Raw genomic sequence first — 72,089 nt, 5'->3', positions numbered from 1 at the left:
AAATTCATATGGAATAACAAAAGACCCAGAATAGCAATAGCAATTCTAAGCAGGAAGTGTGAATCTGGAGGTATAGCGATACCAGAGTTCAAACTATACTACAAAGCAATAGTAACAAAAACAGTGTGGTACTGGTACCAAAACAGGTGGGTGGACCAATGGTACAGAATACAGGACACAGAAACCAATCCATAAAAGTACAACTTTCTTATATTTGATAAAGGGGCTAAAAGCATGCAATGGATGAAGGATAGCATCTTCAACAAATGGTGCTGGGAAAATTAGAAATCCATTTGCAACAAAATGAAACTGAATCCCTTTCTCTCGCCATGCACAAAAGTTAACTCAAAATGGATCAAGGAGCTAGATATCAAATCAGAAACACTGCATCTGATAGAAGAAAAAGTTGGCTACGATCTACATACTGTGGGGTCGGGCTCCAAATTCCTTAATAGGACGCCCATAGCCCAAGAGTTAATAACAAGAATCAACAAATGAGACTTACTTAAACTAAAAAGTTTTTTCTCAGCAAGAGAAACAATAAGAAGGGTAAATAGAGAGCCTACATCCTGGGAACAAATTTTTACCCCTCACACTTCAGATAGAGCCCTAATATCCAGAATATACAAAGAACTCAAAAAATTAAACAATAAAATAACAAATAACCCAATCAACAAATGGGCCAAGGACCTGAACAGACACTTCACAGAGGAGGACATACAATCAATCAATAAGTACATGAAAAAATGCTCACCATCTCTAGCAGTCAGAGAAATGCAAATCAAAACCACCCTAAGATACCATCTCACTCCAGTAAGATTGGCAGCCATTAGGAAGTCAAACAACAACAAGTGCTGGCGAGGATGTGGGGAAAAGGGTACACTTGTACACTGCTGGTGGGACTGCAAATTGGTGAGGCCAATTTGGAAAACAGTATGGAGATTCCTGGGAAAGCTGGGAATGGATCCACCATTTGACCCAGCAATTGCCCTTCTCAGACTATTCCCTGAGGATCTTAAAAGAGCATACTATAGGGATACTGCCACATCAATGATCATAGCGGCACAATTCACAATAGCTAGACTGTGAATTGGGCTAGATGCCCTTCAATAGATGAGTGGATTAAAAAAATGTGGCATCTATACACAACGGAGTATTACGCAGCACTAAAAAATGACAAAATCATAGAATTTGCAGGGAAATGGATGGCATTAGAACAGATTATGCTAAGCAAAGCTAGCCAATTCTTAAAAAAGAAATGCCAAATGTCTTCTTTGATATAAAAAGAGCAACTAAGAATAGAACAGGGAGGAAGAGCATGAAGAAAAGATTAACATTAAATAAAGACGAGTGGGGGGAGAGAAAGGGAGAGAGAAGGTAAAGCATATGGAAATGGTAGGAGACCCTCAATGTTACACAAAATTACATATAAGAGGTTGTGAGGGGAAAGGGGGAGAAACAAGGGAGAGAATTGAACAACAGAAGATGAGGTAGAGAGGGAAGTTGGGAGGGGAGGGGTGGGGGGATAGTAGGGGATAGGAAAGGTAGCAGAATAAAACAGTCACTAATATGCCATTATGTAAAAACGTGAGTGTGTAACCGATATGATTCTGCAATTTATATTTGGGGTAAAAATGGGAGTTCATAACCCAATTGAGTCAAATGTATGAAAGATGATATATCATGAGCTTTATAATGTTTTGAACAACCAATAAAAATAAATAAAAAAATCTAGATGGTCCTGGGGAAACTTCTCCATCAATGGAGACATTCTTCTGAGTGATGGTGATGGTCGTAGAACTTTATGGATTTACTAAAATTCATTGACTTGCATGTTTATAAAGTAGTATATCTCAATGGAAAAAAAAGTATTTTGCTAAGATATTTTATAAGGAAAGAATACCATGTATTAAATGCTACTGAGAGACAAAGTAGGAAGATACTGAGAAAAAGAAATGAAGGTCATTAGTGTTTCTTTCAAAGTTAATGAAGTAATTTTTTTTCCTAATTAGCACATATTCACATTAGACAGTTTAGAAAGTACAGAAAATTCAAAAACAAAGGAAAAAAAGAATAAAATCACACATAATCCAAAGACAACCACTGGTAACATTTTGGCCAACATACTTTCAAGATTTTCTAACATTTTGATAGACACATTTCCAAATGTATGTAAAATGGGAATGGAGGCTAATGTAACACACACTTGTGTATGCATATATGTACACACACACATACACACACACACACACTTACTTATATTTATAATCTTCCTTGACCTTTATCTACATATTATGAACATTACTCAATATCTACAAATATATTTCTATGCTATATTACATAGGAGTATATTGCTGTTACCAATTGTATATATAATTGATATATCACTGATATGTATTATTAGTGATAATTTACTTTAAAATCCTTCCATATGACCAGTATGATGAGTAATTGGAACAGACTAGTACAAATGTACATCTTGGGTTTGTTTGATTTGCATATGAAATGCCTTGATTTAAAATAACACTTTCAGGTTGGAGAATTAGCTTGAGGAATGTTAGAATAAGGTTTGATTGAAGTACACTTGGTTAGTAGTATGGAAGGATTCCGACAGGTTAGGAATGGTTAGCAGGACCCATTGCTCTGCAGGAATATAATATAAAACAGTTAAATCCAGCAGTTAATGCTTCCATTATGGGGGACACTATTGCCTTGAATCCTACTCCTTCAAACAAAGTGCTAGTAGGGCACTTCACAGTGTAAAAAAAAGCAACGATCTTAGAAGGGTTATAACCCTTTGGCATCTTCTTAGCAACAATTTCTGGACATTTGATGGCATTTGATTTTGAAGCTTGGTTGTATTACCACATCACCACTTAATGAGGTTGTATGGACCAGATCAGAGAGGATAATTTCCCACTGCCCTTCACAAGTAGAGACCACCAAATACTCACTCTCTCTCTCTCTCTCTCTCTCTCTCTCTCTCTCTCTCTGACACACACACACACACACACACACACACACACACACTCTTATGAAACCACCAAATTGTCTTGGGTTGGTTCACTAGTCCATACACACAATCCTTGCCTCACCAGCTCGTGCCTCAGATAATGTCATCCTATCTCAGTGTCCACAAATACACCTCAGTAAAATTCTGGCCCGAATTATGAGGAAGTCCTGTCTCATCCGTACCATCAATGTCCCACCCAATGTTCCCCTCTGCTTCTGGGATGCAGATTTCCCAAGATGTGCTAACTCCTTTCTTATGAGTTAAGTCCTGATCATTTTTGCCTCTTTGCTAGAGAAGAATGTTAGATGGTGCCTCCTGATTTTGGGCAACTCCACATTGCTATCATAGACCAGTGTTAATTAGTCCAGTGTTTCTATCCACTAATCTTTGAAGCCTAAGGAAATGACAAGTATCCGAGATTCCTGCATCTGCCATTCCGGCTAAAGCAGATCTCTTCCCAGATGTGAACATTTCTAAGACAAGGTGGTCACATAGAAGCATTGAATTATTCTAAGTAGCTCTTGGTGGCCTCCAATGATTGAAGGTAGATCCCACAACCTTGCCACCAGGGTCTAATGAAAGAAAGTCTCCAACCAAAATCTCCTATGTTTATTAGACCAAAACATTCATAGGAAACATCTATTAACAAAGTTGGTTTGTATAACCTGACAGGTGAGCTCGCGGTAGTCCTGCTCTCTGGTAGCCCTGCCAGAAGCGGCTCACTGGTGGCAGACACAACAATCCAGAAGCAGAAGTCAGTTAACTTTATACTTGGCATCAGGCCACCAAAGTCCTCTAAAATTATGGCCCTTGGTGGGCCTTTTCACATACATGCACAGACAGGGCACAAACCAAAGGGCTTTTAAATATTTATAGTATAACATGTATGCAAAGTTGGGAAAGTTCTCTAACATATGGTAGCCAACTCCCATTTCTTAAATACCATGACTTCACCAGTGCAAATCCATTTCTAGCTTTTATGATGCTAATTGGTATTGGTGAAAGACATTGACCCAAGAGAAAGATAACTGCAGTCCTTTTAATAACCCTTTCTGGCAGGTGGGCTTTCTAATTAGAATGCTGGTTCGTCAATCCTGCCTGTGGAGTCTTGATTAAATCAATCGAGCACAACAAACATAAATATCAAGCTTACATATAACTGATGCTACTTATGCTGAAAAACCTTATTTTATAAATCTAAGACACAGAGTTTTTTAAGATATACTATTATCTTGTGAACCTCTGGGGGGGAAACATCCCCAAATAAAATTTTATGGCACCATTGATTGCAAGATACATCCAGGTACCAGAAATGTTAAAATGGGAAACAAAATAGTGTGTCTTAGAATTGAGGATATACATAAAGATACATGATAAACATCATAACAAGTAGCACCAGTGGTCTCCCTATTGGGTTTTACCCAGTCACATTTTTATATTGTTTCCATCCAAGAGGAAGAAAACCTCTTTCCCCCATTTGACTTTTAGTCCTTCCAGCAAAATCTTGCTTCCTCTTCCCACTTTTCCCATCCATAAAGGAATCTCTCTCTGAAGGGTTCAATTTCATCTGGCTTATTTTAATAAATTTGAACTTCTTAATGCTGTGCTTCTCAGCATAGGAGTTGCTAAAACCCCCTTGTGTCAGAATCAATTTGGTTACTTGCTAAAAACCCAGATGGCTTGACAGCTACTGCACTGTGGGATCAGAATTCCTGGAGTTAGTACCTGGAGTCTGCGTGTTAACAAGCCGTTCCAGGTAATTCGGTGCATACCAAGGCTTAAGAAAAGCTATCCCAAGAGAAAAAAATATGGGCACTCCTTGGAAAATGCCCTTTTACCTTAAAAAAAGGCAAGAAATACCACAGATATAGAATATAAAATGTTACCATCCCCAGCCAGACAGCAATAATACAGTGAGGCAGAGACTGGTTAGATGCTCGTGAACCTGTTTCTTTGTTCTGGCAGCAAGCTTGGTCCCATATCCCAACCTTGAGGCAATGGTGGGGAGACAAGACACACTATTGAATTGTGGTGGATGGAATGTGGGTAGCAGGGACATCAACCTCTATTGGAGTTGATTCCCTAAATCAGATTTGGACTCCTACGCTCTTTGCTCTTCAGCCCTCAGAACACTGAAGATCTTTCCTGTATATTCGAAAGGAAGAACAAAGGGAAAGAGAACTTGAATAGCTGAGAAGATGGAGTAGCCAATAGCTCTGGCTTATGAAAATTCCAGGAGATGATACTCTGAAATGGGAAAACCACTTGGGACACACTTAGTGTCTTAGACAACCTGGGATATTAGAGAAAAGTGCCTTAGAACACCAATAACTTCAAACAGCAGAAATTGATTGCTCACCATTCTGGAGGCTGGAAAGTCTCAGATCAAGGGACCAGCAGATTCTGTCTGGTGGGGGTCTGTTCCTTGTTGATGGTGCTTTCTGTGTGTCCTCACATGGCAGAAGGGGCAAAGAAGTCCTCAGGGGTCTTTCATAAGTATACTAACCCCACTCACCAGAACTACAACCTCAAGATCTGCTCACCTCCCAGAAGCCCTACCTCTTAATGCCATCCCATGGGGGATTAGATTTCAAAAGATGAATTTTGGAGGGACACACTCAGACCGTAGCCCTGAGCCACATTGCTCTCTGGTCAGCCAGTGATTGCATCTGTCATCACTGATGTCCCACTCAGGAAATGTCTTGCTGCAGAGACTTTTATGTAAAGTCAAGAGAGAAATTATTTATCAGACAGAATGCTAGAGAAAGGCAGAGGGGGGGCCATATTTGTGCTCTGAGGAAAAATTGTCAGTGATCTTTGAAAACTTTTCACACTTTGGCAGAAGAGATCAAGGGTGTCCTCAAGAATGTGAAAAGTAAAAAGATAAAGATTTTTTAAAAATCAAGTGGGAATATAATGTCTCAAGCAGAATGAAGTTTGGGGAAATATTCTCAAGAGATTTGTAGGATGGTCATCTTTGCTAGAGGGAGGACTGATGTTCTCCTGCTAGGCACAGGTTTGCACTGGTTAATTAGACCTTATTTTTTCAACAGATTGATACTGCATCATTTTGATTGGATGGCGCTGATGGCACAATGATACGATTAAATATTTTCAACATCCATCCTGGATAGAAGGACAGGGTATGCAGAAAGAATTCAGAGCACCTGGGCAGTCTTTGTAGAGCTGGAAATATTCAGAGGTAATGGAAATGCTGGAGGAGAAGCCCGTGAGAGTGCTCAGAGATTGCTTTAGAGGGCTTTATGAGGACGTGACTATAGACAGTCACCTTGTTCAGTGATGGTGGGTTTTCCTGGTCTTCTCAACCCATGAAATCACCTGTTCCAAACCTCTAAGGTGAGAACACCTACCATCCAGTTTCTTGCTACCAAATGCATGCAGGACAATACACTAAGGAGGTTGAAGAATGAAGACTTCTTGGCCTTCAAAATACTGCGGGCGTTTAAATCACCAAATGAAGCCAAATGGCTTTATGCGGATTGCTCTGATTGTTCTTTACAATTCCTAGCAAGTAACCTTCCTTAGAATTCCTGGGAAGTCACATGGAACAAGCCTGAGAACAGGGATTCTTTGGGAAAAGCCCCAGCAGTTAAACTCTCTGCCAAGAATGATCAGTGATAAGTAGTGGAAATCATCAGGTTTTTTATTTTTCTCTTTATTAACAGTTCATTTGCCAGCTCTCCTCATGCCATTTGTTGAATAAGCTACCTTTTACCTATTTGAAATGCCGTCATGACACACATCCTCCCGTATTCTTGGATCTACTACTGGGTTCTGTACTTTGTTCCCTTTTGTTCTCTGTGAAGTACAGAGTTTGAAACATATCTTTTAAATCAAACTCATTAATTATACTCTTCAGATCTTCAACCTCCTTATTGTTGGCCTATTCATCTGTCAGAGACTTGAAGAGGTATAATGGGTTTCCCACCCCAATTCTAACTCTGTCAATTTCTCCACGAATATGAAATATTTTGCTGTTATATGTTTTGATGCAGCATAATTCTCCAGATAAAAGTTTGTGTCAGATCATATTTGCTAGGAATTATAAATTTTATCAAAACAAAATGAGACTTCCAGTTTTAAAAAATCATAGAGAAGAGGTGTTTGGGTTTCTGCCTCTTCTCAAAATCATTTTTTTGTTTTGTTTTGTTTTTCCAAAACAGAGAAACTGAAACCTGAATTCCCATCTTTGATGAAACCAGAAAACTTCTACAACACCCAAATAATAGTCGTCGGAATGGAGGCGAATAGATGAGTCTTAAGTGACTTTGTAATGGGAGAGTTCAAATTGCTTTATAGTAGAGGGGAAAACTGAGGAGAAGAAAACCTTGTGCCCAGCTGAACCCAGGAAGGCCTGAGGAATGGAAGCAGCATGTGCCCAAGCCAGAGGGCAGGTGGAGCTGAAAACAAGAGGGTTATTTCAGAGTCTATCCAAGGAGCAGCCAAACCCAATGCCCTCTTCTCTACCCACCATTATCCCAGACAGTCAATCAATTACTGCCAATGGAAAGCAAAAGACACATACTTTAAGATATTGAGTCAGAAAGCCTTTAAACTAACTATAAGCATTAAGTAGGGCCAGACTGAGATGTAGGGCTGGAAATAGAGGAGTTAGATTAAAATCTGCCTTTTGAATGATGAGAACGTCTCCTGGATGCTAGGCTGGAATTCTGGGTGCTAATCTTGAGAAAACAAACCCTTTATAGACCTACCACATTGACACTGGAGTTCCCAAAGGAAAAGCTAGCCCGCTGCACGTTTGCCATACAACGAAGCCCACCAGTTCTCTCTCTGTAGCTTTCAGCTAACTTTATTTTATTTTATTTTATTTTATTTTATTTGTAGTGCTTCACTTTTCCAAATGAATGGAATCATGTGAGCCAAGCATCACCACCACATCTCTGAAGAAAGCTTCTGGTATGAAAGAGAAGAAAGAAAATGAACACAAAGAAAATCAGCAAACACAAAAGGAATGCAGGATAAATGTTAAAGGAATGGTTACCAATATCCTCAGAAATAATTTAATCCAGTGCAACTGAGAAACAAATGTAGGAAGCAGATTATAAAAGGTGGGGGAAAAACAATCAGAACAAGAGATGGTTTTGGGAAATTAAAAGGCAATAACTATAACTTCAAGTTCAACCAATAATCTGAAAAGTTTGAAAATCTTGATGATATAAAATGATTTTTTTAAAAAAAAGTAGATAAAAGAGAGGAATCCAACTCAATTTCATTCTAGTTTTTGAAAGCACAGGAGAAGATACATCAAAGAAGTAATAAAAATGAACTTTCCCAGAACTGCATAATAAGAGGTTCCAGTGTAAAGTACTTACCCAATTCCCAGGAGAGTGCATGATAAAATGCTCATGTCAAGACAGACATAGTAGAATTCCAGATTACTGGTTTACAGCATCCTGTAATGGTTAATTTTATGGGCCAATTGGACAGGCCTGAAGGATGCCCAGATAGCTGACAAATTATTATTTCTGAGTGAATCTGTAAGAGTGGTTCTGGATGGGACCAGAGCTACAGTTTAGATCTTACGTCCCCCCAGAGATCCTGTGTTAAAGGTTTGGCCCTCAACTTGGTGTTATTGGGAGGTGATGGAAACTTGGTTGCTGAGGATATGCCTTCATCAAGACTTGTGGGACACCAACTTTTCCTCTCTTTGTTCATGTCCTGTTGATAAGGAGAGTGGCTTTCTGCTCTGCCACACATTCCCCTTGTCACAGGACCCAAAGTAATAGGGCCAACTGGAACATGGAATGAAACCTCTAACACTGTGAGGCAATATAATCCTTTTTACTTTGTAAGTTGATTATTTGAGGTATTTGTTGCAGTAATGGAAAACTGACCAACACAATTAGCAGTTAAATCAGTAGAAGATTTCTTCACCGGGGCTGGGATTGTGGCTCAAAGGTAGAGTACTTACCTAGTATGTGTGACACACTGGGTGATCCTCAGCCCCACATATTAATAATATAAAGATATCGTGTCCACCTACAACTAAGAAATAAAATAAAAAATAAAAAAGAAGATTCCTTCACCCATGTGGGGGCAGCATCCAATTCACTGAAGGCCCAGTAGAACAAAATGATAGAAGGGGAAACTTATTTCTCTCTATCCTTGATCTGAGACATCCATTTTCTCCTGTCCTCAGATAGTGAAGCTCTAAAAGTTAGTTTGGATTATACCACTGACTTTCCTGGTTGTCCAGATTACAGACAGTATGTCATGGGACGATGCCACAATCCAGTGGGTCAATTCCTATATATCTCGTCAGTCTGTGTCTCTGGAGAACCTTTTCTAATACAGATCCCCAAAATGTAGGAGGTGGATTCAGAAACAGGTCACAAAGTAGCAGTAACCATAATAAATAATATTGTATTTCAGAAGAGCAGAAGTTAGAAATCAATGGGGCAAAGACTTCAAACACCTAAGGGAAATCTATCCTAAATCTATCCTAAATTCTATCCTAAAATCCAGACTGGAAAAATTTTCCATAAAGTTTTAAGGAAGAATTGAAAAATACCTAATAAAACAGCAAGTGCCATTTGTGTGTGTGTGTGTGTGTGTGTGTGTTGTGTGTGTGTGTTGTGTGTGTGTGTGTCTTTCTCGCTCCACCCCTCCACCTCCCGCCATTTTTTTTCCTTCCAGAAAGAAATGGAATGATATGTTCCCACCTAATTTGGGTAGTAGTTCAGGAAAAAGAATGAGAATTCAGAAAGTTAGGGGAGAGAATGAAAGGACGTGGCAGGATGGTGACAAAATTAAACCCAGACTGATGGCTGGCAGCAAGCCAAGGGGACAACTGGTTTATCCTGGAGGAGAAGGTCAGAGGCTCTAGTAGCGAGGCCTCCTGAAAAAGATCTGAAATGATCCATCATGTGATACACTGAAACACATGGAATTTAAATTGAGGGACATCGTATAGAGCTTTTGGTATTTATGGGAACAGTTAGCCATGGGTTCAGATAACAAAAAATACCTGAGCCAGCAAGAGTAACAGGGCCAGTTCTGACTTCAGGCAAAGATGCCCAAGAAAGGAAATGCATGTCATAGGCTAGTTAGGCAATTAGCACTGTTCACCTAGCGACGACAGTAAAAACACCTGTGACGGACACCATTGGTTACTTTGCCAATTTCTACACCCCTTTCTTCCTGACTATCAAAAACCCTCATTTTGTCCAGGAAATAATATACCTATCTGAAAATGTGTGTGATGCTAGGTTACCTTGCCTATTAGTGGAATAAAAATCTTAGATTTCTGTGAAAATTTTGTTTTCCTTTCTCCTTCTTCCATTTCTTCTTCTTTCATTTTTTTCCTGCCTGAAGTATGGACACAATACCAGAAGTATAGCATCGAACTTACCAATAATGTGAGCCATACCCGTAAGACTCAACACCCATATTAGGAGAGCAGAAAAATAAAAAATATATATCCTGTGTTTCTGATGACAACATAAAAACAACTCTATCAATCCTGACTGCCTGAAAATAACCCTTTGGAGTAATTTCTGTTATTTACAGCCAAGCATATTTCTAATTGATGCAATACTCTGCAGACACCGCTCTGAACTGTGATACAACTACAGCAGATAAAGGAGAGCAGTATAAATTGGGCATACCCTCCCCTTCCCCTGATATACACAAAAAAGAAACAAGTCTTGGCTGGCATCTAAGACGCCAATATTGTTGATTGAGACATGTCAGTTTATGTACACTACTTTAAACATGGAGCAACATAAAAAAATACCTCAAAGATTTTTTTTTTAAATGTTGTTTCTAGGATACTGGATGGTGGTGAAGATCAAGGGACTTGTATTTTGTTAGATCTTTGTTTAGTCTGCTAAGCTGAAAATACCGCAGACTGACCTGGCCTGTGTTAATCTGCTTTGGATTGGTATGACAAAATAACTGAGAAAAACAACCTGAAGGAAGAAAAAAAATCATGGTAGCTCATGGTTGCAGAGATTTTAGCTCCTGGTTGTCTACCAGAAGATAATGGTAAAAGGATATGGTAGAGGAAAGCTTCTCATCTCATGGCAGATAGGAAATAAGACAGAAAGTGGAGGGGTGGGGAAGGGCTGAGAATACAACGTAGTCCCCAAGAGAAGGACCCACTGTCTCTAAAAAGGTCCCACCTCCCATAATCTCAACCACCTCCCAGTGATCCATGCAGCTAGGAGCCCATCAATGGATTAATCCATTTATGAGGGTAGACTCTCCAGGATTCAGTCACTTCCCAGAGGCCCCATCTCTGAACATTGCTGCATTACACGGAACAAGTATCCAACTTGTGCGCCTGCAGGGGACGTTCCAGATTCAACCATAACGTGACCTAAACTGCAAACATGGAGGTTGTAAAGAGCAAGATCAAGTGGCAGCACATCCCATGTTTGGCAAAATCTTTTTCCTTTGTTTGTAGATGGCCTGCTTCCTGTTGTATCCTCATATGCAAGAGACAGCACTCTTTTTATTTATCAAGGAATAAATACCACCCTGGGGTCCCTACCCTTATGGCTCCATGAGAACCTAATTACCTCCTAAAGGCTCCATCTCTAAATATCATCACATTGAGGGAGTTAGAGCTTTGACATGAATTTGGGGAGCATATAAACCTTCAGTGCACTGCAGTCTTCTTAGAATTTTTTATTTTATAGACTGCAAGTGTTTAATAATTCTGATTAAAAATCAAAATTAATTTGAAAATAAAAGCAAATAGTCTTTTGTCTTATTTCATGCCTTTGACCTTGGATTTTTATGTTGTCTTTGATTAATACAGTAAACTCCCTTTTCTGTATTTTTCCTCTTTAAAGATCTTATCCCCGTCTTTGCTGATACTTTTATCTTAGTCCGCTTAGATCTTTTCATTTTAGGTCTGCAAATTGTAGATAGAGCATCCTCAGGTTTAGGGTTGTGATCCAATCAGAAATTCTCTTTTAATAGGGAAACTTGATCTGTATGTTTTTATTATTATAACTGCTATGTTTCATCATTCTTCTGTTATCTCTTTCTATTTTTCCATCTCTTTATGTTTTCCTTTCATTTTGGCTTTTGATAAACATATTTAGCATTTAGAGACATGTTTTAGTACTGCTGATTTTTATCTTTAAATTTTTACAAAGTTGCTTTTTAAGAAACATTTCTAAAACTGTATTTTCTCAGTTGTTGGAATGAAGCCCGAAACGGTAATCCAGTTTGTAATGTTTAAGATAATATATACACTTTATATACACTTTCCTTTACTTTTATTTTTCTTTTCTTAGTTTTGCTTTCATCTTTTTTCTTTCTTTCTTTTTTTTTTTTTTGTTATTGGGGATTTAACCTAGGGGCACTTTACCACTGAGCCATATCCCCAACCTCCCTACCCTCCTTTTAATGTTTTATTTTGAGACAGGGTCTCATTAAGTTGCATAGGGCCTTCTTAAGTTGCTGAAGCTGGCTTTGAACTTACAATCCTCTTGCCTCCGCCTCCCAAGTTGCTGGTGTTATAAGCTTACACCTCTGGGCTCAGCTCACTTTTGCTTTTTTTTTTTTAAGTCTGATTACATACATTTACTTTCTCTTCACAATTTATTTTTAATTAATTTTTATTGGTACATTATAGTTATATGTAATGATGGGTTTCATTGTGACATATTTAGCCATGCACATAACATAATTTGTTCACTTTCATTTCTCACTACCTCATTTTTAAGATTTCACATTTTATCAGCTCATTTATACACCCTTGGTATTTGCGGTAGTTTGGTGCCCAGACCCCCCACCGACACCAAAATCAGATCCTCAAGTCTCTTACATGAAATGGCATAATATTTGAATGTAACTTAACACAACCTCCCATATAATTTAAATCATACTAGATTATTTTTAATACTTAATATAATGCAGATGCAATTCTAATAGTGGTTATTCGGTGTTGTTTTGAGAATAATGTCAAGAAAAATGTCTATACATGTTCAGTACAGATGCATTACTTTTCAAATATTTTTAATCTGCAGTTGGTTGAATTCACAGATGCTGAACCTGCAGATCTGGAAGGGTAACTGTACTTTGATGACTATACCTTGATTTCTGTAACCAACCTTGTTTTAAAGATGGTCCTAGATAGTAGGTTTAAAGAAAGGAATACAACCCTTGCCCCATCCAGGCATTTTTGAAGGCTATCAGGGAGGACACTACTATCCAGAACAGGAGATAGAGCAGGGATATCTCATGTTATGTAGGCAGACCCAGGGGAGGCATGCAACCTGGCTTGGTTTCTCAGGGAAGCTTCCAGCCAGGGGGTGACTGTTGAGCTGAATCTTAAAGCACCAGGTTTATTACTCAGTCCAAAGAGTGGGGAGAGATCTTTCCAGGAACCAGGAACAGAATGCATAAGAAAACAAGAGGGTTCCTGGAGTCTAGGTAAGTACAAATAACTCAGTGGGACAGAAACTTGGCACCTGACCTGAAAAGAAAGGGTGAGGAAGTGTGAAAGATCATTCCCGATGGTCTTGAAGGTCACTCTCAAGAAGGGTCATACTGAAGATTCATAAAAAGGATACATGCAAGTGGAACAGCAGAGGGGAATAGAAATGAGAGTGAAAAGGTAGGCCCTTTGAGACATTTAGGACATTTAAAATAAAAGTGGCTAAAATGAAGAGCAAAGAATAGAAAGGGATAAATAAATATAGTCGGGAGACTTCAAGACAATCCTTGGAGCAACAGAAGGGAAAGACTCTTTTTTTTTTCATGCACTGTTCCACACTAGTTCAATCTCTTTGTAGTTCCATTCAAAGAAAATCCCATTACAAATGGAATTAGGTCTCCCAGCTAATACCATGAAGAAACACCAGCTCGATAAGGTCTCTGGTTACAAGCCAATGGTTTGAGTGAGCTTTCTTTTGAAAAGTAGGGGAATCCAGGGATTCAGTTTGAGAATGTGAGTGGGTAGAATTGGCTTCAAAGACAAGATTTTGAAGCCTCCGTGGTTACAGAGACACTGGATAGAGACCTTCATTTCCTTGCCTTGAGTTCTCAATTGTCCCTTGTGAGGCCTTTAATAGTTTAAACAGGGATAATTTAATGAGCTTTGACTATGCACAAGCAAAACTCTGTTTTCCTTGTTCATCTCAGCATTTTGCAGATGAGGGTGGTGTGGTTGAGGTGGGTGGTGGTGATTGAGTTATCCGTGAACAGATGGGAGTCAAAGTCCTTAACTGGGGTTGGTATTCCATGACCCATGTTCCCTCTCTCTGTCCTTCAGCCTTTGGGTATTCTGTTCCTATGTGTTGTGTACTTTTTCCATTAGATCCCTTATCATCAGAGTTACTTTAAATCCCCAATGTAATCCCAACATGTCTGCCATATTTGGTTCTGAGGCTTGCTCTCTCTTTAAACCATGTTTCTGGATATATATATATATATATATATATATACACATATATATATAATTTTATACATAAAATATATTTTATATAAATATAAATATATATATAAAATTTTATACATATAATATATTTTATATAAATATATATATATATATTTTTTTCATTTGCAGTCTTTTAGTGAGCCTTATCGTGTTTTATTGTGAGTCTGTTGTGATGTACTGGGTAAAAGGAACCCGCTACTTTGTGCCACAGAGTTTTCTACTCCTGGATTTTGCTCCAGTGAGCTGTGATTCTTGCTGCCAGTCAGCAGTTTTCCCTATGAAAAGTTTGATGTCTGACTTAAGACAAGTTGCTCACTTCCAATTCTTCAGCTTCTTTCTCACCGTGTGCATGGGAAACACAATTTCCGAGCTCCTCACATGCTGACCTGGAAAACCCCCAAGAGTCTTTAATTTCAAATTTTATTCACTGGGAGTTTATAAACAGTATTCTGGCTTCCGAATTTTAGCATGAAAGTTTTAATCATTCAATTTTATTGCTTACTTCGTGAATGACAAGAAAGAGCTAAGCTTTTGAGTAGGGGCGTTGAAGCGTAACATGGTTTTTCTTATTTTTCAGTAAAAAGTTTGTTGATTCAAAAACCAAACAGCACTAACAGAAACACAAGGATTTTGACTGACACTCAGTTATTTTTTTCTGATGAGACAGGTAGAACTGTAGAGAAGGCTCTCTTTTGACAGATAAGCATGCCTAGGTTCAGAGACGGAAGGTGATTTTTTTCTCAAGCTCACACAAACCACGTGACAGATCCAGGACCTGAATCCAGATCTTCCAAGTCAGTTCGGGGATCTTTCCAGGATGTCTCCCTGGTCTGTTCTCTTGAGGACGTTGGGAATCCTTCCACCTTCACTCATAGAAATGATCATCTCCACAGTAAAGCATCTGGAAGGGATGAAAATGATCTTATTGAGGCAAAGGATGCAGAGAGGGCAACAAAAGGGGAAGGAAATGCTAGGATGATTCAGAGCCAGGCAAAAACATCCTAGCTGGAGGAAGATGTGTTTTGAAAAGAAAAAGTGACTTGGAGGCTGTGGGAAGGTGGGGTGGCCTTCTGGTTTAACTCCCTGGAGCTCAGCACCCTGTCTAAATCCAGCCATTGTCTGCACACCGGCGCCCTCTAGTGGTTTGAAGGAAGAGATCCTTTCCCCAGAACTTGGCTGCAGTGGAAAAACTTATGGCTTGGAAAGTAACTGTCCTTCCTTCATTCTTCTCTTGTCTAACCAGGCTTTTTTCCGCAGATATGCCCTTTACCTTCTTTTTATTGAACAATTAAAAGATATTTAAAAACATGAATGAAGGAAAACATTGCCCATATGGAAAACCATATGTACCTAAGTTTGAGGGTGGGAGAGAAGCCACAGAAATACACACACACACACACACAAAATACACACAAACGCACATCCTCAAGGTGACCCAAAGCTTTGTGAGCCCCAAAGTTTCCCTAAAATTTCAGAGGCCTCCTTTGATAAGATAATGTAAAAGAACAAATATAAAATCAGGTATAGGTCCTGTTGATCAGCTTCAGAGTGAATAATGTTCGCACATACCCCTATGCTCACGCACATACAGACAGGAAATAGAATACAACCTGGAGCTACTTTTATTTTTTTTTTAATATTATTCCTGAAATCCTATAGCTAATAAGCATGAAGTCACCTTGGACAAAGCTGTGCCCTTGTTCCTATTAGGTTACCACTGTTTAGAATATCTCTGGAATCGCTTCTTGGAATTGCTTTCAGATCCTGTGGCATGTTCCTTGAAACACCATTAACGGTGCCAACTTTTATCATTTGGATGCAGATGTTCAAAAGAAAAAAAAAAAAGAAAAAGTCAAAGCCACTCACAGCCAATCCCGATAAGTACTGAGATAGGTAGTCAGGACAGATATGCTGTTTGGGGTCCAGAATAAAGACTCATTTTTAAAAGCCATCAAACATTTTTTTCACCCTTCCATGGCTTCTATACTATCCTGTGAAAATGTTTCCCTGACAAGGAACTCCAAGATATTTTTAGCAATGAAAAATGTCATTTGGATTAGGTTATGTGGGTGGTGGCTATGAGAATGTGCCTCACAGTCTTGCCATTGCAAGAAGGATAAGTGACCAGGGACTAAGCTGCACAGCTATGAAACCCATGCACCTGTTCACACAGAGGCCCAACCTCCATGGTAGCCCCAGCTCAGAGCTGAGTGTGGATGGGGAACACCTACTCCTAGTAGGGACCCATCTGATGACCAGCTTCTGCTCAGAGATGTCCCAAGACTTTGCCCAACCATGCTTAGACCACAGGAAGTCTAGGATATTTCCATCAAATCTTCTTTTCCTCTGTCCTTTACTCAAAGTCAAATTTGCATCATGGTCTGGTGGCTCTCTAAGCTTGCCTGATTCCCTCTTTATCTTTTCTCACACACCCATTTTTCCTAAAACATCATGCATATTTAATCCCATCTTGGTTTCTTTCTGATGGGACCTGGTCTGGCTTTCACGGTGCTAATCACTTTAAAGAATGGCATGATATTTGTTTTCTTTTACCTGTAATGAAGAGTTGGGCTCCATTTACTTATGTTTAGTTGCTGACAGAGTTTAATCCTCACCTCTTCCTTTGCCCTTTGTACCCCATATCTGGGAACTAATAATAAATCCTGGGTATCCTTTCCTTGACATCAGCAGGAAACGTCAACCCCCCAGGTCCCTTCTTCTGCCTGGGAACTCACCCAGGGCCTATCCCTTACCCACTGTTGACAACCCAGGTCTGGACCCTTTTCTCAATCTCTCAAGCCATGTTGGACCTGCTTCCAAGGCCTGCCCTGATCTCTTAGATACTTTAATTATGTAAATAATAAAACTTTTTGTACTTTTGACAAATGTGTGTCATCATACGTTGCGAGATCTGAAAAGAAGTTTGGGAAGAGGGCCTTTTTTTTTGAAAAATGGTCACAACAATAAGAAGATGTCAATGGTTGCCAAATATTGGATCTGGGAACTGTCTTAATCAGTTCTGTCTGTGATAACAAAACGCCCTAGACTGTGTGACTTTGACAACAGACCTTTGTGTCTCACAGTTCTGCAGGTTGGAAAGTTGAAGATGATCGTGCTAGTAGTAAATTCAGCTCTTGGTGTCAGCCTTCTTCTTGGCTGGCACAGAGCCTCTGTCTTACTGTGACATGTCTTTGCAGTGAGAGACAGTCAGAGACAAACAGAGTGCACTCTAGACTCTGTTCTTGTAAGGACACTAATTCTTCTGGTCTCCTTTAACCTAATTATCTACCCAAAGACCCCACATCCTCATGACATCACTTCAACGGATGAACAGGGGGAACACACCCTTTCCATCTGGGACAGCTCTTCAGGTCGGTGATTAAGAAATGAAGTGGCTACATACCTTACCTTCTCAATGGAGAGGATGGCTAGCTTTGTGTCAGTACCCATCCTTCAGGGTGCATAAAATGATGCTGCTTAGCAAACCTAGCACTACCCACCTACTCCCCACACACAACTGTAACATAGAAGGAAGGCTGAGAGGGAGAGGAGGTGGCATTTTGAAGGAATGTCATGTTCTTGAAAAGCAGATCTCTTTTCTTCACAAAAGAGAAGGAGGGGGAGAGCCACCAAGAGAATCAACCATGGAGTGGGAAGTGCTGGACCCTCCTCCCTCTCCTCTAAGCTGCGGACTAGATGGTCATCTTCTGTGAAAGTTGATAAGGTAGTGGATTGGTGAATCCAGTACTGCTAGGGCACATCAATGGGGCCAGAAGACAGACAGCATGGTTGAAATAGCGGGGTACAATTATTTCTCTTACCTGCATGGGATGCATTCCAAGACTCCAAGTGAATGGATGACTGTAACCATGACTGTAACTTTATCAACAGATGAATTGATAAAGAAACTGTGGTATATAACACAATGGAGTATTTCTCAGATAGTACCAAGTCTTATAATTTCAGACTTTTCTATCTTAACTAAGCATTTACCATATACTATGGTGCTAACTCTTGCTGTTTAAGGTGTGACAGAAAAAAACTAGCATCAATTTCTTTTTCATTATTCACAATTTCATGGATAGAAGATTATTTTTTGCTGTAAATCTTAGCAAATATTTCTTTCTTTATTAAGTCAAGAACTTACCTTTTCACGTAAAAGCATCACTTTATGACTTGTTTTTGGTATATACAAATTGCCAGCATCTATACTCTTGGGCTTTGGGACGATTAAGTAAAATAAATTACTTGAACACAAGCATCACTATACCATGACACTTTTCTGATAATCAGGATAGTGACTAAGTGACTGATGAGTGGGTAGCATATACAGTGTGGATACACTGAACAATGGAAAAAATCACATTCCATGTGGGATGGTGTAGAACAATGAAAAATAACATTACATTATTCAGAATGGCATACAATTTAAAATTTATGCATTGTTTATTTCTGGAATTTTTATTTAATTCTTTTAAGAGCTTGGTTCACTGCAGGAAACTGAAACCATAAAAAGCATTACTAAATCTCAGCAGGCAAGATAGAACTTACCATTATTTCACCTGGCAAAGATATCTAGATTTCCTCAGAAGAAATGGAGGTAGATAGCTCTGAGAATCTTGAAGCTATTTCAGGTTATTAGGCTGTTGGCATAGATTGGAGGTCCCAGAAGCAAGATGTGACCAAAGGATTTAAAATCAGCATACTACTGTGTTGCAACTACACCAATGTTTATAGCAGCTCAATTCACAATATCTAAGCTATGGAACCAACCTCGATGCTCTTCAACATATGAATTGATAAAGAAACTGTGGTATATAACACAATGGAGTATTTCTCAGACATTAAAAAAAAAAAAAAAAACGACTTCATGACATTTGAAAGTAAATGGATGGATCTGAATACTGTCATGTTAAGTGAAATAAGCCAATCCCCCCAAAAAGGCAAAGGTTGAATGTTTCTGCTGATATGTGGAAGCTAACCCATAATAAGGGGGGAAAGGGGAAGAACAGATATTCAGAAGATGAGACAAAGGGGAATGAAGGGAAGGGAGGGAGGATAGGAAAAGGAAAGACCATGGAGTGAATCTGAAATAATTTTCCTATGTTCATTTCTGAATACACTATAGTGAATCCTGCCATCATGTACATCTATATGAATGGGGTCCTAATTAGAATAAGATATTCTGTGATTATCTAATTATATTGAAATGAATTCTATGAAGAACCAATAAAATTTTTAAAAAGAGAAAAAAGTTTAAGAATAAAAAAAAGATGTGATGGGTAGACAGCTTTAGTGTGTACTGAAAAGACGAAAAAGATACCAAAACTAAGAAATGAATCTAGAGTAATGTGCAGGGAAGGACTATCCCCACAAACCAGAGCTCTCAGAAACATGAATAAATACCCTCCATGAAATAACTAGCATTCTTGGAATGCCATCAATTCTGTCCAGGAAAATCCACACATGAGGACAATCAGTGGCTAATGGCTCCTCGGTGTTGGGGGAAACATTGGCCAACAGAAAAAAGCAACAGTTTACCACTGGCACATCCTAAGGGGCACACGCCATCCCTCTCCTTTCTTGAAGCCCCAACATCAACTTGATATGTGCTATGCTTATATTCCAAGCCACTATCCCAAGCCCATCTCATGTGTTGGGGAACTATAGCTAGGGATTAATGAGTAGGAATTTAAAATGATTATAAGGCTAGCAACTTAAAATAAATAATACTGCATCTAGGATAAAGGATGTAAGACCCACCTGATAACTGAAAGTGAGCAGCATTATAGAATTCATCTGTGGTGGGGCTGGGGATGTGGCTCAAGCGGTAGCGTGCTCACCTGGAATGCATGTGGCCCGGGTTCGATCCTCAGCACCACGTACAAACAAAGATGTTGTGTCTGCCGAAAACTAAAAAATAAATATTAAAATTCTCTCTCTCTCTCTCTCTCTCTAAAAAAAAAAAAAAATTCATCTGTGGTGTCCATGGAGAGAACCCATTATAGGTGAGGAGAAAGTAATTAACTATAGCCATAATAATGGCTTAAACTAAAACAAACAAACAAAAAATCCTATTTCCGTTCCAGTGAGCTGATATCCTTTAAATCACCCACGTGTGTTCTTAATGGAAAAACATCTTCAAATGTATTGATTAGATATCACCTTTAATTTAATACACTTCATATACACACAGTTACTTGCTTTTCCATTTTTAGAGAATGTTTACTGAGATAATGCCTATTATTTCCAACCTCTGTGCTTGTGAATCACGGTATTGTCTCCACATTAAATACCAATCCTCCCACTTCAACTTCTGTCTCAAAAGAAGAGTCATATAAAATAAAAATCTTATATGACTAGGAAAACAAAACTATCCTTTTCCGCTCCCTTCAGAGACTCTGGCGAGGAGAATGGCCCTTGGCTAAAACTTTAATCTAGCTTCTCAAGAAGTAATTATAAAAGCCTCTGTTCAATGTCTTTGTGTCATTATGAGAGCAGTTCTTAAGAGGCACAAAGCTGGAAAATGGGCCCATTTCTTATTCCCAACAGGCCATAGGGGTCACCGTTAGAAAGGATGGGGACACTTACATGGTTCAAAGGTGATTATGAAATGTTAATTACATATGGCGGGGAGGCTCTGGAAACAATGGGGATATCAGAAAAATAGACCTCTTCCACTTTATGGATTGAGTCTGTAACATCTCCAATAACTACTATTCATCCATGGGAGATGTGTATGTGTGTGGCCGAGTTTGAGTACGTGGGTGAGGAATTGTAAATGAATCTCACAGTTTCCCAATGGGCAACCCATGGAATATGAGGATTGTATGTCACTTACTGTAGTATAGGGACTTTCTAGAGGCTCCGTGAGATGCCAAAACCGCCTTGAGATATTATCAACTCTCCTTGAGATATTATCTGAAATGAATACACTCAGAGCTGGGTAAATGTTCTGTTGGCAAGGAGGGAGATGTCCACTGGGTTGAGCTCAGTCTCAAATGGAAGACAGAAAAGCTTGCTGAAATGAGTAAAGAATCTCAGGAATGAGGATAGAAAGAGAGGTTTCCCAGTGAGTAACAGACCACCAGCACATAGAAGAGTATGACTAGGAACTAAAGGAACACAAGAGGGCATCTCCTGTGTGGTTCACATAGTGTTTTCCCTTCAATCAGATTAGGTGTAGAGGTCAAAATATTTGTCATCCTATGTTACAATTTTCCTTAGCTACTAAGTCCTAAAATATAGATGATAGGTAAGATTATATTAGACTAGATGATTGGATAGATAAATACATATATGCATAGATTTGATAGATGGATGGATGGATGAATGGATGGATGGATGAATGGATGGATGGATAGATGGATGGTTGGATGGATGGATGGATGGATGGATTGTTGGATGGATGGATGGATGGATTGTTGGATGGATGGATGGATGGATGGTTGAATAGATGGATGGATGGTTGGATGGATGGTTGGATGGATGGATGGATGGTTGGATGGATGGATGGATGGTTGGATGGATGGATGGACGGATGAATGGATGGATGGATGGTTGGTTGGATGGATGGATGGTAGATTTGATTAATTAGATTAATAGATAAGACTAGATAGACAAATTAATGGATAGATGGATTCATAGATAGGAAGGTAGATGATACAAAGAGATGATCACAGTGGTGTTACGAAAAACAAAGGAACAGAAGACAGTGTATGCAATGAAGACAAGTAGGACTTGCCCAATCCACCCTTCTGTGGGTGGCCATGTAGAGGGAGAGGCATCCTAGATAGAAACCGCTTCCCATCTCTGGTCAGAGGCCAGAGATGGAGCCAAAGTCGTGGGGAAGAGAGTAGGATGGTGAGTCTTGGAAAGGCTCATACACTCCACCTTTCTCACTATCTATGAGAAGAAGGTGACCTTTCCAAATGGGAGGAGGCTGACGAGTCAGTTACTCCACTTGGTCCTCAAGGCCATCTTCTTAAATGCCACATCCTTTACCAAGCTTTCCCTGAGCTCATCCAAGTGTGAAAGAGTCCCTGGTGCCTCTGAAAGCCAAGAGCCCTGGATTTGGTGCCCCTAATGGCACTTACCCATTTCTGCTTGGAATGAGAGTTGTTTTCATAAAGAAATGCTTTGACCAGTGACCTGTGGTTGGCCTTCACCTCTCCCCCTCCCAGTCTGCCTTTCACCTTCTCCACCTTCACTCCAGGTGCTGGCTCCACGCTGACCCCATGCTCTCTGGCTTGGGTTGGCTCTGGCCCGAGACATTCTCACAGCACGAGGGAGGGAGATTGGGACATTTAGTGCCCTAGTTCCTTCCCTGAGAGGTCACCTCTAGCTGGTGAGCCACGGCCGCCCCCGCCCCCGCCCCGTCACGTCACGACTCCCGTCCCCGCCCCCGCCCCCGCCGCGTCACGACTCCCGTCCCGCCCTTCCCTGGCCCCTCCCCACGCTCTGTCCTCCCCCTTTCCCTCCTCCTCCTCAGACCGAGCGGTGACTTAAGCAACGGAGCGCGGTGAAGCCCATTTTTCTCTTTCCTCGCAGCCGCGCCGGGGAGCTCGCGGCGCGCGCCCCCTCTACTCCGGCCCGAGATGAATGCTGCGGCAGAAGCCGAGTTCAACATCCTCCTGGCCACCGACTCCTACAAGGTACAGTTCGGGTCGGGGGCAGGGGAGGACTGGGGGCGCGTCAGGGACGAGCGCGAGACTGCGGCGGCCGGGTCTGGGGGCACAGCGCGAGGCGGCTCCGCGGGAAGGCGCGGCGGCGGCCGCGGGATGGGGCAGGTGGAGCTGGCGCCGCAGTGGAGTGGAGGTGGGTCGAGGAGGGATGGAGGGATGGACGGCAGGAGGCGGCGCCTGGGGCTGTGCGGTGGGGGGGCGCGGCCGGGGTCGGGGCGCCGGTCTTGGGGCTCCCGCGGAGCCCGCGTGCCGGCGCCCACAATCTCTTCTGGAGCGGGCCTCTTGGCCCCGGGCTGGGTTGGCCTGGACGAGGGTCGCCCGAGGACCGGACCAGTTGGGTAACGGCCTCTGGAGCACAGCGGTGGAGGGAGGAGAGGGCTTTTCCCTGCCGAGCCGATCCCTCGCGCTCGCCCCTTGCTGGGCAGGTATGTCCTTTTCCTGAATAAGAGGTGGGAGAGGTCCTGCTAGGGTCGCTGGAGCAGCCACGTTCCTGACCCTTTGGCTCTGGTGCGGAGGACACATGTTGTGCCCGGTAGCCTTGCTGGATTCTCCCCCATCCTAAAGTGGAAATCTACACTATTGCATGACCATTATAATATCAAGTATGGTCCTTCACTTGACCCTAAAACCTGCTTCTGTTCTCTCAGTTCAAATGTAATGTTTATGGTATCCTGAGTAGTGACTTTAGAAATGTCTCATTAATGGTTTTGTAGAATATTGCCTTAACTAAATCGTTAAAATAATTTTCAGATTTTTTGTTGTGTTTGGGCTTATGCAGTGATTGAATTGTAAATGAGAAATGTTCATGGAAGTTAAGTCTAGCCTAAAAACAAAAGGGAGTGCTGTTCTTCTAGGCATTATATATAAAGAATGTAAAACTGGTTTAACATCAATTTTCTGGAATACGTTTAATTAGAATAGTGAATTACCTTGAAGCTTTCTAATCTCCTGCCAAGTCATACTTATCTACACTATTAAAATTTGCACTCATTTAATAAATTTCATTCCTGTCCATTTTCAAGTCAAGCTGGTATATCTTATTCCCTGTCTTATATGAAGTCTTTCCAGAAGATTTTCACCGTAGTACTAGCTTTCACTTTTTTCCCCCCAAGAAATCCCTCAAGAGGATCCAGATTGATTTGTTTTATACCAAGGGGTTACAGCAGTATACTAAAACAGATTGTGTGTTCCACAGTAACAATTAGTCTGTAAGTTTCATTTTCCTTAAAATTAGGTTTTTAGTGGTCCCTGTAGCCTGTTTTCTGTTTTATTTAACCTTTTTACCTTAGGTAAAGAAGAGAGAGAAATAATAATAATGAAGTTAAAAGTAATAAAACTTTTATTTGGAAATCGTATAAGAATGTTATGTGTCCATATCAGTTTCTTAAAAACTTTTGGGCAATTAAAGTAGGGAACTAAGTAGCTAGAAGTGTTGATGAGGACAGGGAAATATGTTGATTTTTTTTTTTTTTTTCTAGTTGCTTTTCTGGTTTAATCCCACTCCCCCATTATGGATCAGCATTCACCTAGAGAGAAAACATTTGGCCTTTGGTTTTTGGTGCCTTGCTTTATTTAGCTTGATATCTCCAGCTCCATCTAATTGCCTGCAAATGCCATGATTTTATTTTCTTTTAATGCTGAGTAATATTCCATTGCATATATATATATATATACCTCAGTTTCTTTATCCATTTATCTATTGAAGGGCATCTAGGTTGGTTTCACAATTTAGCTATTGTGAATTGTGTGTGTGTGTGAATATTATAAACATTGATATGACTGTGTCACTGTAGTATGCTGTTTTTAAGTCCTTTGAGTATAAACCGAGGAGTGGGACAGCTGGGTCAAATGATGGTTCCATTCCAAATTTTCCAAGGAATCTCCATACTGCTTTCCAGATTAGTTGCACCAATTTGCAGTCCCACCAGCAATATATGAGTGTGCCTTTTTCCTCATATCCTTGCCAACATTTATTGTTGTTTGTATTCTTAATAGCTGCAAAATCCAAAACTTTTAAGCACAAAAATGATATCACAAAGATAAAAGGCCACACCTGACCTCATGTGACAGGTTGCACTCAAAACATGGGTGCACTATATGAGATATATATAAAATCCAAATGAATTTTATGTTAAGACTTTGTTTCTGTCTAAAAGATTTCATAATTATATATAAATATTTGAGAAGTAGCTCTGGTCCCAAGTGCTTCAGATAAGGAATACAAATACATTATGTGTCCAATTGCTAAGTTTCAGTTCATTATTTTGTATGATTGCTCCCCAGGAAGCTGCTTCTGTTTTCTGAATGAATGATTGGCTGTTCCTCAAGACCAGTTGAAATTCTTTTCCAATTTAGAATCCTTCTACCTACTTGAGTTCAGCCTTGTTGTTTATAAAATTTGATAGTCTCTTTTGGTTTTGATTTTAAGATACTGAGCTATTAAAATATTTATTTTTAATTCCATATGGCCAGGAAAAGAAGCTGATCAATAACAAATAGTTTCTCAGGTTTTGAAATAACCTCAAGCCTTTTCTGTTATGACTTATGTTCTATTCTTCTAATGGTTTCATCTTGTTTTGGTGGAGCTGGGAATTGAACCCAAGGCCTCACATATGCTAGGCCAACATTTACATTGCAGCCTACATGCCCAGCCCTTTTCTGGTGTTTTCTAACTAAAGTGTTTTTCTTTATATAGGTTACTCACTATAAACAGTACCCACCCAATACAAGTAAAGTTTATTCCTACTTTGAATGCCGTGAAAAGAAGACTGAAAACTCCAAAGTAAGGAAGGTGAAATACGAGGAAACAGTATTTTATGGGTTGCAGTACATTCTTAATAAGTACTTAAAAGGTACTACTTTTCCTAGTACATTTAAAATACTGCTTTTATGTAACTTCATGTTTTTTCTATAGTTATAATATTTGAAGTAATTTTTAATAGTCTAATTTTGATATTTAATTATTTTTGTTTTGTGGTGCTGGGGATTGAACCCAGGGCATGCACATGCTAGGCAAGTGCTTTACTTCTGAGCTATATCCCCAATCCTTAATTACTTTTAAGTATTTAGGGTTTGTTTAGAATCTTTTTTTTTTTAATCTGTTAATTTGAATGCATTATATCTTAGAATTTGGCGTTTATGCTTGGTATCCTCAGTATGAGAAAGGTTTTCCGTATGGTGTCCTCAGTATGAGAAAGGTTTTCTGAAACTAATAAGTTTTGGAATAAAATTTGAAAAGTAATGTTGAAAAGCTAATCTGGTCTGCTAATAGTCTTTAGTCATTAATTCAAAGTATAGAATTTATTGACTTAGAAACTCATTTTGAATTATGATAGCAATTATAACTAGAATTATACTACTCAGTTTTACCTTCAAGACTTATTTCCTATGATTGTGGACTTATTTTCAAATGCATTTTAAAACCAGGAAATCCCCCAAGAATTTCTGTGCTTTATTATTTGAAAAGTTATTTCTAATCTATTTTATAATCATATTTCTAGGGAGAAAACAATTCCCAAAGACATTATTCATCTTGCAAATTTTATAATAAAAATAATTTTAAAATTGAATATAGGTTAAGTTTAGTTTTATACAAATGATAAGTCTTTTCCATTTTCTTGGTTATTTTAAGATCAGACAGTTCAGATGTGCTATGCTATTGAAAATCTAGCTAGATATCAGAGGTACTTGTTTGTGGCAAGGTTGCCCAAGGTATATTAAATGAGTTTACTAGTTAAATTTATAGCTTCCAAAGATCAATGATATACTCAATTGAGCTCTATAGCTTTAAAACTTTTTTAAGATATTATATATGGTTAAGAAAAATGAATTGATTGCATGCTCTAGACCAGCATTATTGTAAATTGTTCTATGTCTTTTTTAGCTCACAATCATCCTCTAAGTAGGTACTCTACTATTATTAGCCTTTTATTATAGCCAAAAGAATAAATGTATACAGGGGTGGGCAAAAATTACTAGGTTACTGGTCCTGAAGATATCACATTCTTTATGAATAAAGTGAGAATGTTCTGCTGGAAAACATAAAAAATGTTTGAATCATCTCAAAGAGTATCTAAAATAATAGTTAACTTATTGTGATTTTTTAAAAAATAGTATAAGTAATATTTTTTTCTATTGTGCATCTGCTTTTAAAATAAATTAACCTTTATGCTTAGAGTGAGTGATTAGAAGTACAAGTTTCTTTTCTGATTGCTGTTGACTCTACATGAGTCATTTAACCTGTTGCTATTTGTTTTAACCCATGGAATGGGTGAAATAACTGAAGACATTAATGCTATGACAATTCAGCAACTCACAGAATGTGTTTAGAAATATAAATAGAACATGTGTATCCTTTTAGGTAAAGTAGTGACCAAAGAGAAAATCCAGGAAGCCAAAGAGGTGTACAAAGAACATTTCCAAGATGATGTCTTTAATGAAAAGGGTTGGAACTACATTCTTGAGGTAAAAAAGTGGTTTTGTGTTTTGATCTGTTTTTGTTTTGTATTTAGTTCAAAATTTCTTGTGAAGGAATTTGAATAGAAGGTTATAGTTCTTTTCCGCTTGCAATCTGAATATGATTGCTGTATTGGACATTCTTGTTAAAATGTACTCCTCTAACATTTTGATTTTTCTACCTCCATGTAAATCATTAGCACATGATCTATAGTAGGTCTAGGTAATTTATTATATAAATGAATTATAATTTAAATAACTTTTTTTGGAAAGGTACTTTGATCCATTCTTGAAAATATATCTAAGAACATGTAATTATTTGTGAAAATAAATTAATAATTAAGAAAATACATGGCTATTTGGGAATTTTAAAATTTCATTCTGTTTTTTGACTGAAAATAGATGCCCTAAGTCTATCACTACATAATAATTCTGGGACGTTTCCCTCACTGAAGTTAAAATGTTTTAGTATAGATCCACTAAGTTAGTTTTTATTCTTTATTGTACTTTAAATAATGTCTAGTGTGTTTAAATTTATTGCTTAAACTTCTGAAATGCCAAGAAATGGGAATTGAATCATAAGAGCTGAATGCCTTCTGATGGTTTCTGTATTATACAGATAGTCTGGGAATAGAATCTGTTAGCATCTCACAATGTTGTGTTAATTTACGTCTCAAAAATTAAAGTTTTCTTACATTATATAGACTGTCAAACACAATAATCACTTTAACTTTCATGCCTATATTAAAATACTGAGTTTTACTCTTAGGTAATTATGTACCTATGAAAAAGTTAGGGAAGCACACTGTGCTGCATATCTTAAATAAGGTCAATAAAGTCTTTGGGCTGCACTTGCCTCAGTTCTCTTTGTAAGATATGTTGTGAGAATAAAACACAGCAATCAATTAGTCCTGTGCTTATTATTGTAACTTCCAGAGTGGTGCATCATTGCTGTGTTATGTGTTCAGGAAATCTTAGAGAATCATAGATTCTCTAGAAAGTATCTTGTCTAGCCCCATTTTACAGAGTCTAAGACTTAGAGCTGTTGAGTGACTTGCCCTAGGTCTTCCATTTGCTTTTGAATCCAAGGCAGGATTTGTAAGGGAGAGTACTTTCATGCTGCATCATGCAGAATATTCTCGTTACGAATATTCTCTCACACACATATTCAATTACCTTGTTCCAAATCACATAAATTATTAGGCTTTTTGAAATAACATGACTTCCTAGCCAAAAGTTAACCACAGCCTTGAGCATAAAGCTGGGGAGGTGTACATTTAAATACCTAGTAACATATTATATAGCGGACTAACTCTCAGCCTAATTTGAAGGGAATTATTATAGTAGTAAGAAGTTCCTTAAGTCACATGTGGATATTGATCACCAAGTGCTGAGATTGGCTATCTCATGATTTCAGGTCTACTATCAGAATAAAGAATTTATTTAAGGTTCTTTTGTAGGAATCTGCCTCCTTCCTTTCTCTCTCATCCTCTCTACTCCTTTCTTCTCTCCAGTTTCTTTTATCCTTCATAGCAATCCTTTATTTTATTTTTGTCTTTAGCCTTTATATTATGGAAATGACCTGTACAGAATAAAATTAGTGTTCTTAGAATTTCTATTTTTCAAATGTTAGAAAAATTAACTCATTCTTTTTGTTTGTTTGTTTTCTGAACAAGTAGGGGGAAAACTGGTTTTGATTAGTTTGGAATTATCTACCTCTTTTAGTGGTAGGTGTAACAATATAACAGCATCTGTGATTGCTGTTTCCATGACAATGAATTTAGCTTCTGTAAAATGTAAAGAACATTAATAAAATGGGCAGTTGAGCATCGTCTGTTGAATGAATGAATGCATTGTTGTTTCCTACCAGAAGTACGATGGGCATCTTCCAATAGAAGTAAAGGCTGTTCCTGAAGGGTCTGTCATTCCCAGAGGAAACGTTCTTTTCACAGTAGAAAACACTGATCCAGAGTGCTACTGGCTTACAAATTGGATTGAGGTGAATTGTTTTTGTTTTTTAAAAATTCTTATTTAATAATAATTGAAGGTTACTATTATTGAACTGATTCTAGTTGAGAATTTGCTACTAATAAAGTTATATAATTTTCTACAATTCAGTAACTCTTCCAGGCCTCAGTTTCCTCATCTATAAAATGACGGTTGGGTTAAATGCTCTCTAAGGTTCTTTCCATTGAATTCTAATGTTCTAAGATTTTATGTAAATAAAATGGGAGAATTATTATTTTTAAAGTTCAATTAGCTTCCATTTTTTTAGTTGTAATTATAAACGTATAGTAGAGCAAAGTTAGAAAATTAGCAAAGGTACATAATACATTTTATGGATATTCTGTTCCACTCAGACTAGTGGAATTTTATTTTAGCTTTTAATAATTATTTTATATTCTCTGATGTTTAGATACTAGAGTCTACTATTTGATATTTCTCAGCTTCTCATTTAATAACACAAGCAAGATTCACTATTCATATGGTTTAATTTCCAAAACTAAGAGACAGGCACATTATGGGATATTAGTCTACATTATAAAGCTTTTTTGTTTTCTTTGCATATATACCCAAGTAGTCATATGTTTTCACAGTCACAGTTATGATAATGGTAATCTATTTAGTTTCATAATATTTTAATACGAATTTTATCTATAAGAGGAAATACTGTAGCAAGTAAATACAGAAATACCACCTTACTGAAAGATGTTTACTTCATTGTTAAAACTAACTCTAATAATTTTATTGATTAAAATAATTGGTTATGATGTAAAATAATATATTTGAAGTTCACTTTTAAAGACTGAAAAAACTTTGGAAAAGCAAGAAATCTAAGAATATGTTTGAAATGTTTTGAAATAACATTTTTGACCAAGTTAAAACACTGTTAGAATCTTGACAGACCATAAACTCATTACAGGTCAATAATAGTAAAATGTACAATTAATTCAATAAAGGTTTTAATAGGTTGTATGTTAAAACTTAGAGTTAACTGTGAAAAGAGAGTGTATCTTACTAGTTTTATACTGGCAAATTTTGATTTTGAAGGAATAGTATTATTAGTAGAACAGGGTTTTTTGATGAGTTTTTGTTGTTGTTGGGGATTCATTCATTCATTCATTCATTCATTTTTGTGGAGGTAGGACTGGGGATCAAACCCAGGGCCTTTCTCACGCACATCATGCCACTGAACTGTCAGAGTAGAAGAGTTCTGAAATATATCATCTAGACTAGCATTCTGCTTTAAAAGCCCAAGGATCCCAGGCAGGAAGAAAATTCATCATCTGTGTGTAAACATTTTCTTTTCTTTTTAGTTTTTCTGACTGAGGATTTCATACTGTTCCTATGTCTAGTTGAATTTCCCTAAGCAAGTACTTATGAAAGTAATGACTTAGTTACCATTCTACCATTCTTCATGTACAGTTTCCTTTATCCTCTTCTGGAAGTGAAAAATACGTTAAAAAGAAATGTTTAATAACTATTATTATTTTGGGTACTTTTGTTAGAAAACCATAAAGTAAGAAGGTTTATATCAGTCATATTAGAGTGATAGTTTGTTAACAAATACATATATCATTTTAATAAAATAAATTGTTAAACATAAGTCCAACATAGGACTTTTAAATTTTGGCCAAGAAGTATATGTAGACCATAGCTTTTAGTTGCTTATAATCTGAAACAATTTTTATTGAGTTTACCTTTAATGTATGTTATTTTAAATCATTTGAGTCCTAGGCAGATATGTTTATCTAAGGCACAAGAATTATGGTCTAATTTTATTCCTTGTAGTTTCTGATAGCACCCCCCTTTTTTTTAAGTTTACTCTGAATGTTCTATCTCCAGAACAGACTTCTTCATAGTCAGTTTACATCCTTTGTGAGGTGTTTTGTTTTGTGTGAGGATAGAGGAAATTCATCCTATTCTTATCAATCTCTAACTCCCTTTTACCATTTGGTATTTGAAATCTGTTACTGGTCCCAACAAACTTGATGTCCCAGGTTTAAAACATTTTGAACAATATTACCAAGTAGTCTTTCTTTTCCCTTTCCTGATGCATGTTCTAGGTTATTAATAACTATTCATTGATTGTTATTCGCCTGATAATACTATACTGAATTTAAAAATACACTAAAATTGCTGAATTGCTTGATTAGTTTCAGTATTGGTGCTGAATCCTCTCATCTGATTTCAAAATAAACTTAAGCATACCTAGGAGTTCTGCAAAGTGTCTCAGGCATATAAGGGGCTGAGGGGCAAGCACATTGGGCTAAATTTACTCCTCTCGCCTACCAAAAAACAAAACCATATCTTTCTGGTATTAAAAAAAAAGATTTTAAAATGATAAGCAGTGATGAAATGTCATCATTTTATAGCAGGGAAAATGGCCTGAGAGGTGGGCAGACAACTGAACAGTGAAGGTGCCGCCTTTGTTCTGTACCACACCATTTTTTACTCTGCAAAGTTCTTATCCTGCACAATGACATTACAGTGAACACTCTGAAAGGAAATTTATAGGTTCATTTACCTTAATCTTCATTTTCAGCTAAAAATTTTATCTTGATTTGTGGGCACATTGCTAAGTTCCAACAAGGCCTACTTCATTAGACCTCGGATTAACCCAAACTAACTTGCCTTTTTTTCCCTTGTTTACACCTACAGTGATCTTTTTAAAAGGGGAGTGATTTTATTAAGAGTATAATTTAAGCTGATTTTGTTGGACTATGGAAAGGAAATGGTGATGTGAAGGATCACTGTGTCTGATAGTTATTTCTCTCCTTCCCTGGCATTTTTCGAAGGGTAAGGTCAATCTTCTACCTTTATAACTCAACTAGAGTTTTTTTCACATTGTGTTTTATATTTTTCTCATACTCCTAGATAATATTGTGATATCTGAGTTGAATAAAAATGAGAGTTGACTGAATTAAATTCAACAAATGAATATCAATTAAGTACCAGCTATGTACCAAAAAAAAAAAAAAAAAATTGCTGGACCCAAATTAGAGTAAGATATGTCTTATTAATGGCATTTTTAGGTAATTCATTCTTAACTAACCACTAATATGAAGAAGTAATGCTGAGGTAGTACCAGAAAAATTGGTAATTTTGCTAAGGAATCATGAAATGTGTGTGTGTGGGGGGTACCTTTAAAAGCTTATTAAATAAGTGTGAAGAAGAGTTGAGGGCATGGACCAATGTTTTTAGAACACACAGTCCATTGAGGGCTGCATTGTAAAGGTAAAAAGTATACTAGAAGGTAAACTTTTAGATGGTAAACAATGCAAGATAATAGAAAACATTAATTCTATAGAATTGGCTTTTCTTCCCTACAGGAAGTAGAATGCCATTAAAGTTTTTTTTTTTTTTTTAAAGAATGAGTCAACATAAATAAATCTTGCTTTAGAATGATAGATAACCAGAGGCAATATGAAGAATAAATCACAGAGACCAAAGTTTAGAGGTAGAAGAATTGCAGGCACTGGCAGTGGAATCAAAAAAGGAATTTCAAGAACAGAATGGTCAGAGATTAGAGGTGATTGATCTAAGTTAGGAGTTGCATCAGCTTTCTGTTGTGATACAAACTACCCCAGAACACACTGGCATAATAAAATACTGTTTGCAGTGATTCTGTGGTTCACTGGATGGTCCTCTGGTAGTCTTGCTTAGACTTACGTACCTGCATTAGCTAGGCATTCTAAATTGCCTCACTCCCATGTGTGGGGCCTTAGCACAGAACGCTGAACATTACTAGGCCTCCATAACCTAGGCTGCTTCACAGCAGGATAGTTCAAAGTGCAAGAGTAGAAATTTCAAAACTTCCTAACAGGTTCTTGGAAGTCACACAACATGACTTTTACTACATTCTTTTGGTCAAAGGCATATTGATTGAATCTAGGGACGATGAAATAGACTATTTCTTTAGGAGAAGAGCTGCAAGTGCTGTATTTAACCAAGCCTGATGCTATATTTTACTTGTTAATGACTAAATTGACAGGTCTAAGATGAAATCTTGTTGTTTTTACTTATTTATGGATCACCTAGCTGGTATTTAAAAGTTTATTTTGTAAAATTTTATGAAATTAAGTATTTTTTTGGTTCAGCTTAGGCATTGTCATTTTAGCAGCTCTTTCTAAAATATTTTCTTCAACATGCTATCAGGTTTATATGATAAAAATAGAAATTATCCTAGTATGGGAAAGAAGTAATTCCCTACCCAAAGTAATTAATGTTATTGCTATGATTAAGCATCAGACTTTGTTTGGTGTTTCTTGACAGCTAAGAAACAAGAAGAAGAAACCGAGGAACAGTTCTTACCAAAGAGTAGGAACCTAGCAATTCTTCTACTTCCTAATTTGAGAACCTATAGTCACTATATTACAAAATAAGTCAGCGACCTTGCAGTTGTATAGCATATGCAGAAATGTTTTATGTAGCTTCTTATAATAAATTTTAACAAAAGCTTAAGAATATATAAAAAACACAACATAGTAAATAGAATTTTCTAGTGCTAAACTCAGTGTCTCATGTACATGAACTACCAGAAGTTATGTTACATCCAGAGAAACTTAAATACTGTACCACCTAGAGGAATAAATGAGTAACTTCTTTAAACTGATACTATTCAAGTTATAGTCTGTAAACCAGTACTAGTTCATGACCTGTTTGTTGCAGGCCTACATTAAATGCAGAAATAAAGAATAAGCATGTATAGAAACTTTACAATAATTTGACATTGCTTGACATCTGGGTATGAGTGTACTTTATAAAACTATCAGTCCATAACAGATTGAAAATTGGTCCTTCACCATGGTCTTTCAAAATATTTGCTTCTTTGGAGTTCTGGATACAAAAACTTGGTAACTTGAAGTTCTCTACTATTAAGGGCTTGGTGCATTTATCTTCTTTGCTGCTGATTTGAGAGCTGAGCTTTGTATTATATCTGAAATGCTCATGGTAGGCATCCTACTGTTTAATTGAGATGTTTAATTGATATTCCTGATAGTGTGGAAGTCCAGAACATTCCTCCAGAGAAAGCTAGGATTTTCCTCAGGAAGAACCCTGTATTTTTTATGTCTAAATATTTATGGTTAATTTTTGTTCCAACAGACTATTCTTGTGCAGTCCTGGTATCCAATCACAGTGGCCACAAATTCTAGAGAGCAAAAGAAAATATTGGCCAAATATTTGTTAGAAACTTCTGGTAACTTAGATGGTCTGGAATACAAGTTACATGATTTTGGCTACAGAGGAGTCTCTTTTAAAAAGAGGTAAGAAACTGAAATAAATCTTATTTAATAAAATGTAAATTGTCTGGTAGAGTACCACCATAAACTTTTCTGGATGTTAGTAGGATTAGTATAGACCACCTTTTAAAATTCCAAAGATTCAGTCAACACAACATGTGCTATTTTGTCTTCTAACAAGTGTCCTAGTCTTTGATCCATTTGATGGAAGGATGGATGGACATACAGATATAATAAATACATCACATGTCAAATAATGCTATAGAGAAGCACAAGACAGGATAGAGGAATGAAGAATGATGGGAAGTGAAGGTGGGGCACTAATAAATAGGTCTTTTTGAGAAGGTAAAAGTTGAATCCTTAAATGTTTAGGAAAAACAGAATCTTTGTATTATCTGTTTAAAATAGCTAAAGACAGTAATTCCCTTAGGAGCTATGCTAAACATGGGCTATGTTAAATATGGGTTTTCTTTTTGAATTTTTGGTTTATCATTGATTTTCCAGACTGCTGGCATAGGAGCTTCTGCTCACTTGGTTAACTTCAAAGGAACAGATACAGTAGCAGGAATTGCACTAATTAAAAAATATTATGGAACAAAAGATCCTGTCCCAGGCTATTCTGTTCTAGCTGCAGAACACAGGTAAAATTTTGTTTTCATCCTACCATTTAACTCTTGTTTTCTAAAACTAATTTTTTTTTAGTTTGGTGTTTGTAACTCAATGATATTCTGCTTAATTAAAGAATATGGCATTATAGTAAACCTTCATGAATATAAGCAATAATAATTCAGTGTTTATACTTTCTATAAAGATTAGTATCAGGGAGATTCAGAACTTTTAACCACCCTAGTAAAACAATTTAAGATCTTTTTTCCAATATTTATATTGCCACGTAGGTTTTATGTAAGGGATATTTTTCATTTGCTATATTTCCATATACAGATTTTCTTCACTAAATGAAGTCAAGAATTGTAAATTTCTGATCACTCTTTTTTACCTTATCTTTGCCCTTGCAATTGCCATACGGATTCAGTAACTTCAACTGTAGATGAGCAAGGAAGCCCTTTTGATGAAAGGAAGAATATTCACATTCTTTTTACGCTTTTTTGCTCTCAAACCATCTCTAGTGAAACCAGGAAGAAATTATAATCTGGGTTACTGCTGCTCTAATCATAGAATTAACTTTATTAAAAATAAATGGAGATCTTAAAATGTATTTCAGGGATATTTATAACAATTATTTAATAATTTGGAAATGTTTATTAAGTTCTACTAGTACTTGAAAATTACAGGGTGCTAAAACTAGCAGTAAGTTTAGAATGAGCTTTATTTTATTTTTTTAGTAGTTATTTATTATCTAATGCATAACTGGTCAACTTTCATGTGCAGAGCAGTCTGCTGAGTGCTACGACAGAAAGAAAAAAAAATCCGACCGTATCCTTAGGATAAATAGAGTACACTAGTAAAAGTCTGCTGTGTTGGTTAAATAGCTCTACTAAAGAGGTACAGTTAAGGTGCTATTGCAGTGCAAGGCAAAGAGAGGTAGGATCACTGGTAGGATCAAGATGGCTTTTAAAAAGAGGTGAGATCTTGATTCTTGAAGGAGTTATAAAATTTGAGGGAGACATTGTTTACTATGTGTCAAACCTAGTCATTTGAGAGGAGAGCATAGATGTGTTCAGGAAGTAAAGGCTGAAACAGATTTTTCAGAGAACATAGAGTAGGTTGAAAATAGATTAAAGTTCATAAGAGCCTTCAAATTCATTTTGACATTGAATGTTAACTGTGTGCACATCATACTAGTTTATCCTTAATTAGGCCTTTTTGCAATTAATTTATTTATTTTAATTAAGTATGTATGACAGCAAAATGCATTTTGATTTATTGTATACAGTAGCAGCACAACTTTCCATTTAAGTGGTTGTACACGACGTAACATCACACCATACATGCAGTGATGTACCTAGGGTAATGATGTCCATCAACTTCTACCATCTTTCCTGCCTCCATGCACCCTCTCCACCCTCTCCCCTTTGCCCAAACACAGTTCCCCATTTTTCCCATGCCTCCCCCTTCCCCATTATGGATCAGCATCCACTTATTAGAGAGAATATTTGGCTTTTTTTAGCGGGGAGAGAATTGGCTTACTTCACTAGCATGATATTCTCCAGCTTCATCCATTTACCTGCAAATGCCATGATTTTATTCTTTTTTATTGTTGAGTATTATTCCATTGTGTGTATATACCACAGTTTCTTTATCCATTCATCTATTGAGGGGTATCTAGATTGTTTCCACAGTTTAGCTATTATGAATTGTGCTGCTATGAACATTGATGTGGCTGCGTTACTATAGTATGATTTTAAGTCCTTTGGATATAGACCGAGGAGTAAGGTAGCTGGGTCAAATGGTGGTCCCATTCCAAGTGTTCTAAGGAAGCTCCATACTGCTTGCCAGATTGGTTGCACCAATTTTCTGTCCTACCAGCAATGTATGAGTGTGCCTTTTCCCCCACATTTCTCGCCAACATTTATTGTTGTCTGTATTCTTGATAACTGCCATTCTGACTGGCATGAGATGAAATCTTAAAAGTAATTTTGATGTATTTTTCTAATTACTAGAGATGTTGAACATTTTTTCATATATTTATTGATCTAATGTATATCTTCTTTTGAGAAATGTCTATTTAGCTCCTTAGCCCATTTATTGATTGGGGTTTTTTTTTGTTTGTTTTTGGGTTTTTTTTTTTTGGTGTTAAGTTTTTTGAGTTCTTTATATATCCTGGAGATTAATGCTCTGACTTATGTGTAACAAAAATTTGCTCCCAAAATGTAGGCTCTCTCTTCACTTCATTGATTGTTTCTTTTGTTAAGAAGAAGCTTTTTAGTTTGAGTCCCTCCCATTTATTAATTAAATCCCAACATCATTCCTTATAGAAATGGAAAAAGCAATCATGAAATTCATTTGGAAAAATAAGAGACCCAGAATAGTCAAAGCAATCCTTAGCAAGAAGAGTGAAGCCAGAGACATCACAATACCAGATCTTAAACTATACTACAAAGCTATAGTAACAAAAAAGGCATGGTATTGGCACCAAAATAGACATGTAGAGCAATGGTACAGAATAGAAGATACAGAGACAAACACACATTTACATTTATCTTATATTAGACAAAAGTGCCAAAAACATACATTGGAGAACAGATAGGCTCTTCAACAAATGGTGCTGGGAGAACTGGAAATCCATATACAACAAAATGAAAATAAACCCCTGTCTCTCACCATGCACAAAACTCAACTCAAAATGGATCAAGGACCTAGGAATTAGTCCAGAAAGCCTGCGCCTAATAGAGCAAAAAGTAGGCCCAAATCTATATCACATCAGATTACGCCCCTACTTCCTTAACAAGATTCCTAAAACACAAGAAATAAAATCAAGAATTAATAAATGGGATGGTATCAAATTAAAAAGCTTCTTCTCAGCAAAAGAAAGAAACAATGAGATGAAAAGAGAATCTATATTTTGGGAGCAAATTTTTGCCACACACACGTCAGATAGAGCATTAATCTCTAGGATACATAAAGAACTCAAAAACTTAATGCCAAAAAACACAAACAACCCAATCAATAAATGGGCTAAGGAGCTAAATAGGCCTTTTTTTTAAATGAGAATAGTCCCTGAAGTTTTTGAGCAAAGAAACAATGTTATAAGAGACATACTTTAGGAAATTATTTTGAAAGCAGGATTTCCTATATACTTGAAAAACCAGAAGCTAGGCTTTATAGGAAACAGTCTTGAGGAGATGAGATCCAGAACCAGGTGGCTAAATGACTGAAAAGAAGTAGGTAAACATAAGCAGTGCTCAAGAGATAAAATTGCTAAAACTTGGTGATATGAGTTGAAGTTTAGTAGAGAGTTGATTCAGCCAACATTTTTGAAAATTGCTATATTAGTAGAAGCTTGTTGAAAACTTTCATATATGTTTCAAGAGACTAATAAATTGGAAATTAAGGATGTTGATAATAGATAGTTTTAGGTTTAAAGAGTATTGGTAGGGGGCGGTACCAGGGATTGAACTCAGGGGAACAAACCACTGAGCCACATCCCCAGCCCTATTTTGTATTTTATTTAGAGACCAGGTCTCACTGAGTTGCTTAGTGCCTCACTGTTGCTGAGGCTGGCTTTGAACTCTCGAACCTCCTGCCTCAGCCTTCAGAGCTGCTGGGATTACAGGCATATGCCACCACACGCAGTGGGTTAGAATATTTTTATTTGAACTTACATGTGCATATGCATACATCTTTTAAAATTTTAATGTAGTAATCATATAGTAGACTCTTCGCTGGTGATTTTGTTTTCATAGGAATAACATCATAAATATACCATAGATCTGAAAATAAATATAATATCTACTTTAAGGCATTTGTGTTAAAGTGAAACGGACACTGTAACGAGCACAGAGTGAAAATCCAGTTCTATATTATGGTCATTATTAGTACAGAGGCACTACTAATAATGCTTACTGTATTTGACTTCTTGATATGTAGGAATAGTTCAGCTATTCTTAAATATTTTAAACAACATAGTACAGTGAAAAGAGCACTGGACTGAAAGTTGGTAAACCATGAGTGACCTTACAGCTGACAATGGGTGGCCTTGGGCAAGTCATTTATCTCTCTGTTCTTTGTTACCTTCATCCAACCAAACAAAAGGAGAAAATAAGATATTGTATCTCCAGCATCAGAAGTTCATCAAAAGTAAATACATCAAAATAACCTTAAGAGAACTCAGCATTACTATTATCATTATAATATATTTTCTTAGAGAGTATGAGAATCCAGACATAGAAATAATTCAGTCACATGACTTTTCCCTGTCAATTTTGGAAAAAGGGTTGATTTTAATTTGATGTATGAAATTTGGGGTAATAGGATGGGTAGAATTCATGAAACAAACAGCAAATATTTACAGTCTCCACAGAGAAGTACTGACTTTAGAAGAGGAGGTATAATGAAGGGTTTGTGCAGAGGGGGCCATTAGACACATCTGGGGTGAAGAGATGAAGATACTCAACCTCCTACCTAACAAAGTAGATCTGGAGCCAGGAGAAAAACATGGACTACTGTACAAGTTTTGGAAACCCTCAACACTAGGTTATTTTTTAACCCTTTGAGAGTTTGACACAGGGAGATATTGCAGAGGAACACAAATGCCTGAGTCAGAACCTTGGAAAGTACTAACTTTTGACAGGTCAAGTGGAAGGGGAACACAACATCTGGGAGAAATTAAAAAGGAATCATAGAAATGGGAAAAAATTAAATGTGAGAGATACCATTGAAGTCAGGGGAAAGAGTGCTTCTGGGATGTTCACGTACCATGGAGAAAGCAAGTAACATGAGGACTAAAAGTCAGTTGTTTGTTAGACATGGTACGCATCATTAGTAGCAGAGTTAGATGACTGTATTGATATAACTTTGGAGAACAGTATCTGAATAAGCAATGACCTCTAACTGTAGGTTTACACTTACATTGTAAAAATTCATTAGAGTTGGTGTTTATTGAGCTGAATTCTCTCAGAAAGAGGACAGTAGCATTCTGAATATCTTACTTTTCTCTTTAGCCTTCAGTTGCTTGCATGAAGTAGACAGCTAGCAACATAGCAACTGACAGCCTCTGTAGTTTCTGAGAGTGTTCACTATTAAATAATTTTTATATAAATGGGCCCTTAATTAACTTCAGACAAGGCTAGTCTCTGGGTAGCTAGGTCTTTATAGTCCTGACATGGGCCTGCACTCAGCTACTCCCAGCTTACTACTAACAGTATGTGAAAAAAATGCTAATTTCCAGTCCTTTAGAAAAGAATTATATAAAATGGCAATTGCAAATTTAAATTAGTATAGCTTTTTAAACAGTTTTATGGCAAATTTATACTTATACGGGCTGCATAATGAATAAGCTTTCACACTTTCTGTTATTTCACTGAAGAGAACAGATTTAAAAAAAAAAGAGAGAACAGGGAGAGTCACCAAGACTAGAAAATTAGAAAGGAAAAAAAAAATTGACTGACATAAGAAACTGGAAATAATATTTTCAAATTAATTACTAAATTCTGTTTAAGAATTCTTAAAATTATATATTAAGCATCAAATGTTTATAATTATATGTTATTAAATCTATTCAATAAAAATCATTACTGAGAAAATTACAAAAAAATCATGCTAATCATTCTTGCCCAATAGTATGAAACTCTCATTCTTTATTTACCATCTTAATTATGTTTTGCCCCAAATAAACATTAAAATTCTTATTCCTTGGGCATGTATTAATTAGTAATAGATAATCTGTAAGTGAAATAAATGACTGCCTGTTAACTGCCCATTTGAAGATACAACAGTTAGTTGACTGTATGTATGAAACTTACAGAATAAGTGCCTCTAAATATAAGATTTTGAAAGGTTAAAAAAAATGTTCCTACTATCATTGGTAGTTTCAAAACTTCATGGAAGAGGGCCAAGTGCTTGCATTGCCTAGCAAAATAATGGGAGTATGTATTCATTCTTTGTAATATCTTGGCATAAAGTATGGAGGACATTTAGCAAGGACTTTTTAACTTACTGATTTTAAAGAATAGATTGAGGAATACCAACAACCCCCCCAAAACAACAACAACAAAAAGTTTTTAATTTGGTTGAATATGACTTAAGAGCCAGTAACTTAATAACTACTAAAACCAAATAAGGTTACTTGAAATTGCTGAAAACAAATTGGCCAAGAGAAAATCTGTCCCAAATATTACATTTACCTTATGACATGCATTCATAAATTAAATCCCTCACCTTCTCTGTGGTGTTGTTGATGTAGATAGTAAACATAAGATATGGTTAATGGTGCTTCAGGAGTAGATAATGTGTTGCTAAGTAAATCTGTATTTTCATTTTGTTTTCTAGTACCATAACAGCTTGGGGGAAAGACCATGAAAAAGATGCTTTTGAACATATAGTAACACAGTTTTCATCAGTGCCTGTATCTGTGGTCAGCGATAGCTATGACATTTATAACGCGTGTGAAAAAATATGGGGTGAAGATCTAAGACATTTAATAGTATCAGAAGTACAGAGGCACCACTAATAATCAGACCTGATTCTGGAAATCCTCTTGACACTGTATTAAAGGTAAATTTTAATATGTAACTTGATCATTAAAATGCCTGTAGACCAACTGCATCTACACTACTTTTAATTTAATTTATACACACATCATTTCGGAGCTTTATGGATCAGTCTCCTTTTTTTTTTTTTTTTTAAGACTTACATCCCAGAGAGAGTAATAGATCTGCCCAAGGTCACACAATAATAACAGAGAAAGGATACCAAGAGTTATGGGTTACTTTTATACTATCAAGTAGTTACTACTGAATTGATCATTTTTTTCCTGTGTACCTTCAAATTCAGTTAATGGCATTACCATTGTAATCCTGTATTTTGGGCACCAAGTGTATGGTTTCTTTGTTTTATCTCAAATCATTGTTTTACCTTTGAAGTTGTTGTGAGAAATATGTGCAGAGTGATGTGGAATAAATATGATTTAAAATTACTTTTCCAGTAGTAATTCTTTTGCAATACTGCTGATAATACAGCGATATTGCTTTTTTTTCTTCCAGTGTTTAGGACTTGATTGCTTTCAAAAAGCACTAATAAGAACAGGATTAATAAATGCCTCCTACTAGAAAAATATTGTAGGAGATAGGTGCCTTACATTAAGATGTGTCATTTAATCTCATCAAAAGCCCTATAATAAACATTATTTTCTCTGTTGTACAAGAAGAAACAGAGGCTTAAAGTGACTTGCCCAAGGTCACACAACATGAAAAATAAGGAGCAAGGATCCACTATAGGTCTTTTGACTGCAGCTTTCCTACTTTCCCACTTTCTCAGCGAATGAACATATGATAAATTACCCCTTGTGAAGAGGGGACTTAGCTACAAGGAGGCCTTTTTCTATTAAATGATAAGCCACTCTGAAACTCTTGTCTTAGCCTGAAATATTTGGTTTTAGCAAACCAAATGGGGCTTGACCTTTTTATTACATAGTAAAAATGTACACAACTAGTTATAAGAACAGATTGAGCTGGGTGAGGTGATGTGTGCCTCTAATCTCAGCAGCTCAGGAGGCTGAGGCAGGAGGATCGCGAGTACAAATCCAGAAAGGAAGGCACTAAGCAACTCAGTGAGACCCTGTTTCTAAATAAAATATAAAATAGGGCTGGGGATGTGGTTCAGTGATCGTGTACTCCTGAGTTCGATCCCCGGTACACACACACACACGCACACACACACACACACACACACAAAGTTATCTATTTGGAATTTTCTTATTATCAGGATATTTAAATCAGTTCATTTAAGAAAAAGAAGGGATGGGAGGGGCTGCCTTGTATGTATTTTCTATCTCTGACCAAGTTTTCCAAGAAATTTGAATCTGTTTTTAAGTATTTCAACTGCTACAAAACTTTGAATCGTTAATGAATGAGTAGGATGGTTTGCCTATATTATGCGATTTGGCTTTAATAGAGGAAAGGAGAACCTGAGAGAAACTGTGCATTTATATGCTTCATTTCCAACTTTGTCTATCACAATTTCTTTGAACTTTGTAATTCAAATGGATTTGTATTTGAGTTACATCAAACAAAATTAAGCCAAACAAAACTTGGACACAAGTAGAATAAAATATATATATGTCTCTACTCTCATTGGTATATGATTTCAAAAATTCACAGAAAAGAGCCAAGTGCTTGCATTGCCTAGCCAAATAATGGGAGTATATATTCATTCTTTCTAACATCTTAGCATGGTATGGAGGACAAGGGCTGAATCAAATGTATAATCATGAGTTTGTTGAATCATGCTTTGCATATTTCTTTAAAATATTTGTTTTAATCTAATAATAAGGATTTTCTTCCTTGAATCTTTGTAATTTGAAAAGATATAAAGGAAGAAAACTGTTTTAAACACTTTATGATGGAAATAACATACCTCTTTCTAATGTGATTAAAAGAAATTGGGATCAAATTTTATAAATCTTTATAAACTTTTTAAGAAGTTGAATTAATTTTTATATTCTCAAGATTGTCTAACAAAGAAAATCATTTTAACTTTGAAAAGTTTTTATACTTTTTTTCAGTTTCAGTTATTTTTGTTGCATGTGTTTTTTCATACAGGTTTTGGATATTTTAGGTAAGAAGTTTCCTGTTACTGAGAACTCAAAGGGCTACAAGTTGCTGCCACCTTATCTTAGAGTTATCCAAGGGGATGGAGTAGATATTAACACCTTACAAGAGGTAGGTGTTCCAATAAGGAAATCCTTATAATTAAACTTTGTATTTGTTTGATAAACATGTTAATTTAAATATAATTATAAGTCTTATTTAAGTGTTTATGGTGGTATATGTCTTTTCTGTGCATTTCCTAAAGTTTAGGGGTAACAGTAGCTTAAAATATGGAAATACCAGTCAAAGTGTACGTACTCTTCTAGTCCTCGTTGGCCACCCTGGATAGTGATTCTAAAGACTTTATCACTGTCGGTCCAGGAATATTCCTTGTAGTATAAAACAAAAGTTTTTGATTGTTTTCATAAAGTCTGGTTTTAATAGAAGGGAGTTGCTCCTTCCTTAACAGTATAAAACTTAAATGATATTAATAGGTGCTTTTTTTTCAGAAATTATGAAATGATTTGTCATCTCTTCTAAATTAAGGATTGATTATCATCACTGTTATTATTAAATGCAGTCAACTATTGTGTTACTTAACTTTTGCCTCTTCGTTTCATTAAATAAGCTTAGAAGCTATAATTTAAACTAATACCCTAGTACTCCATAAAAATTAAGGCTCTCACTAAGAACATAATGTAGACTGTATACTACCATAAATCTGACATTTTGATATCTTCCAGTCTTGGGTGGTATATGATGTGTAGCATAAGTTATTGGAGAATTTTTCTGTTTTAAAGAGTTTGGTGTAGGTAGAATAGGGTCAGAATGTGAATTATAAAGTTTTCCAAAGATTAATTTGAAAAACGAGAGCTGTGATGTATAACAAACTGTATTTCTGTGGAGGTGTGTATTAAGAGTTCCAAAGTAAGGAGTCTAATTGATCTTCCTCACAATAACAGAAATGAAGTTTCTTCCACCACCTCTCCCAAAATTGCTCAAAAAAGGTGGGAACTTCCTCAGCTTTCCTAAGACATTGAGCATTAAGACATTAGAACTTTTTATGTGAAAAGATGGAGGGAGATGTGCAAGAAAGTCTGCAGTGGAAAACTTTGAATATAGAGATCCCCACCAGCACATTTAATTGCTGTTGTCCCTTTCCTTCATTTGAACTGACAGGTACTTGTCCCAGTGGTGGTTAAGTATTATTAATCATACCTGCCTTGGAGACACCCTAGCAAGTACCTTCACATATGCTTCTCCTCCTTCCAGTGAAGGAACATGGGTAATGTTCTGTAACTTATTTCAAAAATCTGTTAGCTAGGGACTCTTCCCATTGCCTACGCCTCCCCCTCATCCTTCTGATAGTCATCTGTGTAAGCTGGGTTTTGTAATCAGGATACCTTGAACTTCCCTCTAAAAATCAAAGCTTTTTGGCTTTCCCATTTCTTCTTCCCCCTTGTTTTTTAAACAAATTAGAGAATCAGCTTAAAAACTTTCTTTTTTTTTTTTTTTTTTAACTAGATGAACAAGAATACTGAGATACTCTGACATTGTTGAAACCTTAAACAGAACAGTTAGAATTGAGTAGATTTGTGTCAATACAAAAGTATTCATGGAATATAAGAAAAATAAAGAAACTTGGCTTGTGGCGTAACCTAAAAAATAATACTTGATTTCTTCATATTGGAGGTGTTTCCTGTTTTTAGAAGCAAGAATTCATCTAGCAGTTTTGCTTTGTACATATGCTGAATTAGATACCTGTATTTTGACAAATGAAAAATCTGCTTTATTTGAAACAACTCCTTTCTCTTCTTGACCATCTGCCTCACTCTGAGACTTTGCTATTTATTCTTGTGTCATCCAGCCCCCTGTGTTCCACTGTGTGCTGAAATGAATCTGCTTATTTAGGAAAAGAGGCAAAATCTCTTTTGTATTGGCCAGAATACTAAGTACTCATCTTCTCTGTTGGTTTCAGTTAGGGATTCATTCTCGACTTGGTGTCATTGAATCTCTCCATTGGAGTGGTTCACTAATGATATTAAAATAATATTGAATTCTGAGTTGCCAAGAGGAATATTTTTCTGAAGTTAACATATTTTAAACATTTTCCTTCCCAGGCTTATGATATCTTTTTATTTTATGCATAGGTCAACATTTTTTTCTTTGTTCCCCATTAGCTATCCTATTATTCTTCTTTTGGAACTCTTTTCTCTACATTCATTGTAATTTCCAAGCCTTGCAATTTTGGTTCAGAGGCTTAATAGAAAACATTGATTTTATGTAAACTTATGAACAGATTATTTTTTAATTATATAAAAATATATATATAATATATTTCAAACATATACACATAAAATATTGCAAAAGCACTTGCACATTGTAACACATGATTCAGCTGCATGGTCATGATGAGAAAAAAATAATTAAATCCTAATGGCATAATGACTTTAGTTAAGTTAGATACCTTGTATATGAAATAAGAAAATATATTCAACAAAAGATTAGTATCTTAAGAGTGGTATCTTGTCAATTCATTTCTAATCAGGTTTCCTGTTTGTGTAAATCTGTTCAAATAGTAATTTTTCCCCAGTTATAATTTCACATTAACAGAAAAATTAACTTTAGCACCAAATCATTTAATTTTTATAACTTTTGGTGAAGAAACTTGACCTGAAATATAGTGATATTAGATGATACTATTTTTTGTCATTTCCTCATCATTGTGCTTCTGGAACACAGTAAAATCAGGGGACAGATCTGAAACTATTTTTTCTCCATATTTTATTAAAATCATTTTACCCTTTATCTGCCTGTTTCCTTTTCTTTTCCTCCCTCTTTCTGCTCTACTCTTTGCATTTCTCCCATACTAAAATTCTCTTTGTTCATAGCCTTCTCAGTGAAAGATAAATATGAATTCAGGGGCTTAAGTACTTTTTTGGGTTTGTATACAATAATAAAGACAACGAGATTGGATTTGTGCACAGCCTAAAGAATCACTTTAAATTGTGTATATTTCCATCTTGATTCTTCTAATTGAAAACTATATTCTTCTAGTACATTAAAAAAGGAGAATTTAGATGGGTTGGAATTTTTAAATGAAGTTCATTTCTTAATGTGGGTTTGTTAAAGGTGTGCTTGGGTTATTTTTGGTCTTACTTTTGCAAAGTCAAAAACAAACAAAGTCAATTTCAGACTTGATAATTCAGGGGAATGTGGTAGATTTGTTTTAATAATCCACATAAAGCTATTAAACTTGCTAATAATAGTGTGGAGTCCTGAGATAGTGCAGAACATCATCTGGTGAAAGAAACGGGGGCACACAGGTACACCTGTCCATTCTGGTCCTTCTCCATCTTCTCCTGCTTCTTCTTTTTCAGATTGAACACAGGCCTGACACATTTTACATTCTTCTATTCAGCTATGTTACCAGTCTGCGCTCACTTTTTTTTTTTCTTGCTAAGTCACCCAAGCTGGCCTCGAACTCGCAATCCTCCAGCCTCAGTCTCCCGAGTACCTGGGATTACAGGTATGTGTCACCACCCTCAATTTCCTCTCTCCTTCTTCTAACAAAGCTGCCAATCTTCAGTCATGTTGTTCCTACTGATGACCTTGTCTAACCCTAACCCTCCCTGAACAAAAAAGGCTGGCCGTAGAGACAGGAGTAACTCCTTTTCTGGGTCATTCAGGCCACAGTCCAGATGGCTTTGATGATCAAGTGACAAAGGGAAACAAGAGTTGATGGAGGGCGACATTCTCCCTATTTCTGGGCCGAAGCCAGGGAAGCTGGCAGGCAGATCACTGCAGGGGAGGGAAGAGTGGCCACAGTGAGGCCTTATGGCCCCGGGAGCTTTGCATTTGAGAGACACCTGCAGAGCAGAGCAGCAGAGTTCCACAGGAACATGCGCAGCACTCTCAGCAGTGGTGGGGCAGGACTTCATGCAAGCTGCCCCCAGGCATCTATGAGAAGCTCAAAGGAGAAGAACAGAAGAGAGATGTCCATAAACACTCTGGAGGCCTCCACACTAAGAGCTGGCCCTTGGGGAAATGTCACAGGGAGCAGGGTGAAAGCTAGAGCCAGCCACACAGGGGATCCAATTTACTCCAAGGCAACCTCACTTCTAACTCCACGTTGGGAGATCTGAGGACAGAAGCAATCAGTTCACAAAGCCCTGATGATTGTTCCTTGAATATAGGAGCCAGGAAAACACAGGCAACCCCAGAGCTTGAGATTTCTTGAATTTCTATACCCTTTCTCCAGAGACCTTTCCAAGGTTGTTCTCTATAAGAAAAAATGAGAGTGCCTCACGCCCTGCGGGGGCCAGCAATTCTGTCTCTATGCTAGGGCAGCGAGGAACTCCACGTTTGTGTTAGCCAAGTTGGGGACAATTAGAAGAAAAAGGAGAACAGTTTCATTCAAACTGGAAAAGTTGCTGCCCATGCTTCAGTGTTTCTGGAAACAGGGGTACCGAAGAAGTGTCACTGGGAAAAGATGTTATGATTGCCATCCACATCAGCAGAGCACGGTGCAAGCTGGTCACTTCAGGTGTCGTTCATTTTCAGTCGTCCAAACACCCAAGTCCAAAAGTTGCTCTCCTGCACCCCTCGGGTGGAGAGAGCTTCACAAGCCACTGATACCTCGTTCTCCAAGCCAAGAGCCGGGCAGCTTGCTGAAGTCGTTCCTGGCACATTCAGTCCAAACAGTCCCGCTTTCTGTTTCAACAGTGGTATCTGAACACAGTTACTCAATAGACTCAATTGAAGAAATGGGTACACAAGCAAACTACTTTCGCATTTTTTTAAGTCTGTGACAAGGTTGTTTTTCTGGACAGGAACACTCATCTCCTTTCCAAACTTTGTTGCTTTAAAAAGTGTGTAACAAAATAATAATAATAACAATAATAATAATAATGTGATATTTTATCTCACTCCAGTCAGAATGGCAGCTATTATGAAGATAAACAACAATAATTGTTGGCGAGGATGTGGGGGCGGGGGAAAGGTACACTCATACATTGCTGGTGGGACTGCAAATTGGTGCAGCCAATCTGGAAAGCAGTATGGAGATTCCTTGAAAAATTGGGAATGGAACCAACATTTGACCCAGCTATCCCTCTCCTCCATCTAAACCCAAAGGACTTAAAAACAGCATACTACAGGGACATGGCCACATCAATGTTTACAGCAGCACAATTCCACAATAGCCAAGCCGTGGAACCAACCTAGATGCCCTTCAGTAGATGAATGGATTTTTTAAAAATGTGGCATATATACACAATGGAATATTACTCAGCAATAAAAGAGAATAAAATCATGGCATTTGCGGGTAAATGGATGGAGTTAGAGAAATAATGCTAAGTGAAGTTAGCTAATCCCCCAGAACCATATGCTGAATGTTTTCTTTGATATGAGGAGGCTGATTCATAGTGGGGTAGGGAGAGGGAGCCTGAGAGGAATAGACGAACTCTAGATAGGACAAAGGGGTTGGAGAGTAAGCGAAGGGGTAGGGGGTTAGTAAGGATGGTGGAACATGATGTTCATCATTATTCAAAGTACATGTATCAAGACAGGAATTGGTATGAATATACTTTGTATATAACCAGAGATATGAAAAAATGTGCTCTATATGTGTAATAAGAATTGTAAGGCATTCTGCTATCATATATAAATAATAATAAAATGTGTAACAAAATAATAATAATAAGCCATATGAAAGTGAAAAATTAAGAAGAAAATGTCACCCAGAATTTCACCATACAACACATCTTTCCAGCTTTCTCTCCACTCCATAATCAAAACCATAGTTTACATAGTCTTAGCAACAGAAATAGTTTTATTCTTTTTCACTTAAACGTGTACAGACCACTGTTTTCCAAATAATCACAGTTTCTCTATTTATACTATTAGTGAACATATAATATTCTGTGGAGCTGGTGTTCAAGTCACCCACTTACCATGCCCTTTGCTGAAAGGGGGTCATTCTTCAAGGTGCATCTCCAGTGCCCACTCCTGGGTTAAACGTCACACAAATGCATCAGTCCTCAGTGAATGTTCCTCCTTCTGAACATAAATGCCTTCTCTCTTCATTTTGCCAGACTCTGGCACAGGTTTCCTTGTGTTTTGTTTGTTTGTTATACTTTGGGTTGAACCCAGGATCACTTAACCACTGAGCCAGTCCTTTTTATATTTTATTTAGAGGCAGGGTCTCACTAAGTTGCTTAGGCTGACTTTGAACTCGTGATCCTCCTGCCTCAGCCTCCCAAGCTAATGGGATTATAGGCTGTGCACCACCGAGGAAGGTGACCTTGCACTTTTTAACATCTCTACACATAGATGTGCTGTTCCTCTTTCTAGATACTGATAATCTCAAGAACAAAATTAAATCTTTTCAACTCTAAATCTCCCACACTGGGCAGAATATCTGATCTTGTATGGTGCTCATTGGAAAAATGGAAAAATTAACAATTGGGAAATTGAGAGTCATCATGAGAGTCCTTCATTACAAGTGCTGGGGCTCAGAAAACAAGACCCCAAACATACAACACTTTGACATTCTACAAGCTTTGAACTAAAGGAAAGCCAAGGTCTCTCTGATCTTTTCCTGCACCTCTACCCTACCTCTAACTTTTCATTCCTTCCTAAATCCCAAGAAGGGGCTCTCTGTGAATTCCCCTATCTACTGAAGGCCAAGTTCCCTAGAAGACTAACTCACAGGAAGAAGACCAAGTGCCTTCATATTTTATGTGGCTCTTGTGTGTTTTTATGTTAATAAATTTGTATACTTTTTCACAGGTTCATGTATTATCAGTTATTTTATAGTCTCAAATTAACAAAACTTCAGGAGGCGAGTAGTTTCTTTCTCCCCTATTCAAGCCACAAAAACAATACTTCTCTGGGTAAGTCCAGCATAAAAGGAGCTTATTAAAATTATGTATACAACTGACTAATATCCTAGGAATTCAAGTTCTAGTTATGAAACCTGTGAGAAATAAAAGCATATGTCCACAAAAAACCATTTATTCAAGAATGTTCACATCAATCTTCTACAGAACAACCCCCAGATGGAAAATAAACCATATATGCATTAACAGGAGAGTGGATAAACTCACTGTCCTATGTACACACAATGCAATACTACTCAGTAATAAAAAGAAATGAGCTGCTGATACACAAAACGACTTGGATGAATCTCAAAAACATTATTACATGGAGTAAAGAAAGTCAGGCAAAGAAGACTCTAAGAATGAGCTAAGCAAACCTGTGGTGATAGAAATGTTACTACCATGTGTATTGACAAGCAGAGGAAAACCTTAAACCTTACCCAGCTTCTAGGCACTAGAACACAGTAGCCACAACTGAATTATGACTACTATTCCTTTGGTACTTGGAAAACACCCCAACATATCCATTGAACAAAACCTATTAACTGCATAGGGACATCTCATGGAGAAAATCTCACGGAAAGCATAACCATGTTTCTAGGTCACTCAGGAGACTGAAGTGGAGAGTGCAAATATCACAAGCCAGATCTTGGGAGGGCAGCTGAGATGACTGTGGGTCCCTATAAGCGCTACTGGATTTCATTTTGGTGTCCTTGCTGGGATGTGGCAGAGAGTGGAGTGTGTACCGAGGGATTGGAGGCAGAGACAGGATACAACCTGGCTATCTTAATCTCCACCAGGCTCCTGCCCTTCATCAGTGAGTGCCTCTGCTTGCCCCTGTGGCTCCTGGCAGCTGGAATCATGTGGACTTTGTCTGAATCTGGAAGCTAAAAATGAATGGGTCTCGTTGCCTGAACTGAAATCACTTGAATGAACAAGGACTGGGTTCGCGATTTTTGCCCAGGGCTTCACATCCACTTTTCTAGTACCAGGAAATGGACAGAAGTGGAGGTTGAATAATCCTTTTTTCTTCGTGTTTTATATATGAGCCTATCATTTTCCCTAATGGAAAGACTTAATATCTGCCAAGCCTGTGGCTTTGGAGAGGCTCAGTATTATCTAATGACTGACCCATGAAACTCAGCTTGACTTGCAGTGAGCTAGCCAAGATGGAGGTCTCTCCATCTCCCCAGAGGGAGAATTTGCACGAGGTCTAACTTGCCCAAGAGTCTTCAGGTGCTAGGCCATTGGCATTTCCCATTACCTCCCTGAACAGTTGACCCAGCTCAAGCTACATTCTACATTCTCATCTAATAATCAAATAATTGTAAGTTGTTTTAACCTCTATGATCCTGAGCTTACTAATTTATAAACCTTAGGTAGCATCAACTTCAACCAGGTATAATTCAGATTAAGTAAAATCATGTAAATATAGCATGACTAGAAGATAGCACATCCTTCCTAAGTACAGGTAACTAGTATCAATGTGTTAACAGGAAGAAGGGCAGCAATGAAAGGAAACATTTCATGTGAATGCACAATCTGGTTCCTGAAGAACATTCCCAAATCTGTCTAATAATAGCTTTTATTAGATTCCCTCTTGAGGATGGTCATAGTGTCCCAGACTTGTAATCAAATTCATACAGCCCAGCTTGGCTGTTCCCGTGAATGACATCAAGACAAAAATAAACATCACCGTAGAACAATAAAATCAGGAATGGAAAGACAAAACTCTGTCAAATAGATGGGTTGCCAAACCCCATCCCCATACGAATAGGAAAAGAAGAACTCAAACTATCATTATTGGCTGATGACATGATTCTATTAGAGGATCCAAAAATTCCAACAGAAAACTTCTAGAACTAATAAGTGAGTTCAGCAAAGTAGCAGGATGTAAAATCAATACCCATAAACCAAATGTATTTCTATACATAAGGGATGAATCATCTGGAAGAGAAATTAGAAAACTACCCCCATTCACAATAGCTTCAAAAAAAAATACTTGGGAATCAATTTAACAAAAGAGGTGAAAGACCTACATAATGAAAAGTATGGAACATTAAAGAAATAAATTGAAGAAGACCTTAGAAAATGCAAAGATCTCCCATGCTCCTGGAAGGCAGAGTTAATATTGTCAAAATGGTCAAACTACCCAAAGCGCTATACAGATTCAAAGCAATTCTAATTAAAATCCCAATGTAATTCCTTTTAGAAATAGAAAAGGCAACCATAAAATTCAAAAAATAAGAGACCCAGAATAGCCAAAGCAACCCTTATTGAGAAGAGTGAAGCAGGTGGCATTACTATACCAGACCTTAAACTATACTACAGAGCAATAGTAACAAAAACAGCATGGTATTGGCACCCAATAGACATGTAGACCAAAGGTACAGAATAGAAGACACAGAAGCAAACCCATATAAATACAGTTATCTCATACTAGACAAAGGTGCCAAAAACATACATTGAAGAAAAGATAGCCTCTTCAACAAATGGTTCTGGGAAAACTGGAAATCCATATGCAGCAAAATGAAAATAAACCCCTATCTCTCACCATGCACAAAACTCAACTCAAAGTGAACCAAGGCCCTTGGAATTAGACCACAGACCTTATGCCCAATAGAATAAAAAGTAAGCCCAAATCTTCATCACATCAGATTAGGCCCCACTCCTCTGACTTCCTTAACAAGACTCCTAAAGCACAAGAAATAAAATCAAGAATTAATAAATGGGATGGATTCAAACTAAAAAGCTTCTTCTCAGCAAAAGAAACAATCAATGAAGTGAAGAGAGAACGTACATTTTTGGGAGCAAATTTTTGCCACACATACATCAGACAGAGCACTAATCTCCAGGATATATAAAGAACTAAAAAAATTTAACATCAAAAAAAAAAAAAAAAAGACCCAATCAATAAATGGGCTAAGGAGCTGAGCAGACACTTCTTAAAAGAAAATATACATTCAATCAACAAATATATGAAAAAATGTTCAACATATCTAGTAATTAGAGAAATGCAAATCAAAACTACTCTAAGATTTCATCTCACGCCAGTTAGAATAGCAGTTATCAAGAATACAAACAATAATAAGTGTTGGCAAGGATGTGGGGGAAAAGGCACACTCATACACTGCTGGTGGGACTGCAAATTGGTGCAGTCAATCTAGAAAGCAGTATGGAGATTCCTTGAAAAACTTGGAATGGAACCACCATTTGACCCAGCTACCTCACTCCTTGGTCTATAGACCCAAAGGACTTAACAACAGCATGCTACAGGTTCATAGCCACATCAATGTTCATAGCAGCACAATTAACAATAATTAAACTGCGGAGAATAAAAGAGAATAAAATCATGGCATTTTCAGGTAAATGAACGGAGTTAGAGAATGTCATGCTAAGTGAAATTAGCCAATCCCCCCAAAACCAAAGGCCAAATGTTCTCTCTGATAAATGGATGCTAATCCCTATGGTGGGGGCATGGGATGAGTGGAGGAACTTTGGATGGGGCCAAGGGGAGTGGGGGAGGGAGCATGGGAATAGGAAAGATGGTGAAATGAGACAGACATCATTACCCTAGGTACATGTATGATTGCACAAATGGTGGGACCCTACTTTGGGTATAGAGAAATCCAAAATTGTGCTACATTTGTGTATAAAGAATTGCAGAGCACTCTGCTGTCATGTCTAACTGATTAGAACAAATAAATAAAGTTAAAAAAAGAAAGGAAGAAAATGAAAAAACCCATCCCCACTGATGAAAGAAAATGCAATCTTACTGATTCCAGACAATTCATTTGCTACTTGTTTAAAATTTAATTTCATTTAGGCAAATTGTCCAATAGCTTTAAGATTTCTCTTCATTTCTTCTCCACTTTCCAGACTTAGGGGTGATTTTCATCTGTGAGATGGAGTTTGGGGCATGTGCCTCCCTGGCATTTAGGGATGGAGACTGAGGAGGAGCAGCTGGCATGCCCAACCACCTGAGGCTGTGACCACTGGGTTGGCATTACTCCACCCGAGGCTTCTTCAAGCATGGAAACCTCCTCACAGTTCCGATGTTCTGAATCGTCTCCCTTCTTTCCTAAAATTCAGCTCTTTTGATTTCATTTGGGACAGGATTGAGTTCTTCAAATTCCTCTATCTTTGTGGATAAAATTTGCATTTTTCTTCAGGCTTCAACTTTTGATCCTCCAACCATTTTTTTTTAATTCAAAATATTTATTTCTTTCAAACACCTAGTTCTTGGAATAAAGATCTCTGGCATTCAAAATGATTATTACATCTGCTACAGATTTATAGAAAAATATAAATGATTAATTAAAATTCAAAGTCATGACAGGCACGGTGGCACTCACCTGCAATCCCCGTGGCTGAGAGGGGCTGAGGTAGGAAGATCAAGAGTTCAAAGCCAGCCTCAGCATAAGCAAGGCGCTAAGCAACTCAGTGAGATCCTGTCTCTAAATAAAATACAAAATAGGGCTGGGGAGGTTGCTCAGTGATCGAGGGTCCCTGAGTTCAATCCTTGCTATACCCACCCCCTCCAAAAAATATTCAAAAGTCCTAAGTTGTACTCTTTGGTTCACTTTGTATCATCTATATGCTACAGGCATCATCTAGGAAAGCCCTTTCTTCAACAATAAACAGAAAGTTAAAAGAGATAAAATTAAATCACACCCCCATTCATATCAAAATATGGCTTACTGCAAGTGCAGTGATTTCCGTACACGCCTCCTGCCTTCAATCCAGAGATGGTCCAGCAGGTGGTCCAGAGAACATCGCCTTGGCATTCCCACATATCTTGCTCCACTTCAACAAGCCAGGAGCCACAGGAAAGTCCCAGAGTTCTTTAAATGGAATCTGGAATATGCAGAAGTAGAGGAGAAGTGGGGCAGGGAATCTTCCATACTCATTTCCAAGATAGGAGAATGGGCTATAATGGTGAGGACTTGAGATGGATAAAAGATTAGGAAATATCCCAGAATGTAGAGGTCTTTCTTAGGTGTTCAGCACATCTTGGACCTGCCCTGATCCTTTGTGTGACTGTCAAGGGTATGGCAGAGAAAGGCTTCCTGTTGCAAACCAGATTGTCAGTTGGGGGGTGGTTGGGACTCTGGCTGTGTTCTTACTTGTTCTTCTCCAGCCCACCTCCCTCATGCGATGTGAGAGAGTTTGCTGTGAACTGAGGGCCTTTACTGCCCAGCTCTATTGTCCTGCTACAGGTCTCAGAGACTCCTAAATTTCAGGCTGATTCTCTTCTCCAAGGAGCCCACGAATCAATCCAAACTCAGAAACTGCAACCGTGTTTTAAGAATGAACTTTATTTGAGGGGAGGGTGTGATCCCAGGAATTGTGACTCAGGAGACTCAGGTTTAAATAGTTCTAAATCCGTATTTCAAGTAAGGCTTCTAGGGACTGTTGAATATCAAGAAGGAACAAGGAAAGGGAAGAAAAGAATACAAAAACAAAACAGAAATGTACCTGGAACTAGAATCCAGTAACCTCCTGCTATGCATCTTGAGACTCTGGGCACCATGTGATTGCAGAGTCAGCCATGCCTGTCATTCTGGTCAAAGCAGGGAAGTATAAAAAGTTCCCTGTCCAGACAGCAGCTGGAATTGTATAGAAATCTTTCTCCCTTGATGGTCTCCCAGCTGTTTTGAAAAGTTGGTTTCCTTGTAATTTTTCTTTTAATTTTGCAAGTCTATGGATCACCCCACTGTCCACAACCCAACCTTCTCTCCATCCCTTTTCAGTAATAAAGTCTTCTGGAAGGCAGGACACAGAACTGTCAAGTCTACCTAGGAAAGTCCTTGGGAAGGAAGATCTCTGAGTACCTGGAGTAGAGTCAAGATGTGAAGAAATAACTCCTGACTCTTTCTTCTGTGTTGCTAGTCTACAGCTCTCAAGATTTAAATCTAACGAAATGTCCCAGCTCCAACATTCACAAAGACAGAAGCCATCTGCTGGACCCTCTACCAGAGGTCTCTTCAGCACTTAAAAACTTCTAACAGGGAATTGGTGGTTATGCTGGGAGAGCTGGGAAACATCAGCTCATATAAAATTAGATTTGACCTGAGAGATGGTTCCCAGCATCTAATCCATCGCCTTTGATGTTCTGAATCCCATCAAATAACACATCGTTTTCTCTTCCTGGCTCTAAAGTCAGTCTCCTCATCAGAGAAATGAAAAGACCTGTGTTTTGTTAAGAACTTTAAAGTTCTTTCCCAGCAGGTGTGGTTAACAGACTGGCGGACGTAGCATGCGTGAGTTGTATCAAATGCTGCAGCACTTGAACCAGGGAGATTAGCTGAGTTCTCACTTTGAAAGATGCCACCCAGAGCCATAGAATACTGAAAAACACAATGCCTGCCCCTTATAGATGAAGAGACAGAGGACCAGAGAAGTCACAGGACCTGCCCAAGGGCATATGGGTCAAATCCCCAAGCTAAGACTTCATTCTGTGTCTCCAATATTCCTATGATGTCCTTTTTCATATTTTTATAGTGACTTCTGATACCTGGGAAAGTTTTTGACTTAGAACTTTCACAATTCAAGGAAGAGAAAATTTCCTAATTTGGAGACAGAGAAAAACTTTGATTTCAAACTTAGGTGACTTTTCCTGCAAGAACAAGGGAAAGAGATAGATCAGGAGGAGGGAAATTCTGTGATTTCTACTGAGTAATTTTTTTTTCTTTTAGTAATTTTCCCAAGCTCCCATAATAATTACCAGGGTTAGAACTGAGAAAAAGAGGTGCAGCCTCTGTCAAAGAACACAGAGTTTCATTCCAAATCTCATCCCTTTGATGTCTTCCTATTTTCCCTGGTACTTCTAGTCTTCTTGCTCCAGGTGACATACTTGGGCTATACATTATTCCCTCCAAGTCTGGATTTTCAATTAGCACATCTGACAAAAAAAGCTCTAGTTAATATCATTTATTCACTCAATCCTTCATCCATCAATCATTCAAAGAGTATATCATGGGCTTTTGTGCTGCACACTTATCTAGGTGATTCTAAAATGAACAGGGCTCAATCCCTGACCACACAGTCACAAGGAGAGAAGGAAACAAACATGAACACAACTAATCTTATCACTGGAACTCCAAGAAAGCAGTAGCTAATTTTGCGGATGGGTATTAAAATGAAGACTTCATGGGAAAAAAAAATGATACAAGAACTGAGTTTGAAATATGACTAGGATTCTAGTTGATGAAAGATAAAAGGTCCAGATGAGGAGAAATAACTCCAGGCAGAGGCTAAAATCTAACCAAATTGGAAGTAAAATCCAGAGTTCTCAACATGATCTTTAAGATCATCATGATCTGGGGCCTAACTGCTCACTCTGTCCTATCTCGTCTCTTTTATCTTTGGTTTATCACAGACATGAGGGTTAGAATCTTCTAGTAACTAGAATCATTTATGTTGTTTCCACTACAGGACATTTGTGCTTGCTGTTCTCTCTAATTAAAACATTCTTCAAGTTCTACATGTGACTGTGATAATACCAGAATTTAAATCTCAACTCCAATGCATCATATGAGAGGAGTGCTATAATCTCGATTTCACAAATCAAGAACCATTCTGCAATGGCTCTATAACCTAACCACGAACATACGACTATCCAGGGAAGTTGCCGCAAGTTGATCCTAGCCAGTCTGAACCTGCAGATCCAGCTCGTATGCCCTGTCTCACACAGCCACACGGCCTTTCTTAACTATCTGAACTGATTTTATTTACTTATGCATTACATGTTTCAGATAATTTGCACTAATTCAGCTGGGATCTCGTCTGTCTTATTCATGACTACATCTTCAGCACCTAACACAGAGCCCAGCCTACAACAAGCACCTAGAAAACATTTTTTGAATCAACGAATGTACAGAAGCTTAGGAGAGAAAAAGTGTGCAAAAAGAAGATTAGACCAGAAGACTAGAGGAATGAAACCAAGGGAGTTTGGAGGGAAGGGAAAGGGGAGGTACTGAACAATGAAATAGATCACGTTGTGTTTTGTGCATGTACAAATATGTCAAAATGAATCCCACCTTGTGTATCACTATAATACACTAATAAAAACATTTTAAAAGTATTACAAGTAATACTACTCCTGGGTAAGGAAATAGTAAGGACACTTAGTTACTGGTGACTTCTGAGAACAATGCATCTGTTTTTATCCTTTCACTCAAAATAAGGATAGAATTGTTTGGAACATCAGACAGGTAAAAGCAGGTACAGTGGCTAAATAGTAAAGTATTGGGGGAAACTGAGGGTTTTGGGGGTGGAAAATCTTTGCAATGTGCCCCAAAATTATGAGAATGACTAGTACTCCTGACCAAAGTGGCTAATGGGTATCCCTTTATGGAAGTCTTTTCCACAGAGCATTGATTGTGGAACAGCCAGAAAATAACTTCCTCAAAGGTCCCCATGGTGTCAATTACCTAGGAGTCCTCTCTAGCTGACCAAGCCTGGATAGACACAGCAGATGGTGTTAATGAGCCTGAAATGACTCAAGCTATTTCTTCATTATGCTGCCTGCCAGAAGCTCCCTCTTGGCCACAGGTCACTGATCTCTTCCCAGTCAAGTGCCAGAGTGATCAGTGGACTATGTCACCTCATCTGGTGGATTTTCCAAGATGGCGGTGGTGAGGTGGATTTTCCAAGATGGCGGTGGTTCTAGGGCAATGATGGCTGCTCCTGGTCAGAGATTGCCAGGCATGATTCACACCTGCTTGCTGCCCTCCCTGGGGGCGGAGCCTGAAATAGCAGGTGGAGATTCTGACTCACAATATGGTCTTCCTACAGCTCATCACACGTTCTTTCTCCAACCTCTGAAAGGAAGCCACATGATTTAGTGGTTAATAGTTCTAGCTTTCCTGACAGAGACTTTTTTTGAGCCCTTTATAGGTATCATGTTATTAAACTTCAAAGCAACTCGAGGTTATGGATACTTTATTATTCCCATTGTGTGAATGAAGAACTGAGGGATAGAAAAGTTAATAACTTCTTCAATGTATTACAGAAAGCCAGTGGCATAGCCTTTGTTTCTCAAATGTCAATGCTGGAATTCTTAATAACTTTAATTATTGGGCTCTGTTGACATGTCCATGACTTTCAACCTCTTCCAGTACGCCCTCATCTGGGATTCAAAGGTACATATGACTACCTCTCAACATAGTTGCTGGATTGGGGAAAGATTTCTAAAGCGTACTTTCCTCTTTTCAAAAGTAGTGTTTTGTAACATGGAAACTTCAATGCCCAGAACCAAAGATACAGAGATCTCTGTTGCTTTAACCTTGAACAGAATTGACTAGGAAATAAGGGTCAGAAACAACCAATATGAAAGCATGGCCCATTGAGCAGAGTAGCAAGCATTATTGAATTTCAAAGAAAGTCAACCGAGTTCAACAAAAATGTACTTTAATAAGGGTCTTCTAACTGTATCTGATGCAAAGATACAAAGGAATGTAACAAAGTGTGCCAAATATTTAATTTACTGGATAAGTAGAGGTGAAACTTAGGTTGGTATGCAATTCAGCCCCATTTTAACTGTAACATAGGGTTTTCTTCTAAACCACCACCATCTCTTTATTTGTCTATACCATATTCTGCATCTTAAAGGTCTTCCAAGAGTCCTGGGTCATTTTAGGAGGATTGTTCATGTGGCAAAATGGTGCGGGGCTGTACAGAGCATCAAAATGCAAGTGGATGTCATTATTGATCAGCAGTAATGTTCTGGCAGGGATCTGTGAAAATTCCTCACTGGATGACAAAGAGAAGAAAATTCTTTTAGTTCACCTGAATGGGAGGGGAATAGCTTCAGGTAATGCACCGTTTCTATGCCACTCTGCTACTGGGACAGATGCAGATCACCTGGGCATAGGGTGCCCTTATTGGTGGCTCAGCTCCTTTCTGTGCAATCCCACATTCAGTGCATGGTATCTTTATCTAGTGTAGCATCAATAAAAACTCTTTCACATATTCTTTCAAATATGTTGGTCTTAAATCTTGGCTTTCAACATCCACACAGAATAAACATGTCTGCATTATTCCACTTCTGCATTGATAACCTTCCTTTTGATGCAGGCTTCCACAAGTATAATTGCCTAGGTTGTGTGCCTGCCATGATCTTCCTAACACTTCTGAGCTTAATTAAATCCAACTTCTCCCCGTCACAGTCATGGAATGTCAATCCCAGGCATCCTCCACAGGAATGGTCTTACAAGGCTCAGATGGGGAAAGGCAGAGAATGTGGGCTTCTGGCAAGTAGATTGGCTGTCTGTCAACCCAGAAGAGATAAGGGGTTGAGCTAAGCATGCTTGCTTTCTCCTGCCAAACATCCATCAGTATCATTTTTTCTCCTTCCATGATGAAGACAGAGAGGATGGAGGGAAACTGTATTGGCTGAAGAAAGCTGTTTCTCCTGTGCTCTTCATCCAGTGGAATGGCCTGGGAGTTTCCTCCTCGAAGAAAACAAATACTCATCATCTCTAGCAATCAGAGAAATGCAAATCAAAACCACTCTACGGTTTTATCTCACTCCTGTCAGAATGGCAGCTATTATGCATACAAACAACAATAAGTGTTGGCAAGGATGTGGGTAAAAGGCACACTCATACATTGCTGGTGGGACTGCAAATTGGGGCAGCCAATGTGGAAGGCAGTGTGGAGATTTCTTGGAAATTTGACAATGGAACCACCATTTGACTGAGCTATCCCTCTCCTCGGTTTATACCAAAAGGACTTAAAAACAGCATACTACAGGAACATAGCCACATCGATGTTTATAGCCGCACAATTCACAATAGCTAAATTGTGGAACCAACCTAGATGCCCTTCAATAGATGAATGGATTAAAAAAAATTGACATATATACACAATGGAATATTACTCAGCAATAAAAGAGAACAAAATCATGGCATTTTCAGGTAAATGGATGGAGTTGAGAAGATAATGCTAAGTGAAGCTAGCCAATCCCAAAAAACCAAAGGCCGAATGTTTTCTTTGATATAAGGAAGCTGATTCACAGTGGAATAGGGAGAGGGAGCCTGGGAGGAATAGATGAACTCTAGATAGGGCAGAGGGTTGGGAGGCGAAAGGAGGGGGCAGGGGGTTAGCAATGATGGTGGAATGTGATGATCATTATTATCCAAAGTACAGGTATGAAGACACGAATTGGTGTGAGTATACTATGTATACAACCAGAAATATGAAAAATTAAGCTCTACTATATGTAATAAAATTGTAATGCATTCTACTGTTATATATAAATAAAAAATTAATAAATAAATTTAAAAAATAAAACTTCATAATTCAGAGAAAAAAGAAAACATGAAAAGTGGGCTATAAGTGTCACCCCCTCCCCACACTCAATAGCACAGTGATAGCAGAGGTGCTGTTCATTTCAAAAGACAGTATGAAAAATGTAGAATGAAAGGAGGATCCCAAAGTATACCAGAGCTCTTATTTTCCAAAATCTCCCTGTTCTCAGTAAAAGAGAAGAACAGAGAAAAGCAATATAAAAAAGGCGTTTAACTCCACAGAGCAGCATGCTATGTCGCTTCCCACCACTTAGAAGATTTCTTCTGAGTAGACTAAGAAACAGATGTGCTCTCACTAGGAATTTCAACCATAACTCTACCTGAAGACCCAAGATCAATTAATCAACTGAGCAATTAAATAATATGAACATACTGTCTGGCCAATAGTAATGCAGTTTCTGTTCAGTTGGGTGCTACTTTGAGGAATCTTTGGGTATGCTAGAGCCCAGGGGCGAGACTTTTGGAAATAAAGATTAGGATTTGAAGAATAGTAAACAATAGGCATCAATATGGGCACCCATAAGGCATGGTATTATAATAAGTTGACTGTAGTGAATACCTACTGTGAGTCGAGTGTCTACTGTGCAGAGGGAGGAACCACCCTCCATTAGCAGATGATAAAGTAGAAATGGAAGAGATCGAACATTTCTTCAAGGTTAAAAATTTAAGCAAGTAGAAAAACCACTCAAGTCTAAGTGGGATGTGGTGGCACACACCTATGATTCCAGTGGCTCTGGAGGCTGAGGCAGGAGGATCAGGAGTTCAAAGCCAGCCTCAGCAAAAGCGAGGCGCTAAGCAACTCAGTGAGACCCTGTCTATAAATAAAATACAAAATAGGGCTGGGGACTTGGCTCAGTGGTCAAGTGAGCCAAATTCAATACTGCGTTTAATCCCCAGTAACCCACACCAAAAAAAAAAAAAAAAAAAGTCATTCTTAAATCCATGATTTTGTTTCTCCTAAGTCATGGTACTCCTTCCATGGGGAATGAAGTGTCCCATTGGTTGGTTATGGAGGACAAGGTATGATCATTAAAGACATAAGCCTGGTAAAAGAAATGACTTGCAAACCCTCATAATTTCTGACCATACCATTATGCATTTTATGTTTTTTATTGACTCATCTCAGATGAGTGGTTTCAATCAAAGATTAATGCCCTTATTGTCTTAAATAAAAATCAATATACTGTATAAAAAGCAGATATCTATTCTTGTGCAAGATGATATTATCAGATATCGCCAGGGTTTAAATATGGTACGTCCCAACTGAAATTCCTGTTGGAATTTGATTGCGATTGTGACAGTGTTAAAAGATGGAGACTTTAATGGGTGACTAGGTCATTAAGAGGGATCAGTTTCTATCTCGTGGGACTGGATTCATTCTCTTGGGACTTGATTAGTGACCTCAAGAGCAGGTTGTTATGAAGCAAGGCTGCCCCTCGGGTCTTGCCTCTTCCTCACATGTCCACTTGCCCTTCTGGTTTCCGTCATGTTATAAAGTAGCAGAAGACCCTCACCAGAACCATGCACCTCCAGAACCTTGAGTTCAACAACTTTTGATTCTTTACAAATTTCCTGGCCTGTGATATTTTGTTATAGCAACTGGACTAAAACAGAGACCATTGAGATATGTGTTTCCTGGTACAGGATCTGAAGTTGGACCCATTGTTTCTTTGTTTAAAAAAGAAAGCAGAATTAGGTGAGCTAGGAGTATAGGGTGGTAGAATGCTGGAATGGCATGTGTGAGGTCTTGGATTCAATCCTCAGTACAGTAGAAAAAGAAAAAACTAGAGTTTAAAATGTGCAAGTTACATCAAAACTGGCCAATTCTACACTGATGTGTTCTTCACATCAAAGTCTTCAGGAAGTTTTTGGTGGAAATAAATAGGATTTTAAGTTTTTTTAAAAGAGGATTTAAATATTCCAATGCATTATTCACTTAAGACTTTGAATAATTTCCTTTATGGTGATGGTAATAGAGGCTTTAGAGATGTGGAGGTAATCTCACAATCCCTAGGAATGTCTTGTTAAAATGACAGGCAAAACTAAAAGTTGACCTGAGAAGAAAAGGTGTAGCAATGATGGTAAAAACTAGCAGAAGGAGAAGGAAATAGGTGAAGATTAATGACAGCGCCTGATCCTCTGAGAGTTTCATCCAAGAATTCTGTGGTCATTTTGCTGGTAGAGCTCAGAGTATAATAATCCAATGTTCCTAATTAATTATTTATTGATGTACATAACATAGAGTGCTTACCACATGTCAGAAACTCATTAGGCATTTAATGTATTAATTCGAATTAGGCAACGAGCCAAGATCACATGCAACTTTGTGGTTTAGCTGGAATTTGCAACCAATCAGGCTAGAGATGATACAGCCCCAATATTTTGGTCTTCAGCTGGGTCCTAATTTTTCTGAGATGCCTCTCTCTAGGTATGACAAGTGGGTGCATGGGTACTGTGCCCATTTTATCACATGCTGCCATCATGAATTTAGTCTACATTACCAATATTGCAAAGTCCTTTCCTGAGACACAAACCATGCCCTATTGGTGATTGAGTCCTCTGCATACAGATGAGGAGGAGGTACCCTTTCAATTCCAGTCGATGTCCCATATTAAGAGCGACCACGAGTAGCAATATGATAGAATACAAACATCAGTTGAATGAAGATCAGAAGACCTGGGTTCACCTACCCAAAGCCAAGGCCTGGAAAAATCCATCTACTTTTTCTGTCCTTCGTTTTTCCCATCTGTAAAATGGGTACATTGGCCCCTCCCCATGGATTGGTCGTGGGGAGGTTAGTTTAGGGAACCAATAAAAACTCTTTGTAAAGAATAAGCAATTGTGCAGAAAAAACTTTTGCTTAAAAATATGGTTTCTAGGGCAAAATATTAAAAACAGTGAAGAAGGTCTCCAATGGCAAAAAAAAAAAAAAAAAGTTTCTCAACTTTTGTAAATATGAGGAAAATACAAATTAAAGCTAAATGAAGACATACCCACCAGAATTGCTAGCTTTAAAAAGACCAAAAAAAATGCAAATATGAAGTGACTAAAACTCTCGTGCACTCATGGTGAGAGAGTATAATGGTAAAAATCACTTGAGAAAATTTTTTGGCTTTGTCTACTGAAGTTGAGTATGTTTATATCTTAAAACATAGTAATTCAAGGTGTGTGTGTGTGTGTGTGTGTGTGTGTGTATGTGTGTGTGTGCTTATCAATGACATGTATTAGAATGCTCATACCAGCTTTATTCATAATAGTCTATAATTGAAAATGCACCAAATGCCCAACAATCTTAGAATGGATAAATAAATTGTGGCACATTCACATAATGAAATCCTACACAGCAATGAGAATGAGCAATTTACAGCTATGTGCAACAACCTTGTTGAATGTCATAAGCTTAACGTCGAGTGAAAGAAGTTAAACTGTGAAAAGGTGTATTACACAATCTTTCTAATACAAAGATCAAAACAAGGCAAAATTAATTGATGGTGTTAGAAGTCAGGAAAATAGGGCACAAGGTAGACTTCTGGGGTCCAGGTAGTGTTTTGTTTCTTGAGCTGAGTGCTGGTTACATGGTGATAGGCAGTTTGAGAAAATGGATTGCTTTACATATTTGTGCACTTTCCTGGGTGTGATTTTTACTGTAATTACAAGACTGTGCCTGTGCATGCTTCAATTTCTTTGTCCCTCCAAATTTTACATTGGCTCTGTACAGTAGCCCCCACAAACTCTCTGTAATTCCCATTAAGATTGCAAAATTTTGAAAAAGATGAAACCCTGCAGACCTCCAAGCTTGGCAGTCAAAGCTATTGCCAGCACTGGAGGGGATTCTCTGTATGCATCAAGGCTGCTGGTAGAGGATTGAAGACAATCTTGACAGACCTCCCGTGGGATACCACAGGTGAGTTGATCTCTTTGAAAATAGGTAAAAAGACATTTTTTTTTCCATATTTTTTTTCTTTTTACTTTTAGTGGTGCTGAGAATGGAACCCAGGGCTTTGTGTGAGCTCAGAAAATGTACTATCACTGACCTGTATCTCCAACCCTTTTCCAATACCTTTGCTCTGGATTAGAAATGCCAAGTCTGCTCTTGAAAGAAAATTGAACTCTGGTCACTGCTTCAACACAGGGGCAGGGAGAGAGGAGGTTTGGTCTGTCCCTTCCATCACTAATCTTGGAACAATGGAAAAAGCCCTTGAAAATGTCTCCTTACTCAGAGAGGTTCCTAAATTAAGGATTCATCCTTTGTCTCTATTCAGGTGGATCCTGTAGCCATAAGGAAATTTGCCTCTGCAGAACTTTCTTCAAGAAAGGTACATACTTGTACAAAACTAAGTCCATGTTAGAAAGGTATTTCTCCAAAAAGTATGTTTTTTTTCCATGCCAGATCATTCACCTCAACATTCTTGTCAAGTCTGATGATCATTTAAAATCCTACCTGGTATTGCTTTGCTATGTCACTTGTTAGCATCAGCTTCATGATTAACACATTTGGAACGCTGCACCAGGAGAATGGCTTGATTAAAACTGTCCATGTTTTGCTACCAAATGCTCCCTAAGGCAACAAGCTAGTACATTCATTGTCCAGGAATGTAAGTGGAAATTCTCTGTTAGCCTGAAACTTATATTCAAACTAAGTGATGCACACCTGTAATCCAAGTGACTCAGGTGGCTTAGGCAAGAGGAGTGCAAGTTCAAGGCCAGCCTCCATACCTTAGTGTCTCAAAATTAGAAAATAAATAGGACTGGGGATGTAGCTCAGTGGTAGAGCATCCCTGGGTTCAATCCCTAGTAGCCCTCCCCATTAAAAAAAAAAAAAAAAACTTATACTGATGTTTATTTTTATATTGTATAAAGTGCTCCTACAAGTAATTTTTTGAAAGTCCTCAAAAGTGGGAAAAGGATATCAATGGAAATTTATAGAATAACCAAAAATGACAATTTACCAAAAAAAGAATATATGGATTGTGAAATAAAGGAAAATTACAGTAAGAATGAGATTTTTCAATTGTTAGATTTTTTTAACCTAGCAATCCCACTTCTGAGTATCTATCCAAAAGAATCAAAATCAGAATCTCAAAGAGATATTTGCATCTCACATTCATTGAAGCATTATTCTCAAGCATCCAAGATGGCTATCCATGGATGAATGGATGAGGGGAAGGTGATAGTATTCAGCCTTAAAATAAGAAAGAAATCATGTCATTTGTGACAACATAGAGGGCCTGATATGCATTAAGCTAAGTGAAACTAATCAGTGATGCAAGGGCAAACACTGCCAGGATCCTCAGGTATGAGGTCTCTTAGGAGTCAAATTTATAGAAGCAGAAAATAAAATGGTGGATGCCAGGGGATAGGGAGTTGGAATTCAATTGGTACAAAGTTAAAGTTATATAAGATAATTAGTTCCAGCAATCCAATGAACAACGTAGTGCCTACAGTTAACAATGAAGTTTAAGGGAATTAAAAATTTGTTAAAAGGGTAAATCAATCTCATGTTAAGTGTTCTCACCACTCACAGACACACAAACATGCTCACACAAGCAAGAAAAAAAAAAAAAAGAAAGAAAGAAAAAGAAACTTTGGAGGTGATGAATGTTTTTATTACTTTGGTGATGGTACCATGGTTGCATGCATATGCCCAAACTCATCAAATGTTAGAATTTAAATATATGCAGTGCCGGGCGTGCTGTGCACGCTGGTAATCTCAGTGGCTCTGGACACTGAGGCAGGAGGATGGTGAGTTCAAAGCCAGCCTCAGCAACAGTGAGGCACTAAGCAACTCAATGAGACCCTGTCTCTAAATAAAACACAAAATAGGGCTGGGGATGTGGCTCAGTGGTTGAGTGCCCCTGGGTTCAATCCCTGGAACACACCCCCCCAAAATAAATGTATACAGCTATGTGCATGTCAATTATACACACATCAATGAAGCTGTAATAAAGAAAAATACTAATTAATGATCAAAGATGGAAGAAAAAAAATGAATTCAAGAGAAATGATATCACAAAAGTCAAGAAAAAGGGTTTTATGAATAACAGACAAATCAATAGTAAAAAATGTGGGAGTTAGTGCAAAGAAAGATTTTTAAAGATTTTTTTTTTGAAACCTCAAAAAATATTGAGACTATTCAGTATTACCCAAACAAACAATTTCATATGTTGTTGGGGAGAGTAGGACTGGAACAGCCCCTTTAGAGGGTGATACATTTTAAGATTTAAAATGTACATTTTATCAACATTTTAAAACTGTATGCATTTGATCCTGTGGTTCCTACCGAGATGTTGATGAGTTTGAAAACCAAAAGGATATTTCTTGCAAGTTGGTTTGTAATAGAAAAATGAAAAGAAGCCTAAAAATGAATCAACTGAGAAATTTTAAAATAAGTAATAGTACTTCCATATTGAATTGTTCAATGCAAAAAGAAGAGGGGGAAAGACAATATATACTGATAATACTGGAATGAAATTTGGAAAAATAATACACACACATTTATCTATGTTTTAAAGTATCCAGATGGATGTACAGAAAATGCTTATAGAGGTGACTTGGGAGAGGGTGTGATGACAAAAACTCACTACTTTATATAATTTTGTATTGTTTGATTTCTACAATAGGTTTCTAAAACTGCTACAATCATAAAATACAATAACTGTTGTAGTAATTTGGAACATGTTCCAAGTGCTTAGCAATATGTCCAAGTGCTAGAAGATCAAATGGTTTTTAATTTTTCTTCTTTTTGCATTTTCCAAAATTGACTCACATGAGTAGGTTTTCCTTTTCAAATCAGAAAATGAAGTGAAATTTTAAGTAATAATTATATGTGATTTAAACTGTACATATGGTCAAAACCATGTGTAAAATATGTACAGCATAGAGTCTCAAAAGACATACAGTTAAGAACTAATGGTAATGAGTGGTAGGATTATAGGAGATTTTCTCTTCTTTGTTCATTTGCCATCAATAGCTGAGTTCCATGGTGACCAATGGTTGGAATGACAGGAGATTTTTCATTATTATAATTGATGTGCTCATTAGGACCTGAGTTCTCTCTCCCCTGGTTTCTTACATGCTTGCTATTTCCATGTAGCAGTGTTGACTATGGTGATAAGGCCCTGGAATGAATGGCTAGAAGCAGATCCAAGGGTCCAGGGAGACACAGGCTAACTGAACAGAAAAGTATTGAGTCCCTTCTGTCCCTACCTCCTACCTCTAGACAAGTAGATTTCTGAACCGCTCCACACAGAGTTCAATTGATGCTTTTCCTGAAGATAACCAAGGAAACACGTTCAGAATTCTGACATTCTAACAGCCACCTGCAAATAATTCAGTTCCCCAACTGGTCAAGTAACAAACCACCTCATGTTTTTGCTTTTCTTTTATAAACAAAACGGATCAACAGTTGTGAGTCAGTGCTTTCTAAAACCCAGATCTAAACATGGAAGTTGACTCTTGGGAGAAAGTATCTAGAGTGAAGAGGGGCAATTGATCCGAAACTCCAGTCCTGAGGCCCAGGCTGGTCTCCCCAGAAAACATCAGTCCTTTGTCCAACTTTCTGTGCATTGTTTGCAGGAAACACGCATTAGTGGGGTGTACAGGACAATTCAGTGCAAGAGAACAGAAGCAGCTTCTGGCCGGGAAAGGGGAGTAAAGATGTCACACGGAGTGAAGATCTTACTTTTCTTTAATATTTCTAAGTGTTTTCAGATTTGCTAGAGTCACTTCCAGGCTGTGGAAAGAAGAAGCAATCCAGGATGGAGGGAGACCAGAAATCCTTCTCCCTGCCAGCTCCCCCATGGATCAAGTCATTCAACTCTGTACAGCCCCAGTTCTCTTCCTTTGAAAAGCCCTCACTTGAAAATTAAATGAGATCTTAAGCCTGGCACCTAATAGGAGTTCCTCAAATATCACCTCCTCCTTCCCACCTTTCTCCTGCTTCCTAAAATAGGTTGTTTCCTAACTTTATTCACTAAACACTGAATCCTTATTTATGTGAGTGAATTTTATCATCTGCAAAATAAAGAGTGGGGCACAAGGTGGTGGGTTCATTTTAATTCAAGCAGTTCAGGATTCCATCATCATAATAGAAGCACCACGCAGAGAAGGAGCAGCAGAAGCTGAGATTTCTGTGACTTTTGTCTGTAGGGGTGAGTTCCAGGAGGGTCCCCGGCATCAACCATGACCTATGCAAAGACAAGAAAAATAAATGATTAGGAGAGGGCCAACATTGGGGTGTGCATGCCTGCAAACAATTCACACGCAGCTGGAGGTACTCCACTGGAAACCAGCATTTCATTTGCAGCTTCATTTGCAGCAGAAGAGTTGCTATTTGCAATAACTTTAGTAACTGAGAGTTGGGATTCAGTGACTCCTGGTCTGAGCTACCACCCAACAACCAATTTTCACTTTGCAAGTTCAGAATGACCCTCTGGTGCTCTGTGCTGGATGGGAAGGGAGGTGTAGGTCTCTGTTAGGACAAGTTTGGGCAAGGTGTCCACTGGGGCCTCCGATGGTTGTTTCTGGCCTGCAGTTCTTGCCACTTGCAAGCTCTTCACACCACAAACACATCACTTTTGTGTTTGGGGAACTCTCTGGAGCCTACTCGTTTTTTCTGGGAGTCAGAAAGAGGAGGGAGAAAGGCAAGCCATAAAAAAAAGAAAAAAAAATGGAAGATACAGCTGTGCAAAGCAACAACTAGAACATCAGGTGACCTCAGGAGTCCTCGGGAATTTGTCTCAGATCTGTGACAAGCCAGCTATGTGACCCAAGCTGTCACTTCCTCCCTGTGAATGCAGTTTATGCGGGTGCAGAAGAATCGACAAGGTGATCTTAAGTGGGTTTCTGCAACTCTAACTTTCTATGATGCAATTATTCTAAATGGGGGTGGGGGGGAGGGTGGAGAAAAGGAGGAAATAGAAGAAGAGGAGGAGAAGGTGGGGAGCAGGTGGATACGATTTTGTTCAAGAGAAGAGGGAGGAAAGATGAGGAAAGGCGTAACAATAAAAAGAAAACCACCACAGATTTGCAGACAGTATTCCTCACAGAGTTATCAGTCTCTCTAAAGTAATCATGATTACCATCATTATCATAAACAACTGAAGTCCTAATTAACTCTGTAAAGGGCAGCATCCTGCAGATGACTCAGAAATGCTCTCCCTCTGACGACCCACACTCCTCTCCGGAACCCAGGAGGATCCCTCCCTGGAAGTGACTAGCTTCTTCCCTTTGATGTGACATTGATTTGGGGGAGCAAAGGGAAGAGAGGAGAAGCACTTGGGCTGTGGATCTGGCCAGCTGGTGTTGGGGAGCCTGAGGACAACCCGAGGAACACCAAGCTGAGGTGGCCCTTCCGAGACAGGGTTCCAAGCACCATCACCCGTCTGTTCTGTGCACCATTAGCAGCTGTATCCTTTACTCTATATCATTGGACGTAACTCCCAGTGTTATCAGATTCCTAGGCCAGAGGGCCAATGCTGACCACATGCTCCAAAGACCAAATGGAGAAAATCAGAAAAAGAACTTTCACCAATATGGCCATATTGGGAAAGCAAAGTGAGATTCAACATCTTAGCCCTGTCGTTGGGGGAACAGACACAAGCTTGAGGTTTAAACAGAGGAAGAATTCGGGGGGAGGTAAGCAAGAGGCATGCATCGTTAAACGGCCTTGGTCAAACTATGAACTGGCTGATCATTATCTCAATCTTGGTTCTTGGAGAAGGCTGCTGGAGAAGTCCTTATCACTGTAGGGGTCAATCTCCATTTGCTGCACAAGATGTTTATCTCTCCAAGCTGTGATCCTGGAAGGTGGCAATTCAGTTTCTATGAAACAATTGCTCCTGTGTACAGCAGTA

At 38.0% G+C, this 72,089-nt stretch overlaps 1 protein-coding gene across 1 annotated transcript; it reads left to right on the top strand.

Annotated features, from left to right (window-relative positions):
* Positions 1-22,910: 22,910 nt before the first annotated feature.
* LOC143405198 (nicotinamide phosphoribosyltransferase-like) lies at positions 22,911-66,468 on the top strand. Its single transcript, XM_076863573.1, is given in 11 exon segments — positions 22,911-23,104; positions 25,830-25,986; positions 27,495-27,598; positions 29,460-29,588; positions 34,697-34,852; positions 35,335-35,474; positions 41,782-41,936; positions 41,939-42,006; positions 44,052-44,171; positions 47,420-47,568; positions 61,290-66,468. Coding segments are annotated over 11 exon segments (1,464 nt in total). The 5' UTR covers positions 22,911-23,047; the 3' UTR covers positions 61,519-66,468.
* The last annotated feature ends 5,621 nt before the right edge of the window (positions 66,469-72,089 follow it).

The sequence above is a fragment of the Callospermophilus lateralis genome, chromosome 7, assembly GCF_048772815.1.
Source record: "Callospermophilus lateralis isolate mCalLat2 chromosome 7, mCalLat2.hap1, whole genome shotgun sequence".
Taxonomy (NCBI): Eukaryota; Metazoa; Chordata; class Mammalia; order Rodentia; family Sciuridae; genus Callospermophilus; species Callospermophilus lateralis.
The sequence above is the reverse complement of the archived record's forward strand: the minus strand, read 5'-3'. Positions and strand labels throughout refer to the sequence as shown.